The sequence below is a fragment of the Capricornis sumatraensis genome, chromosome 11, assembly GCF_032405125.1.
Source record: "Capricornis sumatraensis isolate serow.1 chromosome 11, serow.2, whole genome shotgun sequence".
In the NCBI taxonomy this organism is placed as follows: Eukaryota; Metazoa; Chordata; class Mammalia; order Artiodactyla; family Bovidae; genus Capricornis; species Capricornis sumatraensis.
Window position 1 is genome coordinate 3,480,982 of NC_091079.1, and position 71,884 is coordinate 3,552,865.

Here is a 71,884-nt window from a genome sequence, read left to right on the forward strand (position 1 = left end):
CAGATGTCTCAGTCCATTCCAGAGGAACTTCTTTGCCCTGCACTGGCTCATCTTTCACGCCGAGGATCGACTCACACCACGGTGGCACGTGGGACAGCCCTGTGGGAAAGCCTCGAGGGAAAGCCTCGAGGGAAAACCACAGATCCTTTGATCCACGCGACGGGAAGCGTGACATTGCTGCTACAGCCTGGAAGGAAAGCGCACGTGCATGCCCCCACTCGATACGAGGCCTGACTCCCCTGGGGAGACTCCAGAAGTACCCAAAGATCCATGTCACCCCTGAGAGGAATCCTCGGTTCCGGCCCCGACTCCACACAAGGTTTTTGGCCCCGGAATCGACGGGAGAGGAATCCTGAGAGGCCCCCTAGCAACTCGCATGGGGACTGGCCTCTCCTGAGGCCACCAGGGCGGGTCCCTGAGGTCCCCGTCGTAACTCGAGAACACCTGCCGCAACTCGAGAAAATCCAGGAAGTTCTCCCTTCCAGGCGAAATGAGGCCTATTTCCTATGAGGCGTCTGGAGACTAATGACACGTAACCTCTGGAACTTCGAAAGGGTCTTTCACACCCTTGCTGCAACTCAAGAAGTCACCGCCATACCCGTCTCCACTCGAGGGGAAACACGATGGTCCCGCCCACATCCAGAGGAGCCCCGTTTCCCCCTCGTAGCTCGAGATGAGGGATCCTTTCTCTTCTTTCAACGGGAAAGAATTCCCGGCGTTCCCGTCGCAACTCAAGAGGAGGCACTCTCAACAGGAAAGGCGAGAGGAACTCCATGGTCGTACCACCATTGCAAGAGTCCCCCAGATGTCTCAGTCCATTCCAGAGGAACCTCTTTGCCCTGCACTGGCTCATCTTTCACGCCGAGGATCGACTCACACCACGGTGGCACGTGGGACTGCCCTGTGGGAAAGGCTCGAGGGAAAACCACAGATCCTTTGATCCACGCGACGCGAAGTGTGACATTGCTGCTACAGCCTGGAAGGAAAGCGCACGTGCATGTCCCCACTCGAGACGAGGCCTGACTCCCCTGGGGAGACTCCAGAAGTACACAAAGATCCATGTCACCCCTGAGAGGAATCCTCGGTTCCGGTCCCGACTCCACGCAAGGTTTTTGGCCCTGGAATCGACGGGAGAGGAATCCTGAGAGGCCCCCTAACAACTCGCATGGGGACTGGCCTCTCCTGAGGCCACCAGGGCTGGTCCCTGAGGTCCCCGTCGTAACTCGAGAACACCTGCCGCAACTCGAGAAAATCCAGGAAGTTCTCCCTTCCAGGCGAGATGAGGCCTATTTCCTCATAGGCGTCTGGAGACTAATGACACCTAACCTCTGGAACTTCGAAAGGGTCTTTCACACCCTTGCTGCAACTCAAGAAGTCACCGCCATACCCGTCTCCACTCGAGGGGAAACACGACGGTCCCGTCCACATCCAGAGGAGCCCCGTTTCCCCCTCGTAGCTCGAGATGAGGGATCCTTTCCCTGCTTTCAACGGGAAAGAATTCCCGGCGTTCCCGTCGCATCTCAAGAGGAGGCACTCTCAACAGGAAAGGCGAGAGGAACTCCATGGTCGTACCACCATTCCAAGAGTCCCCCAGATGTCTCAGTCCATTCCAGAGGAACCTCTTTGCCCTGCACTGGCTCATCTTTCACGCCGAGGATCGACTCACACCACGGTGGCACGTGGGACAGCCCTGTGGGAAAGCCTCGAGGGAAAACCACAGATCCTTTGATCCACGCGACGGGAAGCGTGACATTGCTGCTACAGCCTGGAAGGAAAGCGCACGTGCATGCCCCCACTCGAGACGAGGCCTGACTCCCCTGGGGAGACTCCAGAAGTACCCAAAGATCCATGTCACCCCTGAGAGGAATCCTCGGTTCCGGCCCCGACTCCACACAAGGTTTTTGGCCCCGGAATCGACGGGAGAGGAATCCTGAGAGGCCCCCTAGCAACTCGCATGGGGACTGGCCTCTCCTGAGGCCAGCAGGGCGGGTCCCTGAGGTCCCGTCGTAACTCGAGAACACCTGCCGCAACTCGAGAATATCCAGGAAGTTCTCCCTTCCAGGCGAGATGAGGCCTATTTCCTATGAGGCGTCTGGAGACTAATGACACCTAACCTCTGGAACTTCGAAAGGGTCTTTCACACCCTTGCTGCAACTCAAGAAGTCACCGCCATACCCGTCTCCACTCGAGAGGAAGCACGATGGTCCCGCCCACATCCAGAGGAGTCCCGTTTCCCCCTCGTAGCTCGAGATGAGGGATCCTTTCCCTGCATTCAACGGGAAAGAATTCCCGGCGTTCCCGTCGCATCTCAAGAGGAGGCACTCTCAACAGGAAAGGCCAGAGGAACTCCATGGTCGCACCACCATTCCAAGAGTCCCCCAGATGTCTCAGTCCATTCCAGAGGAACCTCTTTGCCCTGCACTGGCTCATCTTTCACGCCGAGGATCGACTCACACCACGGTGGCACGTGGGACAGCCCTGTGGGAAAGCCTCGAGGGAAAGCCTCGAGGGAAAACCACAGATCCTTTGATCCACGCGACGCGAAGCGTGACATTGCTGCTACAGCCTGGAAGGAAAGCGCACGTGCATGCCCCCACTTGAGACGAGGCCTGACTCCCCTGGGGAGACTCCAGAAGTACCCAAAGATCCATGTCACCCCTGAGAGGAATCCTCGGTTCCGGCCCCGACTCCACACAAGGTTTTTGGCCCCGAAATCGACGGGAGAGGAATCCTGAGAGGCCCCCTAGCAACTCGCATGGGGACTGGCCTCTCCTGAGGCCACCAGGGCGGGTCGCTGAGGTCCCCGTCGTAACTCGAGAACACCTGCCGCAACTCGAGAAAATCCAGGAAGTTCTCCCTTCCAGGCGAGATGAGGCCTATTTCCTCATAGGCGTCTGGAGACTAATGACACCTAACCTCTGGAACTTCGAAAGGGTCTTTCACACCCTTGCTGCAACTCAAGAAGTCACCGCCATACCCGTCTCCACTCGAGGGGAAACACGATGATCCCGCCCACATCCAGAGGAGCCCCGTTTCCCCCTCGTAGCTCGAGATGAGGGATCCTTTCCCTGCTTTCAACGGGAAAGAATTCCCGGCGTTCCCGTCGCATCTCAAGAGGAGGCACTCTCAACAGGAAAGGTGAGAGGAACTCCATGGTCGTACCACCATTGCAAGAGTCCCCCAGATGTCTCAGTCCATTCCAGAGGAACCTCTTTGCCCTGCACTGGCTCATCTTTCACGCCGAGGATCGAATCACACCACGGTGGCACGTGGGACAGCCCTGTGGGAAAGCCTCGAGGGAAAACCACAGATCCTTTGATCCACGCGACGGGAAGCGTGACATTGCTGCTACAGCCTGGAAGGAAAGCGCACGTGCATGCCCCCACTCGAGACGAGGCCTGACCCCCTGGGGAGACTCCAGAAGTACCCAAAGATCCATGTCACCCCTGAGAGGAATCCCCGGTTCCGGCCCCGACTCCACACAAGGTTTTTGGCCCCGGAATCGACGGGAGAGGAATCCTGAGAGGCCCCCTAGCAACTCGCATGGGGACTGGCCTCTCCTGAGGCCAGCAGGGCGGGTCCCTGAGGTCCCGTCGTAACTCGAGAACACCTGCCGCAACTCGAGAATATCCAGGAAGTTCTCCCTTCCAGGCGAGATGAGGCCTATTTCCTATGAGGCGTCTGGAGACTAATGACACCTATCCTCTGGAACTTCGAAAGGGTCTTTCACACCCTTGCTGCAACTCAAGAAGTCACCGCCATACCCGTCTCCACTCGAGAGGAAGCACGATGGTCCCGCCCACATCCAGAGGAGCCCCGTTTCCCCCTCGTAGCTCGAGATGAGGGATCCTTTCCCTGCTTTCAACGGGAAAGAATTCCCGGCGTTCCCGTCGCATCTCAAGAGGAGGCACTCTCAATAGGAAAGGCCAGAGGAACTCCATGGTCGCACCACCATTCCAAGAGTCCCCCAGATGTCTCAGTCCATTCCAGAGGAACCTCTTTGCCCTGCACTGGCTCATCTTTCACGCCGAGGATCGACTCACACCACGGTGGCACGTGGGACAGCCCTGTGGGAAAGCCTCGAGGGAAAGCCTCGAGGGAAAACCACAGATCCTTTGATCCACGCGACGCGAAGCGTGACATTGCTGCTACAGCCTGGAAGGAAAGCGCACGTGCATGCCCCCACTTGAGACGAGGCCTGACTCCCCTGGGGAGACTCCAGAAGTACCCAAAGATCCATGTCACCCCTGAGAGGAATCCTCGGTTCCGGCCCCGACTCCACACAAGGTTTTTGGCCCCGAAATCGACGGGAGAGGAATCCTGAGAGGCCCCCTAGCAACTCGCATGGGGACTGTCCTCTCCTGAGGCCACCAGGGCGGGTCGCTGAGGTCCCCGTCGTAACTCGAGAACACCTGCCGCAACTCGAGAAAATCCAGGAAGTTCTCCCTTCCAGGCGAGATGAGGCCTATTTCCTCATAGGCGTCTGGAGACTAATGACACCTAACCTCTGGAACTTCGAAAGGGTCTTTCACACCCTTGCTGCAACTCAAGAAGTCACCGCCATACCCGTCTCCACTCGAGGGGAAACACGATGATCCCGCCCACATCCAGAGGAGCCCCGTTTCCCCCTCGTAGCTCGAGATGAGGGATCCTTTCCCTGCTTTCAACGGGAAAGAATTCCCGGCGTTCCCGTCGCATCTCAAGAGGAGGCACTCTCAACAGGAAAGGCGAGAGGAACTCCATGGTCGTACCACCATTGCAAGAGTCCCCCAGATGTCTCAGTCCATTCCAGAGGAACCTCTTTGCCCTGCACTGGCTCATCTTTCACGCCGAGGATCGACTCACACCACGGTGGCACGTGGGACAGCCCTGTGGGAAAGCCTCGAGGGAAAACCACAGATCCTTTGATCCACGCGACGGGAAGCGTGACATTGCTGCTAGAACCTGGAAGGAAAGCGCACGTGCATGCCCCCACTCGAGACGAGGCCTGACTCCCCTGGGGAGACTCCAGAAATACCCAAAGATCCATGTCACCCCTGAGAGGAATCCTCGGTTCCGGCCCCGACTCAACACAAGGTTTTTGGCCCCGGAATCGAAGGGAGAGGAATCCTGAGAGGCCCCCTAGCAACTCGCATGGGGACTGGCCTCTCCTGAGGCCACCAGGGCGGGTCCCTGAGGTCCCGTCGTAACTCGAGAACACCTGCCGCAACTCGAGAAAATCCAGGAAGTTCTCCCTTCCAGGCGAGATGAGGCCTATTTCCTATGAGGCGTCTGGAGACTAATGACACCTAACCTCTGGAACTTCGAAAGGGTCTTTCACACCCTTGCTGCAACTCAAGAAGTCACCGCCATACCCGTCTCCACTCGAGAGGAAGCACGACGGTCCCGCCCACATCCAGAGGAGCCCCGTTTCCCCCTCGTAGCTCGAGATGAGGGATCCTTTCCCTGCTTTCAACGGGAAAGAATTCCCGACGTTCCCGTCGCATCTCAAGAGGAGGCACTCTCAACAGGAAAGGCGAGAGGAACTCCATGGTCGTACCACCATTGCAAGAGTCCCCCAGATGTCTCAGTCCATTCCAGAGGAACCTCTTTGCCCTGCACTGGCTCATCTTTCACGCCGAGGATCGACTCACACCACGGTGGCACGTGGGACAGCCCTGTGGGAAAGCCTCGAGGGAAAACCACAGATCTTTGATCAACGCGATGGGAAGCGTGACATTGCTGCTACAGCCTGGAAGGAAAGCGCACGTGCATGCCCCCACTCGAGACGAGGCCTGACTCCCCTGGGGAGACTCCAGAAGTACCCAAAGATCCATGTCACCCCTGAGAGGAATCCTCGGTTCCGGCCCCGACTCCACACAAGGTTTTTGGCCCCGGAATCGACGGGAGAGGAATCCTGAGAGGCCCCCTAGCAACTCGCATGGGGACTGGCCTCTCCTGAGGCCACCAGGGCGGGTCGCTGAGGTCCCCGTCGTAACTCGAGAACACCTGCCGCAACTCGAGAAAATCCAGGAAGTTCTCCCTTCCAGGCGAGATGAGGCCTATTTCCTATGAGGCGTCTGGAGACTAATGACACCTAACCTCTGGAACTTCGAAAGGGTCTTTCACACCCTTGCTGCAACTCAAGAAGTCACCGCCATACCCGTCTCGACTCGAGAGGAAGCACGACGGTCCCGCCCACATCCAGAGGAGCCCCGTTTCCCCCTCGTAGCTCGAGATGAGGGATCCTTTCCCTGCTTTCAACGGGAAAGAATTCCCGACGTTCCCGTCGCATCTCAAGAGGAGCCACTCTCAACAGGAAAGGCGAGAGGAACTCCATGGTCGTACCACCATTGCAAGAGTCCCCCAGATATCTCAGTCCATTCCAGAGGAACCTCTTTGCCCTGCACTGGCTCATCTTTCACGCCGAGGATCGACTCACACCACGGTGGCACGTGGGACAGCCCTGTGGGAAAGCCTCGAGGGAAAACCACAGATCTTTGATCCACGCGACGGGAAGCGTGACATTGCTGCTACAGCCTGGAAGGAAAGCGCACGTGCATGCCCCCACTCGAGACGAGGCCTGACTCCCCTGGGGAGACTCCAGAAGTACCCAAAGATCCATGTCACCCCTGAGAGGAATCCTCGGTTCCGGCCCCGACTCCACACAAGGTTTTTGGCCCCGGAATCGACGGGAGAGGAATCCTGAGAGGCCCCCTAGCAACTCGCATGGGGACTGGCCTCTCCTGAGGCCACCAGGGCGGGTCCCTGAGGTCCCCGTCGTAACTCGAGAACACCTGCCGCAACTCGAGAAAATCCAGGAAGTTCTCCCTTCCAGGCGAGATGAGGCCTATTTCCTATGAGGCGTCTGGAGACTAATGACACCTAACCCCTGGAACTTCGAAAGGGTCTTTCACACCCTTGCTGCAATTCAAGAAGTCACCGCCATACCCGTCTCCACTCGAGGGGAAACACGATGGTCCCGCCACATCCAGAGGAGCCCCGTTTCCCCCTCGTAGCTCGAGATGAGGGATCGTTTCCCTGCTTTCAACGGGAAAGAATTCCCGGCGTTCCCGTCGCATCTCAAGAGGAGGCACTCTCAACAGGAAAGGCCAGAGGAACTCCATGGTCGTACCACCATTGCAAGAGTCCCCCAGATGTCTCAGTCCATTCCAGAGGAACCTCTTTGCCCTGCACTGGCTCATCTTTCACGCCGAGGATCGACTCACACCACGGTGGCACGTGGGACAGCCCTGTGGGAAAGCCTCGAGGGAAAACCACAGATCCTTTGATCCACGCGACGGGAAGCGTGACATTGCTGCTACAGCCTGGAAGGAAAGCGCACGTGCATGCCCCCACTCGAGACGAGGCCTGACTCCCCTGGGGAGACTCCAGAAGTACCCAAAGATCCATGTCACCCCTGAGAGGAATCCTCGGTTCCGGCCCCGACTCCACACAAGGTTTTTGGCCCCGGAATCGACGGGAGAGGAATCCTGAGAGGCCCCCTAGCAACTCCCATGGGGACTGGCCTCTCCTGAGGCCACCAGGGCGGGTCCCTGAGGTCCCGTCGTAACTCGAGAACACCTGCTGCAACTCGAGAAAATCCAGGAAGTTCTCCCTTCCAGGCGAGATGAGGCCTATTTCCTATGAGGCGTCTGGAGACTAATGACACCTAACCTCTGGAACTTCGAAAGGGTCTTTCACACCCTTGCTGCAACTCAAGAAGTCACCACCATACCCGTCTCCACTCGAGGGGAAACACGATGGTCCCGCCCACATCCAGAGGAGCCCCGTTTCCCCCTCGTAGCTCGAGATGAGGGATCCTTTCCCTGCTTTCAACGGGAAAGAATTCCCGGCGTTCCCGTCGCTTCTCAAGTGGAGGCACTCTCAACAGGAAAGGCGAGAGGAACTCCATGGTCGTACCACCATTGCAAGAGTCCTCCAGATGTCTCAGTCCATTCCAGAGGAACCTCTTTGCCTTGCACTGGCTCATCTTTCACGCCGAGGATCGACTCACACCACGGTGGCACGTGGGACAGCCCTGTGGGAAAGCCTCGATGGAAAGCCTCGAGGGAAAACCACAGATCCTTTGATCCACGCGACGCGAAGCGTGACATTGCTGCTACAGCCTGGAAGGAAAGCGCACGTGCATGCCCCCACTCGAGACGAGGCCTGACTCCCCTGGGGAGACTCCAGAAGTACCCAAAGATCCATGTCACCCCTGAGAGGAATCCTCGGTTCCGGCCCTGACTCCACACAAGGTTTTTGGCCCCAGAATCGACGGGAGAGGAATCCTGAGAGGCCCCCTAGCAACTCGCATGGGGACTGGCCACTCCTGAGGCCACCAGGGCGGGTCGCTGAGGTCCCCGTCGTAACTCGAGAACACCTGCCGCAACTCGAGAAAATCCAGGAAGTTCTCCCTTCCAGGCGAGATGAGGCCTATTTCCTATGAGGCGTCTGGAGACTAATGACACCTCACCTCTGGAACTTCGAAAGGGTCTTTCACACCCTTGCTGCAACTCAAGAAGTCACCGCCATACCCGTCTCCACTCGAAAGGAAGCACGACCGTCCCGCCCACATCCAGAGGAGCCCCGTTTCCCCCTCGTAGCTCGAGATGAGGGATCCTTTCCCTGCTTTCAACGGGAAAGAATTCCCGACGTTCCCGTCGCATCTCAAGAGGAGGCACTCTCAACAGGAAAGGCGAGAGGAACTCCATGGTCGTACCACCATTCCAAGAGTCCCCCAGATGTCTCAGTCCATTCCAGAGGAACCTCTTTGCCCTGCACTGGCTCATCTTTCACGCCGAGGATCGACTCACACCACGGTGGCACGTGGGACAGCCCTGTGGGAAAACCTCGAGGGAAAGCCTCGAGGGAAAACCACAGATCCTTTAATCCACGAGACGGGAAGCGTGACATTGCTGCTACAGCCTGGAAGGAAAGCGCACGTGCATGCCCCCACTCGAGACGAGGCCTGACTCCCCTGGGGAGACTCCAGAAGTACCCAAAGATCCATGTCACACCTGAGACGAATCCTCGGTTCCGGCCCCGACTCCACACAAGGTTTTTGGCCCCGGAATCGACGGGAGAGGAATCCTGAGAGGCCCCCTAGCAACTCGCATTGGGACTGGCCTCTCCTGAGGCCACCAGGGCGGGTCCCTGAGGTCCCCGTCGTAACTCGAGAACACCTGCCGCAACTCGAGAAAATCCAGGAAGTTCTCCCTTCCAGGCGAAATGAGGCCTATTTCCTATGAGGCGTCTGGAGACTAATGACACGTAACCTCTGGAACTTCGAAAGGGTGTTTCACACCCTTGCTGCAACTCAAGAAGTCACCGCCATACCCGTCTCCACTCGATGGGAAACACGATGGTCCCGCCCACATCCAGAGGAGCCCCGTTTCCCCCTCGTAGCTCGAGATGAGGGATCCTTTCCCTGCTTTCAACGGGAAAGAATTCCCGTTGTTCCCGTCGCATCTCAAGAGGAGGCACTCTCAACAGGAAAGGCGAGAGGAACTCCATGGTCGTACCACCATTGCAAGAGTCCCCCAGATGTCTCAGTCCATTCCAGAGGAACCTCTTTGCCCTGCACTGGCTCATCTTTCACGCCGAGGATCGACTCACACCACGGTGGCACGTGGGACAGCCCTGTGGGAAAGCCTCGAGGGAAAACCACAGATCTTTGATCCACGCGACGGGAAGCGTGACATTGCTGCTACAGCCTGGAAGGAAAGCGCACGTGCATGCCCCCACTCGAGACGAGGCCTGACTCCCCTGGGGAGACTCCAGAAGTACCCAAAGATCCATGTCACCCATGTGAGGAATCCTCGGTTCCGGCCCCGACTCCACACAAGGTTTTTGGCCCCGGAATCGACGGGAGAGGAATCCTGAGAGGCCCCCTAGCAACTCGCATGGGGACTGGCCTCTCCTGAGGCCACCAGGGCGGGTCCCTGAGGTCCCCGTCGTAACTCGAGAACACCTGCCGCAACTCGAGAAAATCCAGGAAGTTCTCCCTTCCAGGCGAGATGAGGCCTATTTCCTATGAGGCGTCTGGAGACTAATGACACCTAACCCCTGGAACTTCGAAAGGGTCTTTCACACCCTTGCTGCAACTCAAGAAGTCACCGCCATACCCATCTCCACACGAGGGGAAACACGATGGTCCCGCCCACATCCAGAGGAGCCCCGTTTCCCCCTCGTAGCTCGAGATGAGGGATCCTTTCCCTGCTTTCAAAGGGAAAGAATTCCCGGCGTTCCCGTCGCATCTCAAGAGGAGGCACTCTCAACAGGAAAGGCCAGAGGAACTCCATGGTCGTACCACCATTGCAAGAGTCCCCCAGATGTCTCAGTCCATTCCAGAGGAACCTCTTTGCCCTGCACTGGCTCATCTTTCACGCCGAGGATCGACTCACACCACGGTGGCACGTGGGACAGCCCTGTGGGAAAGCCTCGAGGGAAAACCACAGATCCTTTGATCCACGCGACGGGAAGCGTGACATTGCTGCTACAGCCTGGAAGGAAAGCGCACGTGCATGCCCCCACTCGAGACGAGGCCTGACTCCCCTGGGGAGACTCCAGAAGTACCCAAAGATCCATGTCACCCCTGAGAGGAATCCTCGGTTCCGGCCACGACTCCACACAAGGTTTTTGGCCCCGGAATCGACGGGAGAGGAATCCTGAGAGGCCCCCTAGCAACTCGCAATGGGGACTGGCCTCTCCTGAGGCCACCAGGGCGGGTCCCTGAGGTCCCCGTCGTAACTCGGGAACACCTGCCGCAACTCGAGAAAATCCAGGAAGTTCTCCCTTCCAGGCGAGATGAGGCCTATTTCCTATGAGGCGTCTGGAAACTAATGACACCTAACCTCTGGAACTTCGAAAGGGTCTTTCACACCCTTGCTGCAATTCAAGAAGTCACCGCCATACCCGTCTCCACTCGAGGGGAAACACGATGGTCCCGCCCACATCCAGAGGAGCCCCGTTTCCCCCTCGTAGCTCGAGATGAGGGATCCTTTCCCTGCTTTCAACGGGAAAGAATTCCCGGCGTTCCCGTCGCATCTCAAGAGGAGGCACTCTCAACAGGAAAGGCAAGAGGAACTCCATGGTCGTACCACCATTGCAAGAGTCCCCCAGATGTCTCAGTCCATTCCAGAGGAACCTCTTTGCCCTGCACTGGCTCATCTTTCACGCCGAGGATCGACTCACACCACGGTGGCACGTGGGACAGCCCTGAGGGAAAGCCTCGAGGGAAAGCCTCGAGGGAAAACCACAGATCCTTTGATCCACGAGACGCGAAGCGTGACATTGCTGCTACAGCTTGGAAGGAAAGCGCACGTGCATGCCCCCACTCGAGAGGAGGCCTGACTCCCCTGGGGAGACTCCAGAAGTACCCAAAGATCCATGTCACCCCTGAGAGGAATCCTCGGTTCCGGCCCCGACTCCACACAAGGTTTTTGGCCCCGGAATCGACGGGAGAGGAATCCTGAGAGGCCCCCTAGCAACTCGCATGGGGACTGGCCACTCCTGAGGCCACCAGGGCGGGTCGCTGAGGTCCCCGTCGTAACTCGAGAACACCTGCCGCAACTCGAGAAAATCCAGGAAGTTCTCCCTTCCAGGCGAGATGAGGCCTATTTCCTCATAGGCGTCTGGAGACTAATGACACCTCACCTCTGGAACTTCGAAAGGGTCTTTCACACCCTTGCTGCAACTCAGGAAGTCACCGCCATACCCGTCTCCACTCGAGGGGAAACACGATGGTCCCGCCCACATCCAGAGGAGCCCCGTTTCCCCCTCGTAGCTCGAGATGAGGGATCCTTTCCCTGCTTTCAACGGGAAAGAATTCCCCGCGTTCCCGTCGCATCTCAAGAGGAGGCACTCTCAACAGGAAAGGCGAGAGGAACTCCATGGTCGTACCACCATTGCAAGAGTCCCCCAGATGTCTCAGTCCATTCCAGAGGAACCTCTTTGCCCTGCACTGGCTCATCTTTCACGCCGAGGATCGACTCACACCACGGTGGCACGTGGGACAGCCCTGTTGGAAAGCCTCGAGGGAAAACCACAGATCCTTTGATCCACGCGACGGGAAGCGTGACATTGCTGCTACAGCCTGGAAGGAAAGCGCACGTTCATGCCCCCACTCGAGACGAGGCCTGACTCCCCTGGGGAGACTCCAGAAGTACCCAAAGGTCCATGTCACCACGGAGAGGAATCCTCGGTTCCGGCCCCGACTCCACACAAGGTTTTTGGCCCCGGAATCGACGGGAGAGGAATCCTGAGAGGCCCCCTAGCAACTCCCATGGGGACTGGCCTCTCCTGAGGCCACCAGGGCGGGTCCCTGAGGTCCCGTCGTAACTCGAGAACACCTGCCGCAACTCGAGAAAATCCAGGAAGTTCTCCCTTCCAGGCGAGATGAGGCCTATTTCCTATGAGGCGTCTGGAGACTAATGACACCTAACCTCTGGAACTTCGAAAGGGTCTTTCAAACCCTTGCTGCAACTCAAGAAGTCACCACCATACCCGTCTCCACTCGAGGGGAAACACGATGGTCCCGTCCACATCCAGAGGAGCCCTGTTTCCCCCTCGTAGCTCGAGATGAGGGATCCTTTCCCTGCTTTCAACGGGAAAGAATTCCCGGCGTTCCCGTCGCTTCTCAAGTGGAGGCACTCTCAACAGGAAAGGCGAGAGGAACTCCATGGTCGTACCACCATTGCAAGAGTCCTCCAGATGTCTCAGTCCATTCCAGAGGAACCTCTTTGCCTTGCACTGGCTCATCTTTCACGCCGAGGATCGACTCACACCACGGTGGCACGTGGGACAGCCCTGTGGGAAAGCCTCGATGGAAAGCCTCGAGGGAAAACCACAGATCCTTTGATCCACGCGACGCGAAACGTGACATTGCTGCTACAGCCTGGAAGGAAAGCGCACGTGCATGCCCCCACTCGAGACGAGGCCTGACTCCCCTGGGGAGACTCCAGAAGTACCCAAAGATCCATGTCACCCCTGAGAGGAATCCTCGGTTCCGGCCACGACTCCACACAAGGTTTTTGGCCCCGGAATCGACGGGAGAGGAATCCTGAGAGGCCCCCTAGCAACTCGCAATGGGGACTGGCCTCTCCTGAGGCCACCAGGGCGGGTCCCTGAGGTCCCCGTCGTAACTCGGGAACACCTGCCGCAACTCGAGAAAATCCAGGAAGTTCTCCCTTCCAGGCGAGATGAGGCCTATTTCCTATGAGGCGTCTGGAAACTAATGACACCTAACCTTTGGAACTTCGAAAGGGTCTTTCACACCCTTGCTGCAATTCAAGAAGTCACCGCCATACCCGTCTCCACTCGAGGGGAAACACGATGGTCCCGCCCACATCCAGAGGAGCCCCGTTTCCCCCTCGTAGCTCGAGATGAGGGATCCTTTCCCTGCTTTCAACGGGAAAGAATTCCCGGCGTTCCCGTCGCATCTCAAGAGGAGGCACTCTCAACAGGAAAGGCAAGAGGAACTCCATGGTCGTACCACCATTGCAAGAGTCCCCCAGATGTCTCAGTCCATTCCAGAGGAACCTCTTTGCCCTGCACTGGCTCATCTTTCACGCCGAGGATCGACTCACACCACGGTGGCACGTGGGACAGCCCTGTGGGAAAGCCTCGAGGGAAAGCCTCGAGGGAAAACCACAGATCCTTTGATCCACGAGACGCGAAGCGTGACATTGCTGCTACAGCTTGGAAGGAAAGCGCACGTGCATGCCCCCACTCGAGAGGAGGCCTGACTCCCCTGGGGAGACTCCAGAAGTACCCAAAGATCCATGTCACCCCTGAGAGGAATCCTCGGTTCCGGCCCCGACTCCACACAAGGTTTTTGGCCCCGGAATCGACGGGAGAGGAATCCTGAGAGGCCCCCTAGCAACTCGCATGGTGACTGGCCACTCCTGAGGCCACCAGGGCGGGTCGCTGAGGTCCCCGTCGTAACTCGAGAACACCTGCCGCAACTCGAGAAAATCCAGGAAGTTCTCCCTTCCAGGCGAGATGAGGCCTATTTCCTCATAGGCGTCTGGAGACTAATGACACCTCACCTCTGGAACTTCGAAAGGGTCTTTCACACCCTTGCTGCAACTCAGGAAGTCACCGCCATACCCGTCTCCACTCGAGAGGAAGCACGATGGTCCCGCCCACATCCAGAGGAGCCCCGTTTCCCCCTCGTAGCTCGAGATGAGGGATCCTTTCCCTGCTTTCAACGGGAAAGAATTCCCGGCGTTCCCGTCGCATCTCAAGAGGAGGCACTCTCAACAGGAAAGGCGAGAGGAACTCCATGGTTGTACCACCATTGCAAGAGTCCCCCAGATGTCTCAGTCCATTCCAGAGGAACCTCTTTGCCCTGCACTGGCTCATCTTTCACGCCGAGGATCGACTCACACCACGGTGGCACGTGGGACAGCCCTGTGGGAAAGCCTCGAGGGAAAGCCTCGAGGGAAAACCACAGATCCTTTGATCCACGCGACGGGAAGCGTGACATTGCTGCTACAGCCTGGAAGGAAAGCGCACGTGCATGCCCCCACTCGAGACGAGGCCTGACTCCCCTGGGGAGACTCCAGAAGTACCCAAAGATCCATGTCACCCCTGAGAGGAATCCTCGGTTCCGGCCACGACTCCACACAAGGTTTTTGGCCCCGGAATCGACGGGAGAGGAATCCTGAGAGGCCCCCTAGCAACTCGCAATGGGGACTGGCCTCTCCTGAGGCCACCAGGGCGGGTCCCTGAGGTCCCCGTCGTAACTCGGGAACACCTGCCGCAACTCGAGAAAATCCAGGAAGTTCTCCCTTCCAGGCGAGATGAGGCCTATTTCCTATGAGGCGTCTGGAAACTAATGACACCTAACCTTTGGAACTTCGAAAGGGTCTTTCACACCCTTGCTGCAATTCAAGAAGTCACCGCCATACCCGTCTCCACTCGAGGGGAAACACGATGGTCCCGCCCACATCCAGAGGAGCCCCGTTTCCCCCTCGTAGCTCGAGATGAGGGATCCTTTCCCTGCTTTCAACGGGAAAGAATTCCCGGCGTTCCCGTCGCATCTCAAGAGGAGGCACTCTCAACAGGAAAGGCAAGAGGAACTCCATGGTCGTACCACCATTGCAAGAGTCCCCCAGATGTCTCAGTCCATTCCAGAGGAACCTCTTTGCCCTGCACTGGCTCATCTTTCACGCCGAGGATCGACTCACACCACGGTGGCACGTGGGACAGCCCTGTGGGAAAGCCTCGAGGGAAAGCCTCGAGGGAAAACCACAGATCCTTTGATCCACGAGACGCGAAGCGTGACATTGCTGCTACAGCTTGGAAGGAAAGCGCACGTGCATGCCCCCACTCGAGAGGAGGCCTGACTCCCCTGGGGAGACTCCAGAAGTACCCAAAGATCCATGTCACCCCTGAGAGGAATCCTCGGTTCCGGCCCCGACTCCACACAAGGTTTTTGGCCCCGGAATCGACGGGAGAGGAATCCTGAGAGGCCCCCTAGCAACTCGCATGGTGACTGGCCACTCCTGAGGCCACCAGGGCGGGTCGCTGAGGTCCCCGTCGTAACTCGAGAACACCTGCCGCAACTCGAGAAAATCCAGGAAGTTCTCCCTTCCAGGCGAGATGAGGCCTATTTCCTCATAGGCGTCTGGAGACTAATGACACCTCACCTCTGGAACTTCGAAAGGGTCTTTCACACCCTTGCTGCAACTCAGGAAGTCACCGCCATACCCGTCTCCACTCGAGAGGAAGCACGATGGTCCCGCCCACATCCAGAGGAGCCCCGTTTCCCCCTCGTAGCTCGAGATGAGGGATCCTTTCCCTGCTTTCAACGGGAAAGAATTCCCGGCGTTCCCGTCGCATCTCAAGAGGAGGCACTCTCAACAGGAAAGGCGAGAGGAACTCCATGGTTGTACCACCATTGCAAGAGTCCCCCAGATGTCTCAGTCCATTCCAGAGGAACCTCTTTGCCCTGCACTGGCTCATCTTTCACGCCGAGGATCGACTCACACCACGGTGGCACGTGGGACAGCCCTGTGGGAAAGCCTCGAGGGAAAGCCTCGAGGGAAAACCACAGATCCTTTGATCCACGCGACGGGAAGCGTGACATTGCTGCTACAGCCTGGAAGGAAAGCGCACGTGCATGCCCCCACTCGAGACGAGGCCTGACTCCCCTGGGGAGACTCCAGAAGTACCCAAAGATCCATGTCACCCCTGAGAGGAATCCTCGGTTCCGGCCCCGACTCCACACAAGGTTTTTGGCCCCGAAATCGACGGGAGAGGAATCCTGAGAGGCCCCCTAGCAACTCGCATGGGGACTGGCCTCTCCTGAGGCCACCAGGGCGGGTCCCTGAGGTCCCCGTCGTAACTCGAGAACACCTGCCGCAACTCGAGAAAATCCAGGAAGTTCTCCCTTCCAGGCGAGATGAGGCCTATTTCCTATGAGGCGTCTGGAGACTAATGACACGTAATCTCTGGAACTTCGAAAGGGTCTTTCACACCCTTGCTGCAACTCAAGAAGTCACCGCCATACCCGTCTCCACTCGAGGGGAAACACGATGGTCCCGCCCACATCCAGAGGAGCCCCGTTTCCCCCTCGTAGCTCGAGATGAGGGATCCTTTCCCTGCTTTCAACGGGAAAGAATTCCCGGCGTTCCCGTCGCATCTCAAGAGGAGGCACTCTCAACAGGAAAGGCGAGAGGAACTCCATGGTCGTACCACCATTGCAAGAGTCCCCCAGATGTCTCAGTCCATTCCAGAGGAACCTCTTTGCCCTGCACTGGCTCATCTTTCACGCCGAGGATCGACTCACACCACGGTGGCTCGTGGGACAGCCCTGTGGGAAAGCCTCGAGGAAAAACCACAGATCCTTTGATTCACGCGACGCGAAGCGTGACATTGCTGCTACAGCCTGGAAGGAAAGCGCACGTGCATGCCCCCACTCGAGACGAGGCCTGACTCCCCTGGGGAGACTCCAGAAGTACCCAAAGATCCATGTCACCCCTGAGAGGAATCCTCGGTTCCGGCCCCGACTCCACACAAGGTTTTTGGCCCCGGAATCGACGGGAGAGGAATCCTGAGAGGCCCCCTAGCAGCTCGCATGGGGACTGGCCTCTCCTGAGGCCACCAGGGCGGGTCCCTGAGGTCCCCGTCGTAACTCGAGAACACCTGCCGCAACTCGAGAAAATCCAGGAAGTTCTCCCTTCCAGGCGAGATGAGGCCTATTTCCTATGAGGCGTCTGGAGACTAATGACACCTAACCTCTGGAACTTCGAAAGGGTCTTTCACACCCTTGCTGCAATTCAAGAAGTCACCGCCATACCCGTCTCCACTCGAGGGGAAACACGATGGTCCCGCCCACATCCAGAGGAGCCCCGTTTCCCCCTCGTAGCTCGAGATGAGGGATCCTTTCCCTGCTTTCAACGGGAAAGAATTCCCAGCGTTCCCGTCGCATCTCAAGAGGAGGCACTCTCAACAGGAAAGGCGAGAGGAACTCCATGGTCGTACCACCATTCCAAGAGTCCCCCAGATGTCTAAATCCATTCCAGAGGAACCTCTTTGCCCTGCACTGGCTCATCTTTCACGCCGAGGATCGACTCACACCACGGTGGCACGTGGGACAGCCCTGTGGGAAAGCCTCGAGGGATAGCATCGAGGAAAAACCACAGATCCTTTGATCCACGCAACGGGAAGCGTGACATTGCTGCTACAGCCTGGAAGGAAAGCGCACGTGCATGCCCCCACTCGAGACGAGGCCTGACTCCCCTGGGGAGACTCCAGAAGTACCCAAAGATACATGTCACCCATGAGAGGAATCCTCGGTTCCGGCCCCGACTCCACACAAGGTTTTTGGCCCCGGAGTCGACGGGAGAGGAATCCTGAGAGGCCCCCTAGCAACTCGCATGGGGACTGGCCTCTCCTGACGCCACCAGGGCGGGTCGCTGAGGTCCCCGTCGTAACTCGAGAACACCTGCCGCAACTCGAGAAAATCCAGGAAGTTCTCCCTTCCAGGCGAGATGAGGCCTATTTCCTCATAGGCGTCTGGAGACTAATGACACCTCACCTCTGGAACTTCGAAAGGGTCTTTCACACCCTTGCTGCAACTCAAGAAGTCACCACCATACCCGTCTCCACTCGAGGGGAAACACGATGGTCCCGCCCACATCCAGAGGAGCCCCGTTTCCCCCTCGTAGCTCGAGATGAGGGATCCTTTCCCTGCTTTCAACGGGAAAGAATTCCCGGCGTTCCCGTCGCTTCTCAAGTGGAGGCACTCTCAACAGGAAAGGCGAGAGGAACTCCATGGTCGTACCACCATTGCAAGAGTCCTCCAGATGTCTCAGTCCATTCCAGAGGAACCTCTTTGCCTTGCACTGGCTCATCTTTCACGCCGAGGATCGACTCACACCACGGTGGCACGTGGGACAGCCCTGTGGGAAAGCCTCGATGGAAAGCCTCGAGGGAAAACCACAGATCCTTTGATCCACGCGACGCGAAGCGTGACATTGCTGCTACAGCCTGGAAGGAAAGCGCACGTGCATGCCCCCACTCGAGACGAGGCCTGACTCCCCTGGGGAGACTCCAGAAGTACCCAAAGATCCATGTCACCCCTGAGAGGAATCCTCGGTTCCGGCCCCGACTCCACACAAGGTTTTTGGCCCCGGAATCGACGGGAGAGGAATCCTGAGAGGCCCCCTAGCAACTCGCATGGGGACTGGCCACTCCTGAGGCCACCAGGGCGGGTCGCTGAGGTCCCCGTCGAAACTCGAGAACACCTGCCGCAACTCGAGAAAATCCAGGAAGTTCTCCCTTCCAGGCGAGATGAGGCCTATTTCCTATGAGGCGTCTGGAGACTAATGACACCTCACCTCTGGAACTTCGAAAGGGTCTTTCACACCCTTGCTGCAACTCAAGAAGTCACCGCCATACCCGTCTCCACTCGAGGGGAAACACGATGGTCCCGCCCACATCCAGAGGAGCCCCGATTCCCCCTCGTAGCTCGAGATGAGGGATCCTTTCCCTGCTTTCAACGGGAAAGAATTCCCGGCGTTCCCGTCGCATCTCAAGAGGAGGCACTCTCAACAGGAAAGGCGAGAGGAACTCCATGGTCGTACCACCATTGCAAGAGTCCCCCAGATGTCTCAGTCCATTCCAGAGGAACCTCTTTGCCCTGCACTGGCTCATCTTTCACGCCGAGGATCGACTCACACCACGGTGGCACGTGGGACAGCCCTGTGGGAAAGCCTCGAGGGAAAACGACAGATCCTTTGATCCACGCGACGGGAAGCGTGACATTGCTGCTACAGCCTGGAAGGAAAGCGCACGTGCATGCCCCCACTCGAGACGAGGCCTGACTCCCCTGGGGAGACTCCAGAAGTACCCAAAGATCCATGTCACCCCGGAGAGGAATCCTCGGTTCCGGCCCCGACTCCACACAAGGTTTTTGGCCCCGGAATCGACGGGAGAGGAATCCTGAGAGGCCCCCTAGCAACTCGCATGGGGACTGGCCTCTCCTGAGGCCACCAGGGCGGGTCCCTGAGGTCCCGTCGTAACTCGAGAACACCTGCCGCAACTCGAGAAAATCCAGGAAGTTCTCCCTTCCAGGCGAGATGAGGCCTATTTCCTATGAGGCGTCTGGAGACTAATGACACCTAACCTCTGGAACTTCGAAAGGGTCTTTCACACCCTTGCTGCAACTCAAGAAGTCACCGCCATACCCGTCTCCACTCGAGAGGAAGCACGATGGTCCCGCCCACATCCAGAGGAGCCCCGTTTCCCCCTCGTAGCTCGAGATGAGGGATCCTTTCCCTGCTTTCAACGGGAAAGAATTCCCGGCGTTCCCGTCGCATCTCAAGAGGAGGCACTCTCAACAGGAAAGGCGAGAGGAACTCCATGGTTGTACCACCATTGCAAGAGTCCCCCAGATGTCTCAGTCCATTCCAGAGGAACCTCTTTGCCCTGCACTGGCTCATCTTTCACGCCGAGGATCGACTCACACCACGGTGGCACGTGGGACAGCCCTGTGGGAAAGCCTCGAGGGAAAGCCTAGAGGGAAAACCACAGATCCTTTGATCCACGCGACGGGAAGCGGGACATTGCTGCTACATCCTGGAAGGAAAGCGCACGTGCATGCCCCCACTCGAGACGAGGCCTGACTCCCCTGGGGAGACTCCAGAAGTACCCAAAGATCCATGTCACCCCTGAGAGGAATCCTCGGTTCCGGCCCCGACTCCACACAAGGTTTTTGGCCCCGAAATCGACAGGAGAGGAATCCTGAGAGGCCCCCTAGCAACTCGCATGGGGACTGGCCTCTCCTGAGGCCACCAGGGCGGGTCCCTGAGGTCCCCGTCGTAACTCGAGAACACCTGCCACAACTCGAGAAAATCCAGGAAGTTCTCCCTTCCAGGCGAGATGAGGCCTATTTCCTATGAGGCGACTGGAGACTAATGACACGTAATCTCTGGAACTTCGAAAGGGTCTTTCACACCCTTGCTGCAACTCAAGAAGTCACCGCCATACCCGTCTCCACTCGAGGGGAAACACGATGGTCCCGCCCACATCCAGAGGAGCCCCGTTTCCCCCTCGGAGCTCGAGATGAGGGATCCTTTCCCTGCTTTCAACGGGAAAGAATTCCCGGCGTTCCCGTCGCATCTCAAGAGGAGGCACTCTCAACAGGAAAGGCGAGAGGAACTCCATGGTCGTACCACCATTGCAAGAGTCCCCCAGATGTCTCAGTCCATTCCAGAGGAACCTCTTTGCCCTGCACTGGCTCATCTTTCAAGCCGAGGATCGACTCACACCACGGTGGCTCGTGGGACAGCCCTGTGGGAAAGCCTCGAGGAAAAACCACAGATCCTTTGATTCACGCGACGCGAAGCGTGACATTGGTGCTACAGCCTGGAAGGAAAGCGCACGTGCATGCCCCCACTCGAGACGAGGCCTGACTCCCCTGGGGAGACTCCAGAAGTACCCAAAGATCCATGTCACCCCTGAGAGGAATCCTCGGTTCCGGCCCCGACTCCACACAAGGTTTTTGGCCCCGGAATCGACGGGAGAGGAATCCTGAGAGGCCCCCTAGCAACTCGCATGGGGACTGGCCTCTCCTGAGGCCACCAGGGCGGGTCCCTGAGGTCCCCGTCGTAACTCGAGAACACCTGCCACAACTCGAGAAAATCCAGGAAGTTCTCCCTTCCAGGCGAGATGAGGCCTATTTCCTATGAGGCGTCTGGAGACTAATGACACCTCACCTCTGGAACTTCGAAAGGGTCTTTCACACCCTTGCTGCAACTCAAGAAGTCACCGCCATACCCGTCTCCACTCGAGGGGAAACACGATGGTCCCGCCCACATCCAGAGGAGCCCCGATTCCCCCTCGTAGCTCGAGATGAGGGATCCTTTCCCTGCTTTCAACGGGAAAGAATTCCCGGCGTTCCCGTCGCATCTCAAGAGGAGGCACTCTCAACAGGAAAGGCGAGAGGAACTCCATGGTCGTACCACCATTGCAAGAGTCCCCCAGATGTCTCAGTCCATTCCAGAGGAACCTCTTTGCCCTGCACTGGCTCATCTTTCACGCCGAGGATCGACTCACACCACGGTGGCACGTGGGACAGCCCTGTGGGAAAGCCTCGAGGGAAAACGACAGATCCTTTGATCCACGCGACGGGAAGCGTGACATTGCTGCTACAGCCTGGAAGGAAAGCGCACGTGCATGCCCCCACTCGAGACGAGGCCTGACTCCCCTGGGGAGACTCCAGAAGTACCCAAAGATCCATGTCACCCCGGAGAGGAATCCTCGGTTCCGGCCCCGACTCCACACAAGGTTTTTGGCCCCGGAATCGACGGGAGAGGAATCCTGAGAGGCCCCCTAGCAACTCGCATGGGGACTGGCCTCTCCTGAGGCCACCAGGGCGGGTCCCTGAGGTCCCGTCGTAACTCGAGAACACCTGCCGCAACTCGAGAAAATCCAGGAAGTTCTCCCTTCCAGGCGAGATGAGGCCTATTTCCTATGAGGCGTCTGGAGACTAATGACACCTAACCTCTGGAACTTCGAAAGGGTCTTTCACACCCTTGCTGCAACTCAAGAAGTCACCGCCATACCCGTCTCCACTCGAGAGGAAGCACGATGGTCCCGCCCACATCCAGAGGAGCCCCGTTTCCCCCTCGTAGCTCGAGATGAGGGATCCTTTCCCTGCTTTCAACGGGAAAGAATTCCCGGCGTTCCCGTCGCATCTCAAGAGGAGGCACTCTCAACAGGAAAGGCGAGAGGAACTCCATGGTTGTACCACCATTGCAAGAGTCCCCCAGATGTCTCAGTCCATTCCAGAGGAACCTCTTTGCCCTGCACTGGCTCATCTTTCACGCCGAGGATCGACTCACACCACGGTGGCACGTGGGACAGCCCTGTGGGAAAGCCTCGAGGGAAAGCCTAGAGGGAAAACCACAGATCCTTTGATCCACGCGACGGGAAGCGGGACATTGCTGCTACATCCTGGAAGGAAAGCGCACGTGCATGCCCCCACTCGAGACGAGGCCTGACTCCCCTGGGGAGACTCCAGAAGTACCCAAAGATCCATGTCACCCCTGAGAGGAATCCTCGGTTCCGGCCCCGACTCCACACAAGGTTTTTGGCCCCGAAATCGACAGGAGAGGAATCCTGAGAGGCCCCCTAGCAACTCGCATGGGGACTGGCCTCTCCTGAGGCCACCAGGGCGGGTCCCTGAGGTCCCCGTCGTAACTCGAGAACACCTGCCACAACTCGAGAAAATCCAGGAAGTTCTCCCTTCCAGGCGAGATGAGGCCTATTTCCTATGAGGCGACTGGAGACTAATGACACGTAATCTCTGGAACTTCGAAAGGGTCTTTCACACCCTTGCTGCAACTCAAGAAGTCACCGCCATACCCGTCTCCACTCGAGGGGAAACACGATGGTCCCGCCCACATCCAGAGGAGCCCCGTTTCCCCCTCGGAGCTCGAGATGAGGGATCCTTTCCCTGCTTTCAACGGGAAAGAATTCCCGGCGTTCCCGTCGCATCTCAAGAGGAGGCACTCTCAACAGGAAAGGCGAGAGGAACTCCATGGTCGTACCACCATTGCAAGAGTCCCCCAGATGTCTCAGTCCATTCCAGAGGAACCTCTTTGCCCTGCACTGGCTCATCTTTCAAGCCGAGGATCGACTCACACCACGGTGGCTCGTGGGACAGCCCTGTGGGAAAGCCTCGAGGAAAAACCACAGATCCTTTGCTTCACGCGACGCGAAGCGTGACATTGGTGCTACAGCCTGGAAGGAAAGCGCACGTGCATGCCCCCACTCGAGACGAGGCCTGACTCCCCTGGGGAGACTCCAGAAGTACCCAAAGATCCATGTCACCCCTGAGAGGAATCCTCGGTTCCGGCCCCGACTCCACACAAGGTTTTTGGCCCCGGAATCGACGGGAGAGGAATCCTGAGAGGCCCCCTAGCAACTCGCATGGGGACTGGCCTCTCCTGAGGCCACCAGGGCGGGTCCCTGAGGTCCCCGTCGTAACTCGAGAACACCTGCCACAACTCGAGAAAATCCAGGAAGTTCTCCCTTCCAGGCGAGATGAGGCCTATTTCCTATGAGGCGTCTGGAGACTAATGACACCTAACCTCTGGAACTTCGAAAGGGTCTTTCACACCCTTGCTGCAATTCAAGAGGTCACCGCCATACCCGTCTCCACTCGAGGGGAAACACGATGGTCCCGCCCACATCCAGAGGAGCCCCGTTTTCCCCTCGTAGCTCGAGATGAGGGATCCTTTCCCTGCTTTCAACGGGAAAGAATTCCCCGCGTTCCCGTCGCATCTCAAGAGGAGGCACTCTCAACAGGAAAGGCGAGAGGAACTCCATGGTCGTACCACCATTGCAAGAGTCCCCCAGATGTCTCAGTCCATTCCAGAGGAACCTCTTTGCCCTGCACTGGCTCATCTTTCACGCCGAGGATCGACTCACACCACGGTGGCACGTGGGACAGCCCTGTGGGAAAGCCTCGAGGGAAAACCACAGATCCTTTGATCCACGCGACGGGAAGCGTGACATTGCTGCTACAGCCTGGAAGGAAAGCGCACGTGCATGCCCCCACTCGAGACGAGGCCTGACTCCCCTGGGGAGACTCCAGAAGTACCCAAAGATCCATGTCACCCCGGAGAGGAATCCTCGGTTCCGGCCCCGACTCCACACAAGGTTTTTGGCCCCGGAATCGACGGGAGAGGAATCCTGAGAGGCCCCCTAGCAACTCGCATGGGGACTGGCCTCTCCTGAGGCCACCAGGGCGGGTCCCTGAGGTCCCGTCGTAACTCGAGAACACCTGCCGCAACTCGAGAAAATCCAGGAAGTTCTCCCTTCCAGGCGAGATGAGGCCTATTTCCTATGAGGCGTCTGGAGACTAATGACACCTAACCTCTGGAACTTCGAAAGGGTCTTTCACACCCTTGCTGCAACTCAAGAAGTCACCGCCATACCCGTCTCCACTCGAGAGGAAGCACGATGGTCCCGCCCACATCCAGAGGAGCCCCGTTTCCCCCTCGTAGCTCGAGATGAGGGATCCTTTCCCTGCTTTCAACGGGAAAGAATTCCCGGCGTTCCCGTCGCATCTCAAGAGGAGGCACTCTCAACAGGAAAGGCGAGAGGAACTCCATGGTTGTACCACCATTGCAAGAGTCCCCCAGATGTCTCAGTCCATTCCAGAGGAACCTCTTTGCCCTGCACTGGCTCATCTTTCACGCCGAGGATCGACTCACACCACGGTGGCACGTGGGACAGCCCTGTGCGAAAGCCTCGAGGGAAAGCCTCGAGGGAAAACCACAGATCCTTTGATCCACGCGACGGGAAGCGTGACATTGCTGCTACAGCCTGGAAGGAAAGCGCACGTGCATGCCCCCACTCGAGACGAGGCCTGACTCCCCTGGGGAGACTCCAGAAGTACCCAAAGATCCATGTCACCCCTGAGAGGAATCCTCGGTTCCGGCCCCGACTCCACACAAGGTTTTTGGCCCCGAAATCGACGGGAGAGGAATCCTGAGAGGCCCCCTAGCAACTCGCATGGGGACTGGCCTCTCCTGAGGCCACCAGGGCGGGTCCCTGAGGTCCCCGTCGTAACTCGAGAACACCTGCCACAACTCGAGAAAATCCAGGAAGTTCTCCCTTCCAGGCGAGATGAGGCCTATTTCCTATGAGGCGTCTGGAGACTAATGACACGTAATCTCTGGAACTTCGAAAGGGTCTTTCACACCCTTGCTGCAACTCAAGAAGTCACCGCCATACCCGTCTCCACTCGAGGGGAAACACGATGGTCCCGCCCACATCCAGAGGAGCCCCGTTTCCCCCTCGTAGCTCGAGATGAGGGATCCTTTCCCTGCTTTCAACGGGAAAGAATTCCCGGCGTTCCCGTCGCATCTCAAGAGGAGGCACTCTCAACAGGAAAGGCGAGAGGAACTCCATGGTCGTACCACCATTGCAAGAGTCCCCCAGATGTCTCAGTCCATTCCAGAGGAACCTCTTTGCCTTGCACTGGCTCATCTTTCACGCCGAGGATCGACTCACACCACGGTGGCTCGTGGGACAGCCCTGTGGGAAAGCCTCGAGGAAAAACCACAGATCCTTTGATTCACGCGACGCGAAGCGTGACATTGCTGCTACAGCCTGGAAGGAAAGCGCACGTGCATGCCCCCACTCGAGACGAGGCCTGACTCCCCTGGGGAGACTCCAGAAGTACCCAAAGATCCATGTCACCCCTGAGAGGAATCCTCGGTTCCGGCCCCGACTCCACACAAGGTTTTTGGCCCCGGAATCGACGGGAGAGGAATCCTGAGAGGCCCCCTAGCAACTCGCATGGGGACTGGCCTCTCCTGAGGCCACCAGGGCGGGTCCCTGAGGTCCCCGTCGTAACTCGAGAACACCTGCCGCAACTCGAGAAAATCCAGGAAGTTCTCCCTTCCAGGCGAGATGAGGCCTATTTCCTATGAGGCGTCTGGAGACTAATGACACCTAACCTCTGGAACTTCGAAAGGGTCTTTCACACCCTTGCTGCAATTCAAGAAGTCACCGCCATACCCGTCTCCACTCGAGGGGAAACACGATGGTCCCGCCCACATCCAGAGGAGCCCCGTTTCCCCCTCGTAGCTCGAGATGAGGGATCCTTTCCCTGCTTTCAACGGGAAAGAATTCCCCGCGTTCCCGTCGCATCTCAAGAGGAGGCACTCTCAACAGGAAAGGCGAGAGGAACTCCATGGTCGTACCACCATTGCAAGAGTCCCCCAGATGTCTCAGTCCATTCCAGAGGAACCTCTTTGCCCTGCACTGGCTCATCTTTCACGCCGAGGATCGACTCACACCACGGTGGCACGTGGGACAGCCCTGTGGGAAAGCCTCGAGGGAAAACCACAGATCCTTTGATCCACGCGACGGGAAGCGTGACATTGCTGCTACAGCCTGGAAGGAAAGCGCACGTGCATGTCCCCACTCGAGACGAGGCCTGACTCCCCTGGGGAGACTCCAGAAGTACCCAAAGATCCATGTCACCCCTGAGAGGAATCCTCGGTTCCGGCCCCGACTCCACACTAGGTTTTTGGCCCCGGAAACGACGGGAGAGGAATCCTGAGAGGCCCCCTAGCAACTCGCATGGGGACTGGCCTCTCCTGAGGCCACCATGGCGGGTCCCTGAGGTCCCCGTCGTAACTCGAGAACACCTGCCGCAACTCGAGAAAATCCAGGAAGTTCTCCCTTCCAGGCGAAATGAGGCCTATTTCCTATGAGGCGTCTGGAGACTAATGACACCTAACAACTGGAACTTTGAAAGGGTCTTTCACACCCTTGCTGCAACTCAAGAAGTCACCGCCATACCCGTCTCACCTCGAGGGGAAACACGATGGTCCCGCCCACATCCAGAGGAGCCCCGTTTCCCCCTCGTAGCTCGAGATGAGGGATCCTTTCCCTGCTTTCAACGGGAAAGAATTCCCGGCGTTCCTGTCGCATCTCAAGAGGAGGCACTCTCAACAGGAAAGGCGAGAGGAACTCCATGGTCGTACCACCATTGCAAGAGCCCCCAGATGTCTCAGTCCATTCCAGAGGAACCTCTTTGCCCTGCACTGGCTCATCTTTCACGCCGAGGATCGACTCACACCACGGTGGCACGTGGGACAGCCCTGTGGGAAAGCCTCGAGGGAAAGCCTCGAGGGAAAACCACAGATCCTTTGTTCCACGCGACGCGAAGCGTGACATTGCTGCTACAGCCTGGAAGGAAAGCGCACGTGCATGCCCCCAGTCGAGACGAGGACTGACTCCCCTGGGGAGACTCCAGAAGTACCCAAAGATCCATGTCACCCCTGAGAGGAATCCTCGGTTCCGGCCCCGACTCCACACAAGGTTTTTGGCCCCGGAATCGACGGGAGAGGAATCCTGAGAGGCCCCCTAGCAACTCGCATGGGGACTGGCCTCTCCTGAGGCCACCAGGGCGGGTCCCTGAGGTCCCCGTCGTAACTCGAGAACACCTGCCGCAACTCGAGAAAATCCAGGAAGTTCTCCCTTCCAGGCGAGATGAGGCCTATTTCCTATGAGGCGTCTGGAGACTAATGACACCTAACCTCTGGAACTTCGAAAGGGTCTTTCACACCCTTGCTGCAACTCAAGAAGTCACCGCCATACCCGTCTCCACTCGAGGGGAAACACGACGGTCCCGCCCACATCCAGAGGAGCCCCGTTTCCCCCTCGTAGCTCGAAATGAGGGATCCTTTCCCTGCTTTCAACGGGTAAGAATTCCCGGCGTTCCCGTCGCATCTCAAGAGGAGGCACTCTCAACAGGAAAGGCGAGAGTAACTCCATGGTCGTACCACCATTCCAAGAGTCCCCCAGATGTCTCAGTCCATTCCAGAGGAAACTCTTTGCCCTGCACTGGCTCATCTTTCACGCCGAGGATCGACTCACACCACGGTGGCACGTGGGACAGCCCTGTGGGAAAGCCTCGAGGGAAAGCCTCGAGGGAAAACGACAGATCCTTTGATCCACGCGACGGAAAGCGTGACATTGCTGCTACAGCCTGGAAGGAAAGCGCACGTGCATGCCCCCACTCGAGACGAGGCCTGACTCCCCTGGGGAGACTCCAGAAGTACCCAAAGATCCATGTCACCCCTGAGAGGAATCCTCGGTTCCGGCCCCGACTCCACACAAGGTTTTTGGCCCCGGAATCGACGGGAGAGGAATCCTGAGAGGCCCCCTAGCAACTCGCATGGGGACTGGCCTCTCCTGAGGCCACCATGGCGGGTCCCTGAGGTCCCCGTCGTAACTCGAGAACACCTGCCGCAACTCGAGAAAATCCAGGAAGTTCTCCCTTCCAGGCGAGATGAGGCCTATTTCCGATGAGGCGTCTGGAGACTAATGACACCTAACCTCTGGAACTTCGAAAGGGTCTTTCACACCCTTGCTGCAACTCAAGAAGTCACCGCCATACCCGTCTCCACTCGAGGGGAAACACGATGGTCCCGCCCACATCCAGAGGAGCCCCGTTTCCCCCTCGTAGCTCGAGATGAGGGATCCTTTCCCTGCTTTCAACGGGAAAGAATTCCAGGCGTTCCCGTCGCATCTCAAGAGGAGGCACTCTCAACAGGAAAGGCGAGAGGAACTCCATGGTCGTACCACCATTGCAAGAGTCCCCCAGATGTCTCAGTCCATTCCAGAGGAACCTCTTTGCCCTGCACTGGCTCATCTTTCACGCCGAGGATCGACTCACACCACGGTGGCACGTGGGACAGCCCTGTGGGAAAGCCTCGAGGGAAAACCACAGATCCTTTGATCCACGCGACGGGAAGCGTGACATTGCTGCTACAGCCTGGAAGGAAATCGCACGTGCATGCCCCCACTCGAGACGAGGCCTGACTCCCCTGGGGAGACTCCAGAAGTACCCAAAGATCCATGTCACCCCTGAGAGGAATCCTCGGTTCCGGCCCTGACTCCACACAAGGTTTTTGGCCCCGGAATCGACGGGAGAGGAATCCTGAGAGGCCCCCTAACAACTCGCATGGGGACTGGCATCTCCTGAGGCCACCAGGGCGGGTCCCTGTGGTCCCCGTCGTAACTCGAGAACACCTGCCGCAACTCGAGAAAATCCAGGAAGTTCTCCCTTTCAGGCGAGATGAGGCCTATTTCCTATGAGGCGTCTGGAGACTAATGACACCTAACCTCTGGAACTTCGAAAGGGTCTTTCACACCCTTGCTGCAACTCAAGAAGTCACCGCCATGCCCGTCTCCACTCGAGGGGAAACACGATGGTCCCGCCCACATCCAGAGGAGCCCCGTTTCCCCCTCGTAGCTCGAGATGAGGGATCCTTTCCCTGCTTTCAACGGGAAAGAATTCCCGGCGTTCCCGTCGCATCTCAAGAGGAGGCACTCTCAACAGGAAAGGCGAGAGGAACTCCATGGTCGTACCACCATTGCAAGAGTCCCCCAGATGTCTCAGTCCATTCCAGAGGAACCTCTTTGCCCTGCACTGGCTCATCTTTCACGCCGAGGATCGACTCACACCACGGTGGCACGTGGGACAGCCCTGTGCGAAAGCCTCGAGGGAAAACCACAGATCCTTTGATCCACGCGATGGGAAGCGTGACATTGCTGCTACAGCCTGGAAGGAAAGCGCACGTGCATGCCCCCACTCGAGACGAGGCCTGACTCCCCTGGGGAGACTCCAGAAGTACCCAAAGATCCATGTCACCCCTGAGAGGAATCCTCGGTTCCGGCCCCGACTCCACACAAGGTTTTTGGCCCCGGAATCGACGGGAGAGGAATCCTGAGAGGCCTCCTAGCAACTCGCATGGGGACTGGCCTCTCCTGAAGCCACCAGGGTGGGTCCCTGTGGTCCCCGTCGTAACTCGAGAACACCTGCCGCAACTCGAGAAAATCCAGGAAGTTCTCCCTTCCAGTCGAGATGAGGCCTATTTCCTATGAGGCGTCTGGAGACTAATGAAACCTAACCTCTGGAACTTCGAAAGGGTCTTTCACACCCTTGCTGCAACTCAAGAAGTCACCGCCATGCCCGTCTCCACTCGAGGGGAAACACGATGGTCCCGCCCACATCCAGAGGAGCCCCGTTTCCCCCTCGTAGCTCGAGATGAGGGATCCTTTCCCTGCTTTCAACGGGAAAGAATTCCCGGCGTTCCCGTCGCATCTCAAGAGGAGGCACTCTCAACAGGAAAGGCGAGAGGAACTCCATGGTCGTACCACCATTGCAAGAGTCCCCCAGATGTCTCAGTCCATTCCAGAGGAACCTCGTTGCCCTGCACTGGCTCATCTTTCACGCCGAGGATCGACTCACACCACGGTGGCACGTGGGACAGCCCTGTGCGAAAGCCTCGAGGGAAAACCACAGATCCTTTGATCCGCGCGACGGGAAGCATGACATTGCTGCTACAGCCTGGAAGGAAAGCACACGTGCATGCCCCCACTCGAGACGAGGCCTGACTCCCCTGGGGAGACTCCAGAAGTACCCAAAGATCCATGTCACCCCTGAGAGGAATCCTCGGTTCCGGCCCCGACTCCACACAAGGTTTTTGGCCCCGGAATCGACGGGAGAGGAATCCTGAGAGGCCCCCTAGCAACTCGCATGGGGACTGGCCTCTCCTGAGGCCACCATGGCGGGTCCCTGAGGTCCCCGTCGTAACTCGAGAACACCTGCCGCAACTCGAGAAAATCCAGGAAGTTCTCCCTTCCAGGCGAGATGAGGCCTATTTCCGATGAGGCGTCTGGAGACTAATGACACCTAACCTCTGGAACTTCGAAAGGGTCTTTCACACCCTTGCTGCAACTCAAGAAGTCACCGCCATACCCGTCTCCACTCGAGGGGAAACACGATGGTCCCGCCCACATCCAGAGGAGCCCCGTTTCCCCCTCGTAGCTCGAGATGAGGGATCCTTTCCCTGCTTTCAACGGGAAAGAATTCCCGGCGTTCCCGTCGCATCTCAAGAGGAGGCACTCTCAACAGGAAAGGCGAGAGGAACTCCATGGTCGTACCACCATTGCAAGAGTCCCCCAGATGTCTCAGTCCATTCCAGAGGAACCTCTTTGCCCTGCACTGGCTCATCTTTCACGCCGAGGATCGACTCACACCACGGTGGCACGTGGGACAGCCCTGTGGGAAAGCCTCGAGGGAAAACCACAGATCCTTTGATCCACGCTACGGGAAGCGTGACATTGCTGCTACAGCCTGGAAGGAAATCGCACGTGCATGCCCCCACTCGAGACGAGGCCTGACTCCCCTGGGGAGACTCCAGAAGTACCCAAAGATCCATGTCACCCCTGAGAGGAATCCTCGGTTCCGGCCCCGACTCCGCACAAGGTTTTTGGCCCCGGAATCGACGGGAGAGGAATCCTGAGAGGCCCCCTAACAACTCGCATGGGGACTGGCCTCTCCTGAGGTCACCAGGGCGGGTCCCTGAGGTCCCCGTCGTAACTCGAGAACACCTGCCGCAACTCGAGAAAATCCAGGAAGTTCTCCCTTCCAGGCGAGATGAGGCCTATTTCCTATGAGGCGTCTGGAGACTAATGACACCTAACCTCTGGAACTTCGAAAGGGTCTTTCACACCTTTGCTGCAACTCAAGAAGTCACCGCCATACCCGTCTCACCTCGAGGGGAAACACGATGGTCCCGCCCACATCCAGAGGAGCCCCGTTTCCCCCTCGTAGCTCGAGATGAGGGATCCTTTCCCTGCTTTCAACGGGAAAGAATTCCCGGCGTTCCCGTCGCATCTCAAGAGGAGGCACTCTCAACAGGAAAGGCGAGAGGAACTCCATGGTCGTACCACCATTGCAAAAGTCCCCCAGATGTCTCAGTCCATTCCAGAGGAACCTCTTTGCCCTACACTGGCTCATCTTTCACGCCGAGGATCGACTCACACCACGGTGGCACGAGGGACAGCCCTGTGGGAAAGCCTCGAGGGAAAACCACAGATCCTTTGATCCACGCGACGGGAAGAGTGACATTGCTGCTACAGCCTGGAAGGAAAGCGCACGTGCATGCCCCCACTCGAGACGAGGCCTGACTCCCCTGGGGAGACTCCAGAAGTACCCAAAGGTCCATGTCACCCCTGAGAGGAATCCTCGGTTCCGGCCCCGACTCCACACAAGGTTTTTGGCCCCGGAATCGACGGGAGAGGAATCCTTAGAGGCCCCCTAGCAACTCGCATGGGGACTGGCCTCTCCTGAAGCCACCAGGGTGGGTCCCTGTGGTCCCCGTCGTAACTCGAGAACACCTGCCGCAACTCGAGAAAATCCAGGAAGTTCTCCCTTCCAGTCGAGATGAGGCCTATTTCCTATGAGGCGTCTGGAGACTAATGACACCTAACCTCTGGAACTTCGAAAGGGTCTTTCACACCCTTGCTGCAACTCAAGAAGTCACCGCCATGCCCGTCTCCACTCGAGGGGAAACACGATGGTCCCGCCCACATCCAGAGGAGCCCCGTTTCCCCCTCGTAGCTCGAGATGAGGGATCCTTTCCCTGCTTTCAACGGGAAAGAATTCCCGGCGTTCCCGTCGCATCTCAAGAGGAGGCACTCTCAACAGGAAAGGCGAGAGGAACTCCATGGTCGTACCACCATTGCAAGAGTCCCCCAGATGTCTCAGTCCATTCCAGAGGAACCTCGTTGCCCTGCACTGGCTCATCTTTCACGCCGAGGATCGACTCACACCACGGTGGCACGTGGGACAGCCCTGTGCGAAAGCCTCGAGGGAAAACCACAGATCCTTTGATCCACGCGACGGGAAGCGTGACATTGCTGCTACAGCCTGGAAGGAAAGCGCACGTGCATGCCCCCACTCGAGACGAGGCCTGACTCCCCTGGGGAGACTCCAGAAGTACCCAAAGATCCATGTCACCCCTGAGAGGAATCCTCGGTTCCGGCCCCGACTCCACACAAGGTTTTTGGCCCCGGAATCGACGGGAGAGGAATCCTGAGAGGCCCCCTAGCAACTCGCATGGGGACTGGCCTCTCCTGAGGCCACCATGGCGGGTCCCTGAGGTCCCCGTCGTAACTCGAGAACACCTGCCGCAACTCGAGAAAATCCAGGAAGTTCTCCCTTCCAGGCGAGATGAGGCCTATTTCCGATGAGGCGTCTGGAGACTAATGACACCTAACCTCTGGAACTTCGAAAGGGTCTTTCACACCCTTGCTGCAACTCAAGAAGTCACCGCCATACCCGTTTCACCTCGAGGGGAAACACGATGGTCCCGCCCACATCCAGAGGAGCCCCGTTTCCCCCTCGTAGCTCGAGATGAGGGATCATTTCCCTGCTTTCAACGGGAAAGAATTCCCGGCGTTCCCGTCGCATCTCAAGAGGAGGCACTCTCAACAGGAAAGGCGAGAGGAACTCCATGGTCGTACCACCATTGCAAGAGTCCCCCAGATGTCTCAGTCCATTCCAGAGGAACCTCTTTGCCCTGCACTGGCTCATCTTTCAAGCCGAGGATCGACTCACACCACGGTGGCACGTGGGACAGCCCTGTGGGAAAGCCTCGAGGGAAAACCACAGATCCTTTGATCCACGCGATGGGAAGAGTGACATTGCTGCTACAGCCTGGAAGGAAAGCGCACGTGCATGCCCCCACTCGAGACGAGGCCTGACTCCCCTGGGGAGACTCCAGAAGTACCCAAAGATCCATGTCACCCCTGAGAGGAATCCTCGGTTCCGGCCCCGACTCCACACAAGGTTTTTGGCCCCGGAATCGACGGGAGAGGAATCCTGAGAGGCCCCCTAGCAACTCGCATGGGGACTGGCCTCTCCTGAAGCCACCAGGGTGGGTCCCTGTGGTCCCCGTCGTAACTCGAGAACACCTGCCGCAACTCGAGAAAATCCAGGAAGTTCTCCCTTCCAGTCGAGATGAGGCCTATTTCCTATGAGGCGTCTGGAGACTAATGACACCTAACCTCTGGAACTTCGAAAGGGTCTTTCACACCCTTGCTGCAACTCAAGAAGTCACCGCCATGCCCGTCTCCACTCGAGGGGAAACACGATGGTCCCGCCCACATCCAGAGGAGCCCCGTTTCCCCCTCGTAGCTCGAGATGAGGGATCCATTCCCTGCTTTCAACGGGAAAGAATTCCCGGCGTTCCCGTCGCATCTCAAGAGGAGGCACTCTCAACAGGAAAGGCGAGAGGAACTCCATGGTCGTACCACCATTCCAAGAGTCCCCCAGATGTCTCAGTCCATTCCAGAGGAACCTCGTTGCCCTGCACTGGCTCATCATTCACGCCGAGGATCGACTCACACCACGGTGGCACGTGGGACAGCCCTGTGGGAAAGCCTCGAGGGAAAACCACAGATCCTTTGATCCACGCGACGGGAAGCGTGACATTGCTGCTACAGCCTGGAAGGAAAGCGCACGTGCCTGCCCCGACTCGAGACGAGTCCTGACTCACCTGGGGAGATTCCAGAAGTACCCAAAGATCCATGTCAGCCCCCGAGAGGAATCCTCGGTTCCGGCCCTGACTCCACACAAGGATTTTGGCCCCGGTATCGACGGGAGAGGAATCCCGAGAGGCCCCCTAGCAACTCGCATGGGGACTGGCCTCTCCTGAGGCCACCAGGGCGGGTCCCTGAGGTCCCCGTCGTAACTCGAGAACACCTGCCGCAACTCGAGAAAATCCAGGAAGTTCTCCCTTCCAGGCGAGATGAGGCCTCTTTCCGATGAGGCGTCTGGAGACTAATGACACCTAACCTCTGGAACTTCGAAAGTGTCTTTCACACCTTTGCTGCAACTCAAGAAGTTCACCGCCATACCCGTCTCCACTCGAGAGGAAGCACGATGGTCCCGCCCACATCCAGAGGAGCCCCGTTTCCCCCTCGTAGCTCCAGATGTGGGATCCTTTCCCTGCTTTCAACGGGAAAGAATTCCCGGCGTTCCCGTCGCATCTCAAGAGGAGGCACTCTCAACAGGAAAGGCGAGAGGAACTCCATGGTCGTACCACCATTCCAAGAGTCCCCCAGATGTCTCAGTCCATTCCAGAGGAACCTCTTTGCCCTGCACTGGCTCATCTTTCACGCCGAGGATCGACTCACACCACGGTGGCACGTGGGACAGCCCTGTGGGAAAACCTCGAGGGAAAGCCTCGAGGGAAAACCACAGATCCTTTGATCCATGCGACGGGAAGCGTGACATTGATGCTACAGCCTGGAAGGAAAGCGCACGTGCATGCCCCCACTCGAGACGAGGCCTGTCTCCCCTGGCGAGACTCCAGAAGTACCCAAAGATCCATGTCAGCCCCTGAGAGGAATCCTCGGTTCCGGCCCTGACTCCACACAAGGTTTTTGGCCCCGGTATCGACGGGAGAGGAATCCCGAGAGGCCCCCTAGCAACTCGCATGGGGACTGGCCTCTCCTGAGGCCACCTGGGCGGGTCCATGAGGTCCCTGTCGTAACTCGAGAACACCTGCCGCAACTCGAGAAAATCCAGGAAGTTCTCCCTTCCAGGCGAGATGAGGCCTATTTCCGATGAGGCGTCTGGAGACTAATGACACCTAACCTCTGGAACTTCGAAAGGGTCTTTCACACCCTTGCTGCAACTCAAGAAGTTCACCGCCATATCCGTCTAAACTCGAGAGGAAGCACGATGGTCCCGCCCACATCCAGAGGAGCCCCGTTTCCCCCTCGTAGCTCCAGATGTGGGATCCTTTCCCTGCTTTCAACGGGAAAGATTTCCCGGTGTTCCCGTCGCATCTCAAGAGGAGGCACTCTCAACAGGAAAGGCGAGAGGAACTCCATGGTCGTACCACCATTCCAAGAGTCCCCCAGATGACTCAGTCCATTCCAGAGGAACCTCTTGGCCCTGCACTGGCTCATCTTTCACGCCGAGGATAGACTCACACCACGGTGGCACGTGGGACAGCCCTGTTTGAAAGCCTCGAGGGAAAGCCTCGAGGGAAAACCACAGCTCCTTTGATCCACGCCACGGGAAGGGTGACATTGCTGATACAGCCAGGAAGGAAAGTGCACGTGCATGCCCCCACTCGAGACGAGGCCTGACTCCCCACGGGAGACTCCAGATGTACCCAAAGATCCATTTCAACCCCTGAGAGGAATCCTCGGTTCCGGCCCTGACTCCACACAAGGTTTTTGGCCCCGGTATCGACGGGAGAGGAATCCCGAGAGGCCCCCTAGCAACTCGCATGGGGACTGGCCTCTCCTGAGGCCACCAGGGTGGGTCCCTGAGGTCCCCCTCGTAACTCGAGAACACCTGCCGCAACTCGAGAAAATCCAGGAAGTTCTCCCTTCCAGGCGAGATGAGGCCTATTTCCGATGAGGCGTCTGGAGACTAATGACACCTAACCTCTGGAACATCGAAAGGGTCTTTCACACCCTTGCTGCAACTCGAGAAGTTCACCGCCATACCCGTCTCCACTCGAGAGGAAGCACGATAGTCCCGCCCACATGCAGAGGAGCCCCGTTTCCCCCTCGTAGCTCGAGATGAGGGATCCTTTCCCTGCTTTCAACGGGAAAGAACTCCCGGCGTTCCCGTCGCATCTCAAGAGGAGGCACTCTCAACAGGAAAGGCGAGAGGAACTCCATGGTCGTACTACCATTCCAAGAGTCCCCCAGATGTCTCAGTCCATTCCAGAGGAAGCTCTTTGACCTGCACTGGCTCATCTTTCACGCCGAGTATCGACTCACACCACGGTGGCACGTGGGACAGCCCTGTGGGAAAGCCTCGAGGGAAAGCCTCGAGGGAAAAACACAGATCCTTTGATCCACGCGACGGGAAGCGTGACATTGCTGCTACAGCCTGGAAGGAAAGCGCACGTGCCTGCCCCGACTCGAGACGAGTCCTGACTCCCCTGGGGAGATTCCAGAAGTACCCAAAGATCCATGTCAGCCCCCGAGAGGAATCCTCGGTTCCGGCCCTGACTCCACACAAGGTTTTTGGCCCCGGTATCGACGGGAGAGGAATCCCGAGAGGCCGCCTAGCAACTCCCATGGGGACTGGCCTCTCCTGAGGCCACCAGGGCGGGTCCCTGAGGTCCCCGACGTAACTCGAGAACACCTGCCGCAACTCGAGAAAATCCAGTAAGTTCTCCCTTCCAGGCGAGATGAGGCCTTTTTCCAATGAGACGTCTGGAGACTAATGACACCTAACCTCTGGAACTTCGAAAGGGTCTTTCACACCCTTGCTGCAACTCAAGAAGTTCACCGCCATACCCGTCTCCACTCGAGAGGAAGCTCGATGGTCCCAGCCACACCCAGAGTAGCCCCGTTTCCCCCTCGTAGCTCGTGATGAGGGATCCTTTCCCTGCTTTCAACGGGAAAGAATTCCCGGCATTCCAGTCGCATCTCAAGAGGAGGCACTCTCAACAGGAAAGGCGAGAGGAACTCCATGGTCGTACCACCATTCCAAGAGTCCCCCAGATGTCTCAATCCATTCCAGAGGAACCTCTTTGCCCTGCACTGGCTCATCTTTCACGCCGAGGATCGACTCACACCACGGTGGCACGTGGGACAGCCCTGTGGGAAAGCCTCGAGGGAAAGCCTCGAGGGAAAACCACAGATCCTTTGATCCATGCGACGGGAAGCGTGACATTGCTGCTAAAGCCTGGAAGGAAAGTGTACATGCATGCCACCACCCGAGACGAGGCCTGACTCCCCTGGGGAGACTCCAGAAGTACCCTAAGATCCATTTCAGAAGCTGAGAGGAATCCTCGGTTCCGGCCCTGACTCCACACAAGGTTTTTGGCCCCGGTATCGACGGGAGAGGAATCCCGAGAGGCCCCCTAGCAAATCGCATGGGGACTGGCCTCTCCTGAGGCCACCTGGGCGGGTCCCTGAGGTCCCTGTCGTAACTCGAGAACACCTGCCACAACTCGAGAAAATCCATGAAGTTCTCCCTTCCAGGCGAGATGAGGACTATTTCCGATGAGGCGTCTGGAGACTAATGACACCTAACCTCTGGAACTTCGAAAGGGTCTTTCACACCCTTGCTGCAACTCAAGAAGTTCACCTCCGTACCCGTCACCACTGGAGAGGAAGCACGATAGTCCCGCCCACATCCAGAGGAGCCCCGTTTCCCCCTCGTAGCTCCAGATGAGGGATCCTTTCCCTGCTTTCAACGGGAAAGAATTCACGGCGTTCCCGTCTCATCTCAAGAGGAGGCACTCTCAACAGGAAAGGCGAGAGGAACTCCATGGTCGTACCACCATTCCAAGAGTCCCCCAGATGTCTCAGTCCATTCCAGAGGAACCTCTTTGCCCTGCACTGGCTCATCTTTCACGCCGAGGATCGACTCACACCACAGTGGCACGTGGGACAGCCCTGTGGGAAAGCCTCGAGGGAAAGCCTCGAGGGAAAACCACAGATCCTTTGATCCACGCGACGGGAAGCGTGACATTGCTGCTACAGCCTGGAAGGAATGTGCACGTGCATGCCCCCACTCGAGACGAGGCCTGACTCCCCTCGGGAGACTCCAGATGTACCCACAGATCCATTTCAACCCCTGAGAGGAATCCTCGGTTCCGGCCCTGACTCCACACAAGGTTTTTGGCCCCGGTATCGACGGGAGAGGAATACCGAGAGGCCCCCTAGCAACTCGCATGGGGACTGGCCTCTCCTGAGGCCACCAGGGCGGGTCCCTGAGGTCCCCGTCGTAACTCGAGAACACCTGCCGCAACTCGAGAAAATCCAGGAAGTTCTCCCTTCCAGGCGAGATGAGGCCTTTTTCCGATGAGGCGTCTGGAAACTAATGACACCGAACCTCTGGAACTTCGAAAGGGACTTTCACACAATGCTGCAACTCAAGAAGTTCACCGCCATACCCGTCTCCACTCGAGAGGAAGCACGATGGTCCCGCCCACATCCAGAGGAGCCCCGTTTCCCCCTCGTAGCTCCAGATGTGGGATCCTTTCCCTGCTTTCAACGGGAAAGAATTCCCGGTGTTCCCGTCGCATCTCAAGAGGAGGCACTCTCAACAGCAAAGGCGAGAGGAACTCCATGGTTGTACCACCATTTCAAGAGTCCCCCAGATGTCTCAGTCCATTCCAGAGGAACCTCTTTGCCCTGCACTGGCTCATCTTTCACGCCGAGGATCGACTCACACCACGGTGGCACGTGGGACAGCCCTGTGGGAAAGCCTCGAGGGAAAGCCTCGAGGGAAAACCACAGATCCTTTGATCCACGCGACAGCAAGCGTGACATTGCTGCTACAGCCTGGAAAGAAAGTGCACGTGCATGCCACCACACGAGACGAGGCCTGTCTCCCCTGGCGAGACTCCAGAAGTACCCAAAGATCCATATCAGCCCCTGAGAGGAATCCTCGGTTCCGGCCCTGACTCCACACAAGGTTTTTGGCCCCGGTATCGACGGGAGAGGAATCCCGAGAGGCCCCATAGCAACTCGCATGGGTACTGGCCTCTCCTGAGGCCACCAGGGTGGGTCCCTGAGGTCCCCGTCGTAACTCGAGAACACCTGCCGCAACTCGAGAAAATCCAGGAAGTTCTCCCTTCCAGGCGAGATGAGGCCTATTTCCGATGAGGCGTCTGGAGACTAATGACACCTAACCTCTGGAACTTCGAAAGGGTCTTTCACACCCTTGCTGCAACTCGAGAAGTTCACCGCCTTACCCGTCTCCACTCGAGAGGAAGCACGATAGTCCGGCCCACATCCAGAGGAGCCCCGTTTCCCCCTCGTAGCTCCAGATGAGGGATCCTTTCCCTGCTTTCAACGGGAAAGAGTTCCCGGCGTTCCCGTCGCATCTCAAGAGGAGGCACTCTCAACAGGAAAGGCGAGAGGAACTCCATGGTCGTACCACCATTCCAAGAGTCCCCCAGATGTCTCAGTCCATTCCAGAGGAACCTCTTTGCCCTGCACTGGCTCATCTTTCACGCCGAGGATCGACTCACACCACTGTGGCACGTGGGAGAGCCCTGTGGGAAAGCCTCGAGGGAAAGCCTCGAGGGAAAACCACAGATCCTTTGATCCACGCGATGGGAAGCGTGACATTGCTGCTACAGCCAGGAAGGAAAGTGCACGTGCATGCCCCCACACGAGACGAGGCCTGTCTCCCCTGGCGAGACTCCAGAAGTACCCAAAGATCCATATCAGCCCCTGAGAGGAATCCTCGGTTCCGGCCCTGACTCCACACAAGGTTTTTGGCCCCGGTATCGACGGGAGAGGAATCCCGAGAGGCCCCCTAGCAACTCGCATGGGGACTGGCCTCTCCTGAGGCCACCAGGGCGGGTCCCTGAGGTCCCCGTCGTAACTCGAGAACACCTGCCGCAACTCGAGAAAATCCAGGAAGTTCTCCCTTCCAGGCGAGATGAGGCCTTTTTCCGATGAGAGGTCTGGAGACTAATGACACCTAACCTCTGGAACTTCGAAAGGGTCTTTCACACCCTTGCTGCAACTCAAGAAGTTCACCGCCATACACGTCTCCACTCGAGAGGAAGCACGATGGTCCCAGCCACATCCAGGGTAGCCCCGTTTCCCCCCGTAGCTCGTGATGAGGGATCCTTTCCCTGCTTTCAACGGGAAAGAATTCCCGGCGTTCCCGTCGCATCTCAAGAGGAGGCACTCTCAACAGGAAAGGCGAGAGGAACTCCATGGTCGTACCACCATTCCAAGAGTCCCCCAGATGTCTCAGTCCATTCCAGAGGAACCTCTTTGCCCTGCACTGGCTCATCTTTCACGCCGAGGATCGACTCACACCACGGTGGCACGTGGGACAGCCCTGTGGGTAAGCCTCGAGGGAAAGCCTCGAGGGAAAACCACAGATCCTTTGATCCATGCGACGGGAAGCGTGACATTGCTGCTACAGCCTGGAAGGAAAGCGCACGTGCATGCCCCCACTCGAGACGAGGCCTGACTCCCCACGGGAGACTCCAGATGTACCCAAAGATCCATTTCAACCCCTGAGAGAAATCCTCGGTTCCGGCCCTGACTCCACACAAGGTTTTTGGCCCCGGTATCGACGGGAGAGGAATCCCGAGAGGCCCCCTAGCAACTCGCATGGGGACTGGCCTCTCCTGAGGCCACCAGGGCGGGTCCCTGAGGTCCCCGTCGTAACTCGAGAACACCTGCCGCAACTCGAGAAAATCCAGTAAGTTCTCCCTTCCAGGCGAGATGAGGCCTTTTTCCGATGAGACGTCTGGAGACTAATGACACCTAACCTCTGGAACTTCGAAAGGGTCTTTCACACCCTTGCTGCAACTCAAGAAGTTCACAGCCATACCCGTCTCCACTCGAGAGGAAGCACGATGGTCCCAGCCACATCCAGAGTAGCCCCGTTTCCCCCTCGTAGCTCGTGATGAGGGATCCTTTCCCTGCTTTCTACGGGAAAGAATTCCCGGCGTTCCCGTCGCATCTCAAGAGGAGGCACTCTCAACAGGAAAGGCGAGAGGAACTCCATGGTCGTACCACCATTCCAAGAGTCCCCCAGATGTCTCAATCCATTCCAGAGGAACCTCTTTGCCCTGCACTGGCTCATCTTTCACGCCGAGGATCGACTCACACCACGGTGGCACGTGGGACAGCCCTGTGGGAAAGCCTCGAGGGAAAGCCTCGAGGGAAAACCACAGATCCTTTGATCCATGCGACGGGAAGCGTGACATTGCTGCTACAGCCTGGAAGGAAAGTGTACGTGCATGCCCCCACTCGAGACGAGGCCTGACTCCCCTGGGGAGACTCCAGAAGTACCCTAAGATCCATTTCAGACCCTGAGAGGAATCCTCGGTTCCGGCCCTGACTCCACACAAGGTTTTTGGCCCCGGTATCGACGGGAGAGGAATCCCGAGAGGCCCCCTAGCAAATCGCATGCGGACTGGCCTCTCCTGAGGCCACCTGGGCGGGTCCCTGAGGTCCCTGTCGTAACTCGAGAACACCTGCCGCAACTCGAGAAAATCCAGGAAGTTCTCCCTTCCAGGCGAGATGAGGCCTATTTCCGATGAGGCGTCTGGAGACTAATGACACCTAACCTCTGGAACTTCGAAAGGGTCTTTCACACCCTTGCTGCAACTCAAGAAGTTCACCGCCATACCCGTCTAAACTCGAGAGGAAGCACGATGGTCCCGCCCACATCCAGAGGAGCCCCGTTTCCCCCTCGTAGCTCCAGATGTGGGTTCCTTTCCCTGCTTTCAACGGGAAAGAATTCCCGGCGTTCCCGTCGCATCTCAAGAGGAGGCACTCTCAACAGGAAAGGCGAGAGGAACTCCATGGTCGTACCACCATTCCAAGAGTCCCCCAAATGTCTCAGTCTATTCCAGAGGAACCTCTTTGCCCTGCCCTGGCTCATCTTTCACGCCGAGGATCGACTCACACCACGGTGGCACGTGGGACAGCCCTGTGGGAAAGCCTCGAGGGAAAGCCTCGAGGGAAAGCCTCGAGGGAAAACCACAGATCCTTTGATCCACGCGACAGCAAGCGTGACATTGCTGCTACAGCCTGGAAAGAAAGTGCACGTGCATGCCCCCACACGAGACGAGGCCTGTCTCCCCTGGCGAGACTCCAGAAGTACCCAAAGATCCATATCAGCCCCTGAGAGGAATCCTCGGTTCCGGCCCTGACTCCACACAAGGTTTTTGGCCCCGGTATCGACGGGAGAGGAATCCCGAGAGGCCCCATAGCAACTCGCATGGGGACTGGCCTCTCCTGAGGCCACCAGGGTGGGTCCCTGAGGTCCCCGTCGTAACTCGAGAACACCTGCCGCAACTCGAGAAAATCCAGGAAGTTCTCCCTTCCAGGCGAGATGAGGCCTATTTCCGATGAGGCGTCTGGAGACTAATGACACCTAACCTCTGGAACTTCGAAAGGGTCTTTCACACCCTTGCTGCAACTCGAGATGTTCACCGCCTTACCCGTCTCCACTCGAGAGGAAGCACGATAGTCCGGCCCACATCCAGAGGAGCCCCGTTTCCCCCTCGTAGCTCCAGATGAGGGATCCTTTCCCTACTTTCAACGGGAAAGAGTTCCCGGCGTTCCCTTCGCATCTCAAGAGGAGGCACTCTCAACAGGAAAGGCGAGAGGAACTCCATGGTCGTACCACCATTGCAAGAGTCCCCCAGATGTCTCAGTCCATTCCAGAGGAACCTCTTTGCCCTGCACTGGCTCATCTTTCAAGCCGACGATCGACTCACACCACGGTGGCACGTGGGACAGCCCTGTGGGAAAGCCTCGAGGGAAAACCACAAATCCTTTGATCCACGCGATGGGAAGAGTGACATTGCTGCTACAGCCTGGAAGGAAAGCGCACGTGCATGCCCCCACTCGAGACGAGGCCTGACTCCCCTGGGGAGACTCCAGAAGTACCCAAAGATCCATGTCACCCCTGAGAGGAATCCTCGGTTCCGGCCCCGACTCCACACAAGGTTTTTGGCCCCGGAATCGACGGGAGAGGAATCCCGAGAGGCCCCCTAGCAACTCGCATGGGGACTGGCCTCTCCTGAAGCCACCAGGGTGGGTCCCTGTGGTCCCCGTCGTAACTCGAGAACACCTGCCGCAACTCGAGAAAATCCAGAAAGTTCTCCTTTCCAGTCGAGATGAGGCCTATTTCCTATGAGGCGTCTGGAGACTAATGACACCTAACCTCTGGAACTTCGAAAGGGTCTTTCACACCCTTGCTGCAACTCAAGAAGTCACCGCCATGCCCGTCTCCACTCGAGGGGAAACACGATGGTCCCGCCCACATCCAGAGGAGCCCCGTTTCCCCCTCGTAGCTCGAGATGAGGGATCCTTTCCCTGCTTTCAACGGGAAAGAATTCCCGGCGTTCCCGTCGCATCTCAAGAGGAGGCACTCTCAACAGGAAAGGCGAGAGGAACTCCATGGTCGTACCACCATTGCAAGAGTCCCCCAGATGTCTCAGTCCATTCCAGAGGAACCTCGTTGCCCTGCACTGGCTCATCATTCACGCCGAGGATCGACTCACACCACGGTGGCACGTGGGACAGCCCTGTGGGAAAGCCTCGAGGGAAAACCACAGATCCTTTGATCCACGCCACGGGAAGCATGACATTGCTGCTACAGCCTGGAAGGAAAGCGCACGTGCATGCCCCCACTCGAGACGAGGCCTGACTCCCCTGGTGAGACTCCAGAAGTACCCAAAGATCCATGTCAGCCCCTGAGAGGAATCCTCGGTTCCGGCCCTGACTCCACACAAGGATTTTGGCCCTGGTATCGACGGGAGAGGAATCCCGAGAGGCCCCCTAGCACCTCGCATGGGGACTGGCCTCTCCTGAGGCCACCAGGGCGGGTCCCTGAGGTCCCCGTCGTTACTCGAGAACACCTGCCGCAACTCGAGAAAATCCAGGAAGTTCTCCCTTCCAGGCGAGATGAGGCCTATTTCCGATGAGGTGTCTGGAGACTAATTACACCTAACTTCTGGAACTTCGAAAGGGTCTTTCACACCCTTGCTGGAACTCAAGAAGTTCACCGCCATACCCGTCTCCACTCGAGAGGAAGCACGATGGTCCCGCCCACATCCAGAGGAGCCCCGTTTCCCCCTCGGAGCTCGAGATGAGGGATCCTTTCCCTGCTTTCAACGGGAAAGAATTCCCGGCGTTCCCGTCGCATCTCAAGGGGAGGCACTCTCAACAGGAAAGGCGAGAGGAACTCCATGGTCGTACCACCATTCCAAGAGTCCCCCAGATGTCTCAGTCCATTCCAGAGGAACCTCTTTTCCTGCACTGGCTCATCTTTCACGCCGAGGATCGACTCACACCACGGTGGCACGTGGGACAGCCCTGTGGGAAAGCCTCGAGGGAAAACCACAGATCCTTTGATCCACGCGACGGGAAGCGTGACATTGCTGCTACAGCCTGGAAGGAAAGCGCACGTGCATGCCCCCACTCGAGACGAGGCCTGACTCCCCTGGGGAGACTCCAGAAGTACCCAAAGATCCATGTCAGCCCCTGAGAGGAATCCTCAGTTCCGGCCCTGACTTCACACAAGGATTTTGGCACTGGTATCGACGGGAGAGGAATCCCGAGAGGCCTCCTAGCAACTCGCATGGGGACTGGCCTCTCCTGAGGCCACCAGGGCGGGTCCCTGAGATCCCCGTCGTAACTCGAGAACACCTGCCGCAACTCGAGAAAATCCAGGAAGTTCTCCCTTCCAGGCGAGATGAGGCCTATTTCCGATGAGGCGTCTGGAGACTGATGACATCTAACCTCTGGAACTTCGAAAGGGTCTTTCACACCCTTGCTGCAACTCAAGAAGTTCACCGCCATACCCGTCTCCACTCGAGAGGAAGTACGATGGTCCCGCCCACATCCAGAGGAGCCCCGTTTCCCCCTCGGAGCTCGAGATGAGGGATCCTTTCCCTGCTTTCAACGGGAAAGAATTCCCGGCGTTCCCGTCGCATCTCAAGAGGAGGCACTCTCAACAGGAAAGGCGAGAGGAACTCCATGGTCGTACCACCATTCCAAGAGTCCCCCAGATGTCTCATTCGATTCCAGAGGAACCTTTTGCCCTGCACTGGCTCATCTTTCACGCCGAGGATCGACTCACACCACGGTGGCACGTGGGACAGCCCTGTGGGAAAGCCTCGAGGGAAAGCCTCGAGGGAAAACCACAGATCCATTGATCCACGCGACGGGAAGCGTGACATTGCTGCTACAGCCTGGAAGGAAAGCGCACGTGCATGCCCCCACTCGACATGAGGCCTGACTCCCCTGGGGAGACTCCAGAAGTACCCAAAGTTCCATGTCAGCCCCTGAGAGGAATGCTCGGTTCCGGCCCTGACTCCACACAAGGTTTTTGGCCCCGGTATCGACGGGAGAGGAATCCCGAGAGGCCCCCTAGCAACTCGCATGGGGACTGTCCTCCCCTGAGGCCACCAGGGTGGGTCCCTGAGGTCCCCGTCATAACACGAGAACACCTGCCGCAACTCGAGAAAATCCAGGAAGTTCTCCCTTCCAGGCGAGATGAGGCCTATTTCCGATGAGGCGTCTGGAGACTAATGACACCTAACCTCTGGAACTTCGAAAGGGTTTTTCACACCCTTGCTGCAACTCAAGAAGCCCACCGTCATACCCGTCTCCACTCGATTGGAAGCACGATGGTCCCGCCCACATCCAGAGGAGCCCCGTTTCCCCCTCGTAGCTCGAGATGAGGGATCCTTTCCCTGCTTTCAACGGGAAAGAATTCCCGGCGTTCCCGTCGCATCTCAAGAGGAGGCACTCTCAACAGGAAAGGCGAGAGGAACTCCATGGTCGTACCACCATTCCAAGAGTCCCCCAGATGTCTCATTCCATTCCAGAGGAACCTCTTCGCCCTGCCCTGGCTCATCTTTCACGCCGAGGATCGACTCACACCACGGTGGCACGTGGGACAGCCCTGTGGGAAAGCCTCGAGGGAAAACCACAGATCCTTTGATCCACGCGACGGGAAGCGTGACATTGCTGCTACAGCCTGGAAGGAAAGCGCACGTGCCTGCCCCGACTCGAGACGAGTCCTGACTCACCTGGGGAGATTCCAGAAGTACCCAAAGATCCATGTCAGCCCCCGAGAGGAATCCTCGGTTCCGGCCCTGACTCCACACAAGGTTTTTGGCCCCGGTATCGACGGGAGAGGAATCCCGAGAGGCCCCCTAGCAACTCGCATGGGGACTGGCCTCTCCTGAGGCCACCAGGGCGGGTCCCTGAGGTCCCCGTCGTAACTCGAGAACACCTTCCGCAACTCGAGAAAATCCAGGAAGTTCTCCCTTCCAGGCGAGATGAGGCCTCTTTCCGATGAGGCGTCTGGAGACTAATGACACCTAACCTCTGGAACTTCGAAAGTGTCTTTCACACCTTTGCTGCAACTCAAGAAGTTCACCGCCATACCCGTCTCCACTCGAGAGGAAGCACGATGGTCCCGCCCACATCCAGAGGAGCCCCGTTTCCCCCTCGTAGCTCCAGATGTGGGATCCTTTCCCTGCTTTCAACGGGAAAGAATTCCCGGCGTTCCCGTCGCATCTCAAGAGGAGGCACTCTCAACAGGAAAGGCGAGAGGAACTCCATGGTCGTACCACCATTCCAAGAGTCCCCCAGATGTCTCAGTCCATTCCAGAGGAACCTCTTTGCCCTGCACTGGCTCATCTTTCACGCCGAGGATCGACTCACACCACGGTGGCACGTGGGACAGCCCTGTGGGAAAACCTCGAGGGAAAGCCTCGAGGGAAAACCACAGATCCTTTGATCCATGCGACGGGAAGCGTGACATTGATGCTACAGCCTGGAAGGAAAGCGCACGTGCATGCCCCCACTCGAGACGAGGCCTGTCTCCCCTGGCGAGACTCCAGAAGTACCCAAAGATCCATGTCAGCCCCTGAGAGGAATCCTCGGTTCCGGCCCTGACTCCACACAAGGTTTTTGGCCCCGGTATCGACGGGAGAGGAATCCCGAGACGCCCCCTAGCAACTCGCATGGGGACTGGCCTCTCCTGAGGCCACCTGGGCGGGTCCATGAGGTCCCTGTCGTAACTCGAGAACACCTGCCGCAACTCGAGAAAATCCAGGAAGTTCTCCCTTCCAGGCGAGATGAGGCCTATTTCCGATGAGGCGTCTGGAGACTAATGACACCTAACCTCTGGAACTTCGAAAGGGTCTTTCACACCCTTGCTGCAACTCAAGAAGTTCACCGCCATATCCGTCTAAACTCGAGAGGAAGCACGATGGTCCCGCCCACATCCAGAGGAGCCCCGTTTCCCCCTCGTAGCTCCAGATGTGGGATCCTTTCCCTGCTTTCAACGGGAAAGAATTCCCGGTGTTCCCGTCGCATCTCAAGAGGAGGCACTCTCAACAGGAAAGGCGAGAGGAACTCCATGGTCGTACCACCATTCCAAGAGTCCCCCAGATGACTCAGTCCATTCCAGAGGAACCTCTTGGCCCTGCACTGGCTCATCTTTCACGCCGAGGATAGACTCACACCACGGTGGCACGTGGGACAGCCCTGTGGGAAAGCCTCGAGGGAAAGCCTCGAGGGAAAACCACAGCTCCTTTGATCCACGCCACGGGAAGGGTGACATTGCTGATACAGCCAGGAAGGAAAGTGCACGTGCATGCCCCCACTCGAGACGAGGCCTGACTCCCCACGGGAGACTCCAGATGTACCCAAAGATCCATTTCAACCCCTGAGAGGAATCCTCGGTTCCGGCCCTGACTCCACACAAGGTTTTTGGCCCCGGTATCGACGGGAGAGGAATCCCGAGAGGCCCCCTAGCAACTCGCATGGGGACTGGCCTCTCCTGAGGCCACCAGGGCGGGTCCCTGAGGTCCCCCTCGTAACTCGAGAACACCTGCCGCAACTCGAGAAAATCCAGGAAGTTCTCCCTTCCAGGCGAGATGAGGCCTATTTCCGATGAGGCGTCTGGAGACTAATGACACCTAACCTCTGGAACTTCGAAAGGGTCTTTCACACCCTTGCTGGAACTCAAGAAGTTCACCGCCATACCCGTCTCCACTCGAGAGGAAGCACGATGGTCCCGCCCACATCCAGAGGAGCCCCGTTTCCCCCTCGGAGCTCGAGATGAGGGATCCTTTCCCTGCTTTCAACGGGAAAGAATTCCCGGCGTTCCCGTCGCATCTCAAGGGGAGGCACTCTCAACAGGAAAGGCGAGAGGAACTCCATGGTCGTACCACCATTCCAAGAGTCCCCCAGATGTCTCAGTCCATTCCAGAGGAACCTCTTTTCCTGCACTGGCTCATCTTTCACGCCGAGGATCGACTCACACCACGGTGGCACGTGGGACAGCCCTGTGGGAAAGCCTCGAGGGAAAGCCTCGAGGGAAAACCACAGATCCTTTGATCCACGCGACGGGAAGCGTGACATTGCTGCTACAGCCTGGAAGGAAAGCGCACGTGCATGCCCCCACTCGACATGAGGCCTGACTCCCATGGGGAGACTCCAGAAGTACCCAAAAATCCATGTCAGCCCCTGAGAGGAATCCTCGGTTCCGGCCCTGACTCCACACAAGGTTTTTGGCCCCGGTATCGACGGGAGAGGAATCCCGAGAGGCCCCCTAGCATTTCGCATGGGGACTGTCCTCCCCTGAGGCCACCAGGGCGGGTCCCTGAGGTCCCCGTCATAACGCAAGAACACCTGCCGCAACTCGAGAAAATCCAGGAAGTTCTCCCTTCCAGGCGAGATGAGGCCTATTTCCGATGAGGCGTCTGGAGACTAATGACACCTAACCTCTGGAACTTCGAAAGGGTTTTTCACACCCTTGCTGCAACTGAAGAAGTTCACTGCCATACCCGTCTCCACTCGAGAGGAAGCACGATGGTCCCGCCCACATCCAGAGGAGCCCCATTTCCCCCTCGTAGCTCGAGATGAGGGATCCTTTCCCTGCTTTCAACGGGAAAGAACTCCCGGCGTTCCCGTCGCATCTCAAGAGGAGGCACTCTCAACAGGAAAGGCGAGAGGAACTCCATGGTCGTAACACTATTCCAAGAGCCCCCCAGATGTCTCAGTCCATTCCAGAGGAACCTCTTCGCCCTGCCCTGGCTCATCTTTCACGCCGAGGATCGACTCACACCACGGTGGCACGTGGGACAGCCCTGTGGGAAAGCCTCGAGGGAAAACCACAGATCCTTTGATCCACGCGACGGGAAGCGTGACATTGCTGCTACAGCCTGGAAGGAAAGCGCACGTGCATGCCCCCACTCGAGACGAGGCCTGACTCCCCTGGGGAGACTCCAGAAGTACCCAAAGATCCATGTCAGCCCCTGAGAGGAATCCTCAGTTCCGGCCCTGACTTCACACAAGGATTTTGGCACTGGTATCGACGGGAGAGGAATCCCGAGAGGCCTCCTAGCAACTCGCATGGGGACTGGCCTCTCCTGAGGCCACCAGGGCGGGTCCCTGAGATCCCCGTCGTAACTCGAGAACACCTGCCGCAACTCGAGAAAATCCAGGAAGTTCTCCCTTCCAGGCGAGATGAGGCCTATTTCCGATGAGGCGTCTGGAGACTAATGACACCTAACCTCTGGAACTTCGAAAGGGTCTTTCACACCCTTGCTGCAACTCAAGAAGTTCACCGCCATACCCGTCTCCACTCGAGAGGAAGTACGATGGTCCCGCCCACATCCAGAGGAGCCCCGTTTCCCCCTCGGAGCTCGAGATGAGGGATCCTTTCCCTGCTTTCAACGGGAAAGAATTCCCGGCGTTCCCGTCGCATCTCAAGAGGAGGCACTCTCAACAGGAAAGGCGAGAGGAACTCCATGGTCGTACCACCATTCCAAGAGTCCCCCAGATGTCTCATTCGATTCCAGAGGAACCTTTTGCCCTGCACTGGCTCATCTTTCACGCCGAGGATCGACTCACACCACGGTGGCACGTGGGACAGCCCTGTGGGAAAGCCTCGAGGGAAAGCCTCGAGGGAAAACCACAGATCCATTGATCCACGCGACGGGAAGCGTGACATTGCTGCTACAGCCTGGAAGGAAAGCGCACGTGCATGCCCCCACTCGACATGAGGCCTGACTCCCCTGGGGAGACTCCAGAAGTACCCAAAGTTCCATGTCAGCCCCTGAGAGGAATGCTCGGTTCCGGCCCTGACTCCACACAAGGTTTTTGGCCCCGGTATCGACGGGAGAGGAATCCCGAGAGGCCCCCTAGCAACTCGCATGGGGACTGTCCTCCCCTGAGGCCACCAGGGCGGGTCCCTGAGGTCCCCGTCATAACACGAGAACACCTGCCGCAACTCGAGAAAATCCAGGAAGTTCTCCCTTCCAGGCGAGATGAGGCCTATTTCCGATGAGGCGTCTGGAGACTAATGACACCTAACCTCTGGAACTTCGAAAGGGTTTTTCACACCCTTGCTGCAACTCAAGAAGCCCACCGCCATACCCGTCTCCACTCGAGAGGAAGCACGATGGTCCCGCCCACATCCAGAGGAGCCCCGTTTCCCCCTCGTAGCTCGAGATGAGGGATCCTTTCCCTGCTTTCAACGGGAAAGAATTCCCGGCGTTCCCGTCGCATCTCAAGAGGAGGCACTCTCAACAGGAAAGGCGAGAGGAACTCCATGGTCGTACCACCATTCCAAGAGTCCCCCAGATGTCTCATTCCATTCCAGAGGAACCTCTTCGCCCTGCCCTGGCTCATCTTTCACGCCGAGGATCGACTTACACCACGGTGGCACGTGGGACAGCCCTGTGGGAAAGCCTCGAGGGAAAACCACAGATCCTTTGATCCACGCGACGGGAAGCGTGACATTGCTGCTAGAGCCTTGAAGGAAAGCGCACGTGCATGCCCCCACTCGAGACGAGGCCTGACTCCCCTGGGGAGACTCCAGAAGTACCCAAAGATCCATGTCAGCCCCTGAGAGGAATCCTCAGTTCCGGCCCTGACTTCACACAAGGATTTTGGCCCCAGTATCGACGGGAGAGGAATCCCGAGAGGCCCCCTAGCAACTCGCATGGGGACTGGCCTCTCCTGAGGCCACCAGGGCGGGTCCCTGAGATCCCCGTCGTAACACGAGAACACCTGCCGCAACTCGAGAAAATCCAGGAAGTTCTCCCTTCCAGGCGAGATGAGGCCTATTTCCGATGAGGCGTCTGGAGACTAATGACACCTAACCTCTGGAATTTCGAAAGGGTCTTTCACACCCTTGCTGCAACTCAAGAAGTTCACCGCCATACCCGTCTCCACTCGAGAGGAAGCACGATGGTCCCGCCCACATCCAGAGGAGCCCCGTTTCCCCCTCGGATCTAGAAATGAGGGATCCTTTCCCTGCTTTCAACGGGAAAGAATTCCCGGCATTCCCGTCGCATCTCAAGAGGAGGCACTCTCAACGGGAAAGGCGAGAGGAACTCCATGGTCGTACTACCATTCCAAGAGTCCCCCAGATGTCTCAGTCCATTCCAGAGGAAGCTCTTTGACCTGCACTGGCTCATCTTTCACGCCGAGTATCGACTCACACCACGGTGGCACGTGGGACAGCCCTGTGGGAAAGCCTCGAGGGAAAGCCTCGAGGGAAAAACACAGATCCTTTGATCCACGCGACGGGAAGCGTGACATTGCTGCTACAGCCTGGAAGGAAAGCGCACGTGCCTGCCCCGACTCGAGACGAGTCCTGACTCCCCTGGGGAGATTCCAAAAGTACCCAAAGATCCATGTCAGCCCCCGAGAGGAATCCTCGGTTCCGGCCCTGACTCCACACAAGGTTTTTGGCCCCGGTATCGACGGGAGAGGAATCCCTAGAGGCCGCCTAGCAAATCGCATGGGGACTGGCCTCTCCTGAGGCCACCAGGGCGGGTCCCTGAGGTCCCCGTCGTTACTCGAGAACACCTGCCACAACTCGAGAAAATCCAGTAAGTTCTCCCTTCCAGGCGAGATGAGGCCTTTTTCCAATGAGACGTCTGGAGACTAATGACACCTAACCTCTGGAACTTCGAAAGGGTCTTTCACACCCTTGCTGCAACTCAAGAAGTTCACCGCCATACCCGTCTCCACTCGAGAGGAAGCACGATGGTCCCAGCCACATCCAGAGTAGCCCCGTTTCCCCCTCGTAGCTCGTGATGAGGGATCCTTTCCCTGCTTTCAACGGGAAAGAATTCCCGGCATTCCAGTCGCATCTCAAGAGGAGGCACTCTCAACAGGAAAGGCGAGAGGAACTCCATGGTCGTACCACCATTCCAAGAGTCCCCCAGATGTCTCAATCCATTCCAGAGGAACCTCTTTGCCCTGCACTGGCTCATCTTTCACGCCGAGGATCGACTCACACCACGGTGGCACGTGGGACAGCCCTGTGGGAAAGCCTCGAGGGAAAGCCTCGAGGGAAAACCACAGATCCTTTGATCCATGCGACGGGAAGCGTGACATTGCTGCTACAGCCTGGAAGGAAAGTGTACATGCATGCCACCACTCGAGACGAGGCCTGACTCCCCTGGGGAGACTCCAGAAGTACCCTAAGATCCATTTCAGAAGCTGAGAGGAATCCTCGGTTCCGGCCCTGACTCCACACAAGGTTTTTGGCCCCGGTATCGACGGGAGAGGAATCCCGAGAGGCCCCCTAGCAAATCGCATGGGGACTGGCCTCTCCTGAGGCCACCTGGGCGGGTCCCTGAGGTCCCTGTCGTAACTCGAGAACACCTGCCACAACTCGAGAAAATCCAGGAAGTTCTCCCTTCCAGGCGAGATGAGGCCTATTTCCGATGAGGCGTCTGGAGACTAATGACACCTAACCTCTGGAACTTCGAAAGGGTCTTTCACACCCTTACTGCAACTCAAGAAGTTCACCTCCGTACCCGTCTCCACTGGAGAGGAAGCACGATAGTCCCGCCCACATCCAGAGGAGCCCCGTTTCCCCCTCGTAGCTCGAGATGAGGGATCCTTTCCCTGCTTTCAACGGGAAAGAATTCACGGCGTTCCCGTCTCATCTCAAGAGGAGGCACTCTCAACAGTAAAGGCGAGAAGAACTCCATGGTCGTACCACCATTCCAAGAGTCCCCCAGATGTCTCAGTCCATTCCAGAGGAACCTCTTTGCCCTGCACTGGCTCATCTTTCACGCCGAGGATCGACTCACACCACGGTGGCACGTGGGACAGCCCTGTGGGAAAGCCTCGAGGGAAAGCCTCGAGGGAAAACCACAGATCCTTTGATCCACGCGACGGGAAGCGTGACATTGCTGCTACAGCCAGGAAGGAAAGTGCACGTGCATGCCCCCACTCGAGACGAGGCCTGACTCCCCTCGGGAGACTCCAGATGTACCCACAGATCCATTTCAACCCCTGAGAGGAATCCTCGGTTCCGGCCCTGACTCCACACAAGGTTTTTGGCCCCGGTATCGACGGGAGAGGAATACCGAGAGGCCCCCTAGCAACTCGCATGGGGACTGGCCTCTCCTGAGGCCACCAGGGCGGGTCCCTGAGGTCCCCGTCGTAACTCGAGAACACCTGCCGCAACTCGAGAAAATCCAGGAAGTTCTCCCTTCCAGGCGAGATGAGGCCTTTTTCCGATGAGGCGTCTGGAAACTAATGACACCGAACCTCTGGAACTTCGAAAGGGTCTTTCACACAATGCTGCAACTCAAGAAGTTCACCGCCATACCCGTCTCCACTCGAGAGGAAGCACGATGGTCCCGCCCACATCCAGAGGAGCCCCGTTTCCCCCTCGGATCTAGAAATGAGGGATCCTTTCCCTGCTTTCAACGGGAAAGAATTCCCGGCATTCCCGTCGCATCTCAAGAGGAGGCACTCTCAACGGGAAAGGCGAGAGGAACTCCATGGTCGTACTACCATTCCAAGAGTCCCCCAGATTTCTCAGTCCATTCCAGAGGAAGCTCTTTGACCTGCACTGGCTCATCTTTCACGCCGAGTATCGACTCACACCACGGTGGCACGTGGGACAGCCCTGTGGGAAAGCCTCGAGGGAAAGCCTCGAGGGAAAAACACAGATCCTTTGATCCACGCGACGGGAAGCGTGACATTGCTGCTACAGCCTGGAAGGAAAGCGCACGTGCCTGCCCCGACTCGAGACGAGTCCTGACTCCCCTGGGGAGATTCCAAAAGTACCCAAAGATCCATGTCAGCCCCCGAGAGGAATCCTCGGTTCCGGCCCTGACTCCACACAAGGTTTTTGGCCCCGGTATCGACGGGAGAGGAATCCCGAGAGGCCGCCTAGCAAATCGCATGGGGACTGGCCTCTCCTGAGGCCACCAGGGCGGGTCCCTGAGGTCCCCGTCGTAACTCGAGAACACCTGCCGCAACTCGAGAAAATCCAGTAAGTTCTCCCTTCCAGGCGAGATGAGGCCTTTTTCCAATGAGACGTCTGGAGACTAATGACACCTAACCTCTGGAACTTCGAAAGGGTCTTTCACACCCTTGCTGCAACTCAAGAAGTTCACCGCCATACCCGTCTCCACTCGAGAGGAAGCACGATGGTCCCAGCCACATCCAGAGTAGCCCCGTTTCCCCCTCGTAGCTCGTGATGAGGGATCCTTTCCCTGCTTTCAACGGGAAAGAATTCCCGGCATTCCAGTCGCATCTCAAGAGGAGGCACTCTCAACAGGAAAGGCGAGAGGAACTCCATGGTCGTACCACCATTCCAAGAGTCCCCCAGATGTCTCAATCCATTCCAGAGGAACCTCTTTGCCCTGCACTGGCTCATCTTTCACGCCGAGGATCGACTCACACCACGGTGGCACGTGGGACAGCCCTGTGGGAAAGCCTCGAGGGAAAGCCTCGAGGGAAAACCACAGATCCTTTGATCCATGCGACGGGAAGCGTGACATTGCTGCTACAGCCTGGAAGGAAAGTGTACATGCATGCCACCACTCGAGACGAGGCCTGACTCCCCTGGGGAGACTCCAGAAGTACCCTAAGATCCATTTCAGAAGCTGAGAGGAATCCTCGGTTCCGGCCCTGACTCCACACAAGGTTTTTGGCCCCGGTATCGACGGGAGAGGAATCCCGAGAGGCCCCCTAGCAAATCGCATGGGGACTGGCCTCTCCTGAGGCCACCTGGGCGGGTCCCTGAGGTCCCTGTCGTAACTCGAGAACACCTGCCACAACTCGAGAAAATCCAGGAAGTTCTCCCTTCCAGGCGAGATGAGGCCTATTTCCGATGAGGCGTCTGGAGACTAATGACACCTAACCTCTGGAACTTCGAAAGGGTCTTTCACACCCTTACTGCAACTCAAGAAGTTCACCTCCGTACCCGTCTCCACTGGAGAGGAAGCACGATAGTCCCGCCCACATCCAGAGGAGCCCCGTTTCCCCCTCGTAGCTCCAGATGAGGGATCCTTTCCCTGCTTTCAACGGGAAAGAATTCACGGCGTTCCCGTCTCATCTCAAGAGGAGGCACTCTCAACAGTAAAGGCGAGAAGAACTCCATGGTCGTACCACCATTCCAAGAGTCCCCCAGATGTCTCAGTCCATTCCAGAGGAACCTCTTTGCCCTGCACTGGCTCATCTTTCACGCCGAGGATCGACTCACACCACGGTGGCACGTGGGACAGCCCTGTGGGAAAGCCTCGAGGGAAAGCCTCGAGGGAAAACCACAGATCCTTTGATCCACGCGACGGGAAGCGTGACATTGCTGCTACAGCCAGGAAGGAAAGTGCACGTGCATGCCCCCACTCGAGACGAGGCCTGACTCCCCTCGGGAGACTCCAGATGTACCCACAGATCCATTTCAACCCCTGAGAGGAATCCTCGGTTCCGGCCCTGACTCCACACAAGGTTTTTGGCCCCGGTATCGACGGGAGAGGAATACCGAGAGGCCCCCTAGCAACTCGCATGGGGACTGGCCTCTCCTGAGGCCACCAGGGCGGGTCCCTGAGGTCCCCGTCGTAACTCGAGAACACCTGCCGCAACTCGAGAAAATCCAGGAAGTTCTCCCTTCCAGGCGAGATGAGGCCTTTTTCCGATGAGGCGTCTGGAAACTAATGACACCGAACCTCTGGAACTTCGAAAGGGTCTTTCACACAATGCTGCAACTCAAGAAGTTCACCGCCATACCCGTCTCCACTCGAGAGGAAGCACGATGGTCCCGCCCACATCCAGAGGAGCCCCGTTTCCCCCTCGTAGCTCCAGATGTGGGATCCTTTCCCTGCTTTCAACGGGAAAGAATTCCCGGTGTTCCCGTCGCATCTCAAGAGGAGGCACTCTCAACAGCAAAGGCGAGAGGAACTCCATGGTTGTACCACCATTTCAAGAGTCCCCCAGATGTCTCAGTCCATTCCAGAGGAACCTCTTTGCCCTGCACTGGCTCATCTTTCACGCCGAGGATCGACTCACACCACGGTGGCACGTGGGACAGCCCTGTGGGAAAGCCTCGAGGGAAAGCCTCGAGGGAAAACCACAGATCCTTTGATCCACGCGACAGCAAGCGTGACATTGCTGCTACAGCCTGGAAAGAAAGTGCACGTGCATGCCCCCACACGAGACGAGGCCTGTCTCCCCTGGCGGGACTCCAGAAGTACCCAAAGATCCATATCAGCCCCTGAGAGGAATCCTCGGTTCCGGCCCTGACTCCACACAAGGTTTTTGGCCCCGGTATCGACGGGAGAGGAATCCCGAGAGGCCCCATAGCAACTCGCATGGGGACTGGCCTCTCCTGAGGCCACCAGGGTGGGTCCCTGAGGTCCCCGTCGTAACTCGAGAACACCTGCCGCAACTCGAGAAAATCCAGGAAGTTCTCCCTTCCAGGCGAGATGAGGCCTATTTCCGATGAGGCGTCTGGAGACTAATGACACCTAACCTCTGGAACTTCGAAAGGGTCTTTCACACCCTTGCTGCAACTCGAGAAGTTCACCGCCTTACCCGTCTCCACTCGAGAGGAAGCACGATAGTCCGGCCCACATCCAGAGGAGCCCCGTTTCCCCCTCGAAGCTCGAGATGAGGGATCCTTTCCCTGCTTTCAGCGGGAAAGAATTCCCGGCGTTCCCGTCACATTTCAAGAGGAGGCACTCTCAACAGGAAAGGCGAGAGGAACTCCATGGTCGTACCACCATTCCAAGAGTCCCCCAGATGTCTCAGTCCATTCCAGAGGAACCTCTTTGCCCTGCACTGGCTCATCTTTCACGCCGAGGATCGACTCACACCACAGTGGCACGTGGGACAGCCCTGTGGGAAAGCCTCGAGGGAAAGCCTCGAGGGAAAACCACAGATCCTTTGATCCACGCGACGGGAAGCGTGACATTGCTGCTACAGCCAGGAAGGAAAGTGCACGTGCATGCCCCCACTCGAAACGAGGCCTGTCTCCCCTGGCGAGACTCCAGATACCCAAAGATCCATATCAGCCCCTGAGAGGAATCCTCGGTTCCGGCCCTGACTCCACACAAGGTTTTTGGCCCCGGTATCGACGGGAGAGGAATCCCGAGAGGCCCCCTAGCAACTCGCATGGGGACTGGCCTCTCCTGAGGCCACCAGGGCGGGTCCCTGAGGTCCCCGTCGTAACTCGAGAACACCTGCCGCAACTCGAGAAAATCCAGGAAGTTCTCCCTTCCAGGCGAGATGAGGCCTTTTTCCGATGAGAGGTCTGGAGACTAACGAAACCTAACCTCTGGAACTTCGAAAGGGTCTTTCACACCCTTGCTGCAACTCAAGAAGTTCACCGCCATACACGTCTCCACTCGAGAGGAAGCACGATGGTCCCAGCCACATCCAGGGTAGCCCCGTTTCCCCCCGTAGCTCGTGATGAGGGATCCTTTCCCTGCTTTCAACGGGAAAGAATTCCCGGCGTTCCCGTCGCATCTCAAGAGGAGGCACTCTCAACAGGAAAGGCGAGAGGAACTCCATGGTCGTACCACCATTCCAAGAGTCCCCCAGATGTCTCAGTCCATTCCAGAGGAACCTCTTTGCCCTGCACTGGCTCATCTTTCACGCCGAGGATCGACTCACACCACGGTGGCACGTGGGACAGCCCTGTTGGTAAGCCTCGAGGGAAAGCCTCGAGGGAAAACCACAGATCCTTTGATCCATGCGACGGGAAGCGTGACATTGCTGCTACAGCCTGGAAGGAAAGCGCACGTGCATGCCCCCACTCGAGACGAGGCCTGACTCCCCTGGGGAGACTCCAGAAGTACCCTAAGATTCATTTCAGACCATGAGAGGAATCCTCGGTTCCGGCCCTGATTCCACACAAGGTTTTTGGCCCCGGTATCGACGGGAGAGGAATCCCGAGAGGCCCCCTAGCAACTCGCATGGGGACTGGCCTCTCCTGAGGCCACCAGGGCGGGTCCCTGAGGTCCCCGTCGTAACGCGAGAACACCTGCCGCAACTCGAGAAAATCCAGGAAGTTCTCCTTTCCAGGCGAGATGAGGCCTATTTCCGAAGAGTCGTCTGGAGACTAATGACACCTAACCTCTGGAACTTCGAAAGGGTCTTTCACACCCTTGCTGCAACTCAAGAAGTTCACCGCCATACCCGTCTCCACTCGAGAGGAAGCACGATGGTCCCGTCCACATCCAGAGGAGCCCCGTTTCCCCCTCGTAGCTCGAGATGAGGGATCCTTTCCCTGCTTTCAACGGGAAAGAATTCCCGGCGTTCCCGTCGCATCTCAAGAGGAGGCACTCTCAACAGGAAAGGCGAGAAGAACACCATGGTCGTACCACCATTCCAACAGTCCCCCAGATGTCTCAGTCCATTCCAGAGGAAACTCTTTGCCCTGCACTGGCTCATGTTTCACGCCGAGGATCGACTCACACCACGGTGGCACGTGGGACAGCCCTGTGGGAAAGCCTCGAGGGAAAGCCTCGAGGGAAAACCACAGATCCTTTGATTCACGCGACGGGAAGCGTGACATTGCTGCTACCGCCTGGAAGGAAAGCGCACGTTCATGCCCCCACTCGAAACGAGGCCTGACTCCTTTGGGGAGACTCCAGAAGTACCCAAAGATCCATGTCAGCCCCTGAGAGGAATCCTCGGTTCCGGCCCTGACTCCACACAAGGTTTTTGGCCCCGGCATCGACGGGAGAGGAATCCCGAGAGGCCCCCTAGCAACTCGCATGGGGACTGGCCTCTCCTGAGGCCACCAGGGCGGGTCCCTGAGGTCCCCGTCGTAACTCGAGAACACCTGCCGCAACTCGAGAAAATCCAGGAAGTTCTCCCTTCCAGGCGAGATGAGGCCTATTTCCGAAGAGGCGTCTGGAGACTAATGACACCTAACCTCTGGAACTTCGAAAGGGTCTTTCACACCCTTGCTGCAACTCAAGAAGTTCACCGCCATACCCGTCTCCACTCGAGAGGAAGCACGATGGTCCCGCCCACATCCAGAGGAGCCCCGTTTCCCCCTCGTAGCTCCAGATGAGGGATCCTTTCCCTGCTTTCAATGGCAAAGAATTCCCGGCGTTCCCGTCGCATCTCAAGAGAAGGCACTCTCAACAGGAAAGGCGAGAGGAACTCCATGGTCGTACCACCATTCCAAGAGTCCCCCAGATGTCTCAGTCCATTCCAGAGGAACCTCTTTGCCCTGCACTGGCTCATCTTTCACGCCGAGGATCGACTCACACCACAGTGGCACGTGGGACAGCCCTGTGGGAAAGCCTCGAGGGAAAGCCTCGAGGGAAAACCACAGATCCTTTGATCCACGCCACGGGAAGGGTGACATTGCTGATACAGCCAGGAAGGAAAGTGCACGTGCATACCCCCACTCGAGACGTGGCCTGACTCCCCACGGGAGACTCCAGATGTACCCAAAGATCCATTTCAACCCCTGAGAGGAATCCTCGGTTCTGGCCCTGACTCCACACAAGGTTTTTGGCCCCGGTATCGACGGGAGAGGAATCCCGAGAGGCCCCCTAGCTACTCGCATGGGGACTAGCCTCTCCTGAGGCCCCCAGGGCGGGTCCCTGAGGTCCCCGTCGTAACTCGAGAACACCTGCCGCAACTCGAGAAAATCCAGTAAGTTCTCCCTTCCAGGCGAGATGAGGCCTTTTTCCGATGAGACGTCTGGAGACTAATGACACCTAACCTCTGGAACTTCGAAAGGGTCTTTCACACCCTTGCTGCAACTCAAGAAGTTCACCGCCATACCCGTCTCCACTCGAGAGGAAGCACGATGGTCCCAGCCACATCCAGAGTAGCCCCGTTTCCCCCTCGTAGCTCGTGATGAGGGATCCTTTCCCTGCTTTCTACGGGAAAGAATTCCCGGCGTTCCCGTCGCATCTCAAGAGGAGGCACTCTCAACAGGAAAGGCGAGAGGAACTCCATGGTCGTACCACCATTCCAAGAGTCCCCCAGATGTCTCAATCCATTCCAGAGGAACCTCTTTGCCCTGCACTGGCTCATCTTTCACGCCGAGGATCGACTCACACCACGGTGGCACGTGGGACAGCCCTGTGGGAAAGCCTCGAGGGAAAGCCTCGAGGGAAAACCACAGATCCTTTGATCCATTCGACGGGAAGCGTGACATTGCTGCTACAGCCTGGAAGGAAAGTGTACGTGCATGCCCCCACTCGAGACGAGGTCTGACTCCCCTGGGGAGACTCCAGAAGTACCCTAAGATCCATTTCAGACCCTGAGAGGAATCCTCGGTTCCGGCCCTGACTCCACACAAGGTTTTTGGCCCCGGTATCGACGGGAGAGGAATCCCGAGAGGCCCCCTAGCAACTCGCATGGGGACTGGCCTCTCCTGAGGCCACCTGGGCGGGTCCCTGAGGTCCCTGTCGTAACTCGAGAACACCTGCCGCAACTCGAGAAAATCCAGGAAGTTCTCCCTTCCAGGCGAGATGAGGCCTATTTCCGATGAGGCGTCTGGAGACTAATGACACCTAACCTCTGGAACTTCGAAAGGGTCTTTCACACCCTTGCTGCAACTCAAGAAGTTCACCGCCATACCCGTCTAAACTCGAGAGGAAGCACGATGGTCCCGCCAACATCCAGAGGAGCCCCGTTTCCCCCTCGTAGCTCCAGATGTGGGATCCTTTCCCTGCTTTCAACGGGAAAGAATTCCCGGCGTTCCCGTCGCATCTCAAGAGGAGGCACTCTCAACAGGAAAGGCGAGAGGAACTCCATGGTCGTACCACCATTCCAAGAGTCCCCCAAATGTCTCAGTCCATTCCAGAGGAACCTCTTTGCCCTGCCCTGGCTCATCTTTCACGCCGAGGATCGACTCACACCACGGTGGCACGTGGGACAGCCCTGTGGGAAAGCCTCGAGGGAAAGCCTCGAGGGAAAACCACAGATCCTTTGATCCACGCGACGGCAAGCGTGACATTGCTGCTACAGCCTGGAAGGAAAGCGCACGTGCATGCCCCCACTCGAAACGAGGCCTGACTCCTTTGGGGAGACTCCAGAAGTACCCAAAGATCCATGTCACCCCTGAGAGGAATCCTCGGTTCCGGCCCTGACTCCACACAAGGTTTTTGGCCCCGGTATCGACGGGAGAGGAATCCCGAGAGGCCCCCTAGCAACTCGCATGGGGACTGGCCTCTCCTGAGGCCACCAGGGCGGGCCCCTGAGGTCCCCGTCGTAACTCGAGAACACCTACCGCAACTGGAGAAAATCCCGGAAGTTCTCCATTCCAGGCGAGATGAGGCCTATTTCCGATGAGGCGTCTGGAGACAAATGACACCTAACCTCTGGAACTTCGAAAGGGTCTTTCACACCCTTGCTGCAACTCAAGAAGTTCACCGCCATACCCGTCTCCACTCGAGAGGAAGCACGATGGTCCCGCCCACATCCAGAGGAGCCCCGTTTCCCCCTCGTAGCTCGAGATGAGGGAAAGCTTCCCTGCTTTCAACGGGAAAGAATTCCCGGCATTCCCGTCGCATCTCAAGTGGAGGCACTCTCAACAGCAAAGGCGAGAGGAACTCCATGGTCGTACCACCATTCCAAGAGTCCCCCAGATGTCTCAGTCCATTCCAGAGGAACCTCTTTTCCCTGCACTGGCTCATCTTTCACGCCGAGGATCGACTCTCACCACGGTGGCACGTGGGACAGCCCTGTGGGAAAGCCTCGAGGGAAAGCCTCGAGGGAAAACCACAGATCCTTTGATCCACGCGACAGCAAGCGTGACATTGCTGCTACAGCCTGGAAAGAAAGTGCACGTGCATGCCCCCACACGAGACGAGGCCTGTCTCCCCTGGCGAGACTCCAGAAGTACCCAAAGATCCATAACAGCCCCTGAGAGGAATCCTCGGTTCCGGCCCTGACTCCACACAAGGTTTTTGGCCCCGGTATCGACGGGAGAGGAATCCCGAGAGGCCCCATAGCAACTCGCATGGGGACTGGCCTCTCCTGAGGCCACCAGGGTGGGTCCCTGAGGTCCCCGTCGTAACTCGAGAACACCTGCCGCAACTCGAGAAAATCCAGGAAGTTCTCCCTTCCAGGCGATATGAGGCCTATTTCCGATGAGGCGTCTGGAGACTAATGACACCTAACCTCTGGAACTTCGAAAGGGTCTTTCACACCCTTGCTGCAACTCGAGAAGTTCACCGCCATACCCGTCTCCACTCGAGAGGAAGCACGATAGTCCCGCCCACATCCAGAGGAGCCCCGTTTCCCCCTCGTAGCTCCAGATGAGGGATCCTTTCCCTGCTTTCAACGGGAAAGAGTTCCCGGCGTTCCCGTCGCATCTCAAGAGGAGGCACTCTCAACAGGAAAGGCGAGAGGAACTCCATGGTCGTACCACCATTCCAAGAGTCCCCCAGATGTCTCAGTCCATTCCAGAGGAACCTCTTTGCCCTGCACTGGCTCATCTTTCACGCCGAGGATCGACTCACACCACAGTGGCACGTGGGACAGCCCTGTGGGAAAGCCTCGAGGGAAAGCCTCGAGGGAAATCCACAGATCCTTTGATCCACGCGACGGGAAGCGTGACATTGCTGCTACCGCCTGGAAGGAAAGTGCACGTGCATGCCCCCACTCGAGACGAGGCCTGTCTCCCCTGGTGAGACTCCAGAAGTACCCAAAGATCCATATCAGCCCCTGAGAGGAATCCTCGGTTCCGGCCCTGACTCCACACAAGGATTTTGGCCCCGGTATCGACGGGAGAGGAATCCCGAGAGGCCCCCTAGCAACTCGCATGGGGACTGGCCTCTCCTGAGGCCACCAGGGCGGGTCCCTGAGGTCCCCGTCGTAACTCGAGAACACCTGCCGCAACTCGAGAAAATCCAGGAAGTTCTCCCTTCCAGGCGATATGAGGCCTATTTCCGAAGAGGCGTCTGGAGACTAATGACACCTAACCTCTGGAACTTCGAAAGGGTCTTTCACACCCTTGCTGCAACTCAAGAAGTTCACCGCCATACCCGTCTCCACTCGATAGGAAGCACGATGGTCCCGCCCACATCCAGAGGAGCCCCGTTTCCCCCTCGTAGCTCCAGATGAGGGATCCTTTCCCTGCTTTCAACGGGAAAGAATTCCCGGCGTTCCCGTCGCATCTCAAGAGAAGGCACTCTCAACAGGAAAGGCGAGAGGAACTCCATGGTCGTACCACCATTCCAAGAGTCCCCCAGATGTCTCAGTCCATTCCAGAGGAACCTCTTTGCCCTGCACTGGCTCATCTTTCACGCCGAGGATCGACTTACACCACAGTGGCACGTGGGACAGCCCTGTGAAAAGCCTCGAGGGAAAGCCTCGAGGGAAAACCACAGATCCTTTGATCCCCGCCACGGGAAGGGTGACATTGCTGATACAGCCAGGAAAGAAAGCGCACGTGCATGCCCCCACTCGAGACGAGGCCTGACTCCCCTCGGGAGACTCCAGATGTACCCAAAGATCCATTTCAACCCCTGAGGGGAATCCTCGGTTCCGGCCCTGACTCCACACAAGGTTTTTGGCCCCGGTATCGACGGGAGAGGAATCCCGAGTGGCCCCCTAGCAACTCGCATGGGGACTGGCCTCTCCTGAGGCCACCAGGGCGGGTCCCTGAAGTCCCCGTCGTAACTCGAGAACACCTGCCGCAACTCGAGAAAATCCAGGAAGTTCTCCCTTCCAGGCGAGATGAGGCCTTTTTCCGATGAGACGTCTGGAGACTAATGACACCTTACCTCTGCAACTTCGAAAGGGTCTTTCACACCCTTGCTGCAACTCAAGAAGTTCACCGCCATACCCGTCTCCACTCGAGAGGAAGCACGATGGTCCCAGCCACATCCAGAGTAGCCCCGTTTCCCCCTCGTAGCTCGTGATGAGGGATCCTTTCCGTGCTTTCAACGGGAAAGAATTCCCGGCGTTCCCGTCGCATCTCAAGAGGAGGCACTCTCAACAGGAAAGTCGAGAGGAACTCCATGGTCGTACCACCATTCCAAGAGTCCCCCAGATGTCTCAGTCCATTCCAGAGGAACCTCTTTTCCCTGCACTGGCTCATCTTTCACGCCGAGGATCGACTCTCACCACGGTGGCACGTGGGACAGCCCTGTGGGAAAGCCTCGAGGGAAAGCCTCGAGGGAAAACCACAGATCCTTTGATCCACGCGACAGCAAGCGTGACATTGCTGCTACAGCCTGGAAAGAAAGTGCACGTGCATGCCCCCACACGAGACGAGGCCTGTCTCCCCTGGCGAGACTCCAGAAGTACCCAAAGATCCATAACAGCCCCTGAGAGGAATCCTCGGTTCCGGCCCTGACTCCACACAAGGTTTTTGGCCCCGGTATCGACGGGAGAGGAATCCCGAGAGGCCCCATAGCAACTCGCATGGGGACTGGCCTCTCCTGAGGCCACCAGGGTGGGTCCCTGAGGTCCCCGTCGTAACTCGAGAACACCTGCCGCAACTCGAGAAAATCCAGGAAGTTCTCCCTTCCAGGCGATATGAGGCCTATTTCCGATGAGGCGTCTGGAGACTAATGACACCTAACCTCTGGAACTTCGAAAGGGTCTTTCACACCCTTGCTGCAACTCGAGAAGTTCACCGCCATACCCGTCTCCACTCGAGAGGAAGCACGATAGTCCCGCCCACATCCAGAGGAGCCCCGTTTCCCCCTCGTAGCTCCAGATGAGGGATCCTTTCCCTGCTTTCAACGGGAAAGAGTTCCCGGCGTTCCCGTCGCATCTCAAGAGGAGGCACTCTCAACAGGAAAGGCGAGAGGAACTCCATGGTCGTACCACCATTCCAAGAGTCCCCCAGATGTCTCAGTCCATTCCAGAGGAACCTCTTTGCCCTGCACTGGCTCATCTTTCACGCCGAGGATCGACTCACACCACAGTGGCACGTGGGACAGCCCTGTGAAAAGCCTCGAGGGAAAGCCTCGAGGGAAATCCACAGATCCTTTGATCCACGCGACGGGAAGCGTGACATTGCTGCTACCGCCTGGAAGGAAAGTGCACGTGCATGCCCCCACTCGAGACGAGGCCTGTCTCCCCTGGTGAGACTCCAGAAGTACCCAAAGATCCATATCAGCCCCTGAGAGGAATCCTCGGTTCCGGCCCTGACTCCACACAAGGATTTTGGCCCCGGTATCGACGGGAGAGGAATCCCGAGAGGCCCCCTAGCAACTCGCATGGGGACTGGCCTCTCCTGAGGCCACCAGGGCGGGTCCCTGAGGTCCCCGTCGTAACTCGAGAACACCTGCCGCAACTCGAGAAAATCCAGGAAGTTCTCCCTTCCAGGCGAGATGAGGCCTATTTCCGAAGAGGCGTCTGGAGACTAATGACACCTAACCTCTGGAACTTCGAAAGGGTCTTTCACACCCTTGCTGCAACTCAAGAAGTTCACCGCCATACCCGTCTCCACTCGATAGGAAGCACGATGGTCCCGCCCACATCCAGAGGAGCCCCGTTTCCCCCTCGTAGCTCCAGATGAGGGATCCTTTCCCTGCTTTCAACGGGAAAGAATTCCCGGCGTTCCCGTCGCATCTCAAGAGAAGGCACTCTCAACAGGAAAGGCGAGAGGAACTCCATGGTCGTACCACCATTCCAAGAGTCCCCCAGATGTCTCAGTCCATTCCAGAGGAACCTCTTTGCCCTGCACTGGCTCATCTTTCACGCCGAGGATCGACTTACACCACAGTGGCACGTGGGACAGCCCTGTGAAAAGCCTCGAGGGAAAGCCTCGAGGGAAAACCACAGATCCTTTGATCCCCGCCACGGGAAGGGTGACATTGCTGATACAGCCAGGAAAGAAAGCGCACGTGCATGCCCCCACTCGAGACGAGGCCTGACTCCCCTCGGGAGACTCCAGATGTACCCAAAGATCCATTTCAACCCCTGAGGGGAATCCTCGGTTCCGGCCCTGACTCCACACAAGGTTTTTGGCCCCGGTATCGACGGGAGAGGAATCCCGAGTGGCCCCCTAGCAACTCGCATGGGGACTGGCCTCTCCTGAGGCCACCAGGGCGGGTCCCTGAAGTCCCCGTCGTAACTCGAGAACACCTGCCGCAACTCGAGAAAATCCAGGAAGTTCTCCCTTCCAGGCGAGATGAGGCCTTTTTCCGATGAGACGTCTGGAGACTAATGACACCTTACCTCTGCAACTTCGAAAGGGTCTTTCACACCCTTGCTGCAACTCAAGAAGTTCACCGCCATACCCGTCTCCACTCGAGAGGAAGCACGATGGTCCCAGCCACATCCAGAGTAGCCCCGTTTCCCCCTCGTAGCTCGTGATGAGGGATCCTTTCCGTGCTTTCAACGGAAAAGAATTCCCGGCGTTCCCGTCGCATCTCAAGAGGAGGCACTCTCAACAGGAAAGGCGAGAGGAACTCCATGGTCGTACCACCATTCCAAGAGTCCCCCAGATGTCTCAGTCCATTCCAGAGGAACCTCTTTGCCCTGCACTGGCTCATGTTTCACGCCGAGGATCGACTCACACCACGGTGGCACGTGGGACAGCCCTGTGGGAAAGCCTCGAGGGAAAGCCTCGAGGGAAAAACACAGATCCTTTGATCCATGCGACGGGAAGCGTGACATTGCTGCTACAGCCTGGAAGGAAAGTGCACGTGCATGCCCCCACTCGAGACGAGGCCTGACTCCCCTGCGGAGACTCCAGAAGTACCCTAAGTTCCATTTCAGACCCTGAGAGGAATCCTCGGTTCCGGCCCTGACTCCACACAAGGTTTTTGGCCCAGGTATCGACGGGAGAGGAATCCCGAGAGGCCCCCTAGCAACTCTCATGGGGACTGGCCTCCTCTGAGGCCACCAGGGTGGGTCCCTGAGGTCCCCGTCGTAACTCGAGAACACCTGCCGCAACTCGAGAAAATCCAGGAAGTTCTCCCTTTCAGGCGAGATGAGGCCTATTTCCGATGAGGCGTCTGGAGACTAATGACACCTAACCTCTGGAACTTCGAAAGGGTCTTTCACACCCTTGCTGCAACTCAATAAGTTCACCGCCATACCCGTCTCCACTCGAGAGGACGCATGATAGTCCCGCCCACATACAGAGGAGGCCCGTTTCCCCCTCGTAGCTCCAGATGAGGGATCCTTTCCCTGCTTTCCACGGGAAAAAGTTCCCGGCGTTCCCTTCGCATCTCAAGAGGAGGCACTCTCAACAGGAAAGGCGAGAGGAACTCCATGGTCTTACCACCATTCCAAGAGTCCCCCAGATGTCTCAGTCCATTCCAGAGGAACCTCTTTGCCCTGCACTGGCTCATCTTTCACGCCGAGGATCGACTGACACCACGGTGGCACGTGGGACAGCCCTGTGGGAAAGCCTCGAGGGAAAGCCTCGAGGGAAAACCACAGATCCTTTGATCCACGCGACGGGAAGCGTGACATTGCTGCTACAGCCTGGAAGGAAAGCGCACGTGCATGCCCCCACTCGAGACGAGGCCTGACTCCCCTGGGGAGACTCCAGAAGTACCCAAAGATCCATGTCAGCCCCTGAGAGGAATCCTCGGTTCCGGCCCTGACTCCACACAAGGTTTTTGGCCCCGGTATCGACGGGAGAGGAATCCCGAGAGGCCCCCCTAGCAACTCGCATGGGGACTGGCCTCTCCTGAGGCCACCAGGGCGGGTCCCTGAGATCCCCGTCGTAACTCGAGAACACCTGCCGCAACTCGAGAAAATCCAGGAAGTTCTCCCTTCCAGGCGAGATGAGGCCTATTTCCGATGAGGCGTCTGGAGACTAATGACACCTAACCTCTGGAACTTCGAAAGGGTCTTTCACACCCTTGCTGCAACTCAGGAAGTTCACCGCCATACCCGTCTAAACTCGAGAGGAAGCACGATGGTCCCGCCCACATCCAGAGGAGCCCCGTTTCCCCCTCGTAGCTCCAGATGTGGGATCCTTTCCCTGCATTCAACGGGAAAGAATTCCCGGCGTTCCCGTCGCATCTCAAGAGGAGGCACTCTCAACAGGAAAGGCGAGAGGAACTCCATGGTCGTACCACCATTCCAAGAGTCCCCCAGATGTCTCAGTCCATTCCAGAGGAACCTCTTTGCCCTGCACTGGCTCATCTTTCACGCCGAGGATCGACTCACACCACGGTGGCACGTGGGACAGCCCTGTGGGAAAGCCTCGAGGGAAAGCCTCGAGGGAAAACCACAGATCCTTTGATCCACGCGACGGGAAGCGTGACATTGCTGCTACAGCCTGGAAAGAAAGTGCACGTGCATGCCCCCACACGAGACGAGGCCTGTCTCCCCTGGCGAGACTCCAGAAGTACCCAAAGATCCATATCAGCCCCTGAGAGGAATCCTCGGTTCCGGCCCTGACTCCACACAAGGTTTTTGGCCCCAGTATCGACGGGAGAGGAATCCCGAGAGGCCCCCTAGCAACTCGCATGGGGACTGGCCTCTCCTGAGGCCACCAGGGCGGGTCCCTGAGGTCCCCGTCGTAACTCGAGAACACCTGCCGCAACTCGAGAAAATCCAGGAAGTTCTCCCTTCCGGGCGAGATGAGGCCTATTTCCGATGAGGCGTCTGGAGACTAATGACACCTAACCTCTGGAACTTCGAAAGGGTCTTTCACACCCTTGCTGCAACTCAAGAAGTTCACCGCCATACCCGTCTCCACTCGAGAGGAAGCACGATGGTCCCGCCCACATCCAGAGGAGCCCCGTTTCCCCCTCGTAGCTCGAGATGAGGGATCCTTTCCCTGCTTTCAACGGGAAAGAATTCCCGGCGTTCCTGTCGCATCTCAAGAGGAGGCACTCTCAACAGGAAAGGCGAGAGGAACTCCATGGTCGAACCACCATTCCAAGAGTCCCCCAGATGTCTCAGTCCATTCCAGAGGAACCTCTTTGCCCTGCACTGGCTCATCTTTCACGCCGAGGATCGACTCACACCACGGTGGCACGTGGGACAGCCCTGTGGGAAAGCCTCGAGGGAAAGCCTCGAGGGAAAACCACAGATCCTTTGATCCACGCCACGGGAAGCGTTACACTGCTGCTACAGCCTGGAAGGAAAGCACACGTGCATGCCCCCAATCGAGACGAGGCCTGCCTCCCCTGTGGAGACTCCAGAAGTACCCAAAGATCCATGTCAGCCCCTGAGAGGAATCCTCGGTTCCGTCCCTGACTCCACACAAGGTTTTTGGCCCCGGTATTGACGGGAAAGGAATCCCGAAAGGCCCCCTAGCAACTCGCATGGGGACTGGCCTCTCCTGAGGCCACCAGGGCGGGTCCCTGAGGTCCCCGTCGTAACTCGAGAACACCTTCCGCAACTCGAGAAAATCCAGGAAGTCCTCCCTTCCAGGCAAGATGAGTCCTATTTCCGATGAGGTGTCTGGAGACTAATGACACCTAACCTCTGGAACTTCGAAAGGGTCTTTCACACCCTTGCTGCAACTCAAGAAGTTCACCGCCATACCCGTGTCCACTCGAGAGGAAGCACGATGGTCCCGCCCACATCCAGAGGAGCCCCGTTTCCTCCTCGTAGCTCGAGATGAGGGATCCTTTCCCTGCTTTCAACGGGAATGAATTCCCTGCATTCCCGTCGCATCTCAAGAGGAAGCACTCTCAACAGGAAAGGCGAGAGGAACTCCATGGTCGTACCACCATTCCAAGAGTCCCCCAGATGTCTCAGTCCATTCCAGAGGAACCTCTTTGCCCTGCACTGGCTCATCTTTCACGCCGAGGATCGACTCACACCATGGAGGCAGGTGGGACAGCCCTGTGGGAAAGCCTCGAGGGAATGCCTCGAGGGAAAACCACAGATCCTTTGATCCACGCGACGGGAAGCGTGACATTGCTGCTACAGCCTACAAGGAAAGCGCACGTGCATGCCCCCACTCGAGACGAGGCCTGACTCCCCTGGGGAGACTCCAGAAGTACCCAAAGATCCATGTCAGCCCCTGAGAGGAATCCTCGGTTCCGGTCCTGACCCCACACAAGGTTTTTGGCCCCGGTATCGACGGGAGAGGAATCCCGAGAGGACCCCTAGCAACTCGCATGGGGACTGGCCTCTCCTGAGGCCACCAGGGCGGGTCGCTGAGGTCCCCGTCGTAACTCGAGAACACCTGCCGCAACTCGAGAAAATCCAGGAAGTTCTCCCTTCCAGGCGAGATGAGGCCTATTTCCGATGAGGCGTCTGGAGACTAATGACACCTAACCTCTGGAACTTCGAAAGGGTCTTTCACACCCTTGCTTCAACTCAAGAAGTTCACCGCCATACCCGTCTCCACTCGAGAGGATGCACGATGGTCCCGCCCACATCCAGAGGAGCCCCGTTTCCCCCTCGTAGCTCGAGATGAGGGATCCTTTCCCTGCTTTCAACGGGAAAGAATTCCCGGCGTTCCCATCGCATCTCAAGAGGAGGCACTCTCAACAAGAAAGGCGAGAGGAACTCCATGGTCGTACCACCATTCCAAGAGTCCCCCAGATGTCTCAGTCCATTCCAGAGGAACCTCTTTGCCCTGCACTGGCTCATCATTCACGCCGAGGATCGACTCTCACCACGGTGGCACGTGGGACAGCCCTGTGGGAAAGCCTCGAGGGAAAGCCTGGAGGGAAAACCACAGATCCTTTGATCCACTCCACGGGAAGCGTGACATTGCTGCTACAGCCTGAAAGGAAAGCGCACGTGCATGCCCCCACTCGAGACTAGGCCTGACTCCCCTGGGGAGACTCCAGAAGTACCCAAAGATCCATGTCAGCCCCTGAGAGGAATCCTCGGTTCCGGCCCTGACTCCACATAAGGTTTTTGGCCCCGGTATCGATGGGAGAGGAATCCCGAGAAGACCCCTAGCAACTCGCATGGGGACTGGCCTCTCCTGAGGCCACCAGGGCGGGTTCCTGAGGTCCCCGTCGTAACTCGAGAACACCTGCCGCAACTCGAGAAAATCCAGGAAGTTCTCCCTTCCAGGCGAGATGAGGCCTATTTCCGATGAGGCGTCTGGAGACTAATGACACCTAACCTCTGGAACTTCGAAAGGGTCTTTCACACCCTTGCTGCAACTCAAGAAGTTCACCGCCATACCCGTCTCCACTCGAGAGGAAGCACGATGGTCCCGCCCACATCCAGAGGAGCCCAGTTTCCCTCTCGAAGCTCGAGATGAGGGATCCTTTCCCTGCTTTCAACGGGAAAGAATTCCCGGCGTTCCCGTCGCATCTCAAGAGGTGGCACTCTCAACAGGAAAGGCGAGAGGAACTCCATGGTCGTACCACCATTCCAAGAGTCCCCCAGATGTCTCAGTCCATTCCAGAGGAACCTCTTTGCCCTG